General features: G+C 40.0%; 2 protein-coding genes and 1 non-coding gene across 3 annotated transcripts; 1 reads left to right on the top strand and 2 right to left on the bottom strand.

Moving 5' to 3' along the window:
* Positions 1-5,649: 5,649 nt before the first annotated feature.
* LOC126011665 (40S ribosomal protein S4-like) lies at positions 5,650-6,450 on the bottom strand. Its single transcript, XM_049775479.1, has one exon. The coding sequence runs from the start codon at positions 6,448-6,450 to the stop codon at positions 5,650-5,652; it is 801 nt and encodes a 266-aa protein (XP_049631436.1).
* A 37,284-nt stretch (positions 6,451-43,734) lies between these two features.
* C6H1orf185 (chromosome 6 C1orf185 homolog) lies at positions 43,735-55,809 on the top strand (the record flags this gene model as incomplete). The annotated part of the gene is made up of 4 exons (XM_049775478.1): positions 43,735-43,844; positions 47,735-47,870; positions 52,303-52,339; positions 55,418-55,809. Coding segments are annotated over 4 exons (675 nt in total), but the record flags the coding sequence as incomplete, so codon positions are not given.
* LOC126013085 (U6 spliceosomal RNA) lies at positions 43,986-44,087 on the bottom strand. The gene has a single exon (XR_007497418.1). It is a non-coding gene; the product is annotated as a U6 spliceosomal RNA (small nuclear RNA).
* Positions 55,810-72,089: the final 16,280 nt, after the last annotated feature.

Below are 72,089 nucleotides of genomic sequence, written 5' to 3'. Positions count from 1 at the left end.
CTCAAAAGCATACTTGTTCCCTGGAATGAATCTGTTTAAAGCTAAACTAAAACATATAATGCTACAAATCAATGTTAGAATTATTAGTCTTCTGTTCCTAATCAAAATACATATTCCAGGTGTATTTACTCCTGGCTCTGTGTTAACAGATAACTCCTGGTGGGACCGGAGAGATAGCACAGCTGTATGGCGTTTGCCTTGCAAGCAGCTGACCCAGGACCAACAGTGGTTCAAATACTGCATTCCATATGGTCCCCTGTGCCTGCCAGGAGCAATTTCTGAGCAGAGCCAGAAGTAATCCCTGAGGCTGCCAGGTGTGACCCAAAAACAAAAATAAAAACAAAAAAAGAAAAAGAAAAAAAGAAAAGAATTACTGGCAAACTTGGGGGAACTTATTGGTTGCCAAGGATCTAACCCAGGTTAGCCCTGTGCAAGGTAAATGCCCTACCTGCTGTGCTGTCACTCCAGCACCTCAATGTATATTTTTACCAGGATTTAATAATGCTGTCTTTCATTCAAATATTGCTAATGTAGATCAAACTAAGGTGCTTTTTGGGGGGACCACACCTGGTGATGCTCAGGTGTTACTCCTGGCTCTGTACTCAGAAATCACTCCTGAAAGGCTGAGGAGACCATATGGAATGTTGGGGATCAAACCTGGGTCAGCGGCATGCAAGGCAAATGCTCTACATGTTGTGCTTATTGCTCTGGCCTCCCAAACTGAGTTTTTTGTTTGTTTTTGGGTCACACCCTACAGCGCTCAGAGGTTACTCCTGGCTCCACGCTCAGAAATTGCTCCTTGCAGGTTCGGGGGACCGACCATATGGGATGCCACGATTCGAACCACCTTCCTTCTGCCTGCAAGGCAAATGCCCTACCTCCATGCTATCTCTCCGACCCCCCCAAACTGAGCTTTTGATAGATAAGCTTACATATTCATATACATCTTAGTACAGAATAAAGCTTTTAGTACTTTATACGATATAGTTAAAATATATTCACATATTTTAAATATTCAAAATAATTAAATTTATGAAATCAAATCTTATTGAAGATTAGTCTCATATTTCTTAAGAACACAATTGTGATTATTATTTTGGTTTCAGGGTCACACCATCAGCACTCTGAACTTATTCCTGGCTCTGCACTAATGGATCATTCCTGATACAGCTCTGGGGAACTATTTGTTGTCCATGAATTGAACCCAGATTGACTCATGTGTAAGGCAAGCACTCTACCTGCTATACTAATACTTACGTCCCATCTGATTTTTCTTAAAATTTAGCATTAGCTATTTACTGAGGAATACTGGATTATAATCTGTGTTTTAGGGCCATATATTTATATAGTATAGGGATTAAGCTGTGTGCCTTCCACCCAGTTTGTTTCTTGGTACTACATATGGTTCTTTCTTTTCTTTTCTTTTTTTTAATTTTTTTTATTTTTTTGGTTTTGGGGCCACACCTGGCGGTGCTCAGTGGTTACTCCTGGCTATCTGCTCAAAAATAGCTCCTAGCAGGCACGGGGGACCACATGGAACGCTGGGATTCGAACCAACCACCCTAGGTCCTGGCCCTGAATCGGCTACTTGCAAGGCAAACACCGCTGTGCTCTCTCTGGCCCCTCTTTTTTTTTTTTTTTTTTTTGGTGTTTGGGTCACACGTGGTAGCACTCAGGAGTTATTCCTGTTCTGCTCAGTAAACTTCTGGTGGGCTTGAGGGACCATATGGAATGTCAGGGTTTGAACCTGGGTGGGTATGCCTTACCTGCTGTGCTAATGATCTGGCTGCTACCATGTTATGAGTACCCCTAGTACTTGTGAACAGTCAGAAGTACTGAACACTGCTAGGTGTGGGCCCCAAACTCAAAACTAATTTAGAAAGCGAGTTTTAGAGATACAATTTCATGCCTCTTCAGAATGTTGCGTACACTACATTGAGTACTAATATCTCTACATCACTATCAACTAGACTTCCACCTCCAAGAGTCTTTCAGAACTCCTTTGCTCTAATTTAGTAGCATCCGCTCTGTAGTCAGAGTACAAGGATTTGCTATCGTTTTTTGACTTTGTTCCTTTGCTTTGCTTACTAGCCCACATCTGATTAAAATCAATGAATTACTTCACTTAGCATCACTTCCAATCTTAGCCAGGTCACAAAAAGCAATTTCATTTCTTCTATAGATTTTTTTTAGGCCACACATGGTGGTACTATGCTTACTCCTGGCTCTGTTCTTAGGGAACCACATAGGGTGCTAGGAACTAAACCAGGTCAGCCATATACAAAGCCAAAGCCCCATCTACTATACTATCAGTCCGGCCCCCTATTTTTAATATTCTGAAATCTCTTCATCATTTCCTATATAGAAAAGAACACTTTATACTGCCACTAACAGTTTGAGTCCTTTTTCTTCATATCCCTTCAAGTACTTGTTTTTGAACACATTTGGGGTGGGGGGAATCGCATACTTGACTCTACTCAGAGCTTATTCCTAGGTCTGAGCTCAGAGATCACTACTAGTGAGGTTCAGGTTAGGAGAGCATATAGTATGTCAGGGATTAAACCCAGGCTGGTTGAAGCAAGCACACCTTACCCAGTGTACCATCACTTTGGCCTGTTTTTTAATTTTTGGGGGTCTAAGTTAATCTTACAGATGTAATGCCACTTTGATGAGTTTTTTTTTTTTTCACATGCAATGTCTTCTTTGGTATAGTCTTCTGAAATCCAGAACCTTATAAAGAAAGACAGTGCTCTACCATGAGCTACACCCTGGCCATTCTCAATTTGTCATGAGATAGTTTGTTTTCTTGCTGAGTATTTTTTTTGTGTGTGTTGTTTTGTTTTGTTTGGGTCACATCCAGCAGCACTCAGGGGTTATTCCTGCCTGTGTGCTCAGAAATCCCTCCTGGCAGAAACGGGACAATATGAAATGCTGGGATTCAGACTACTGTCCATCTGGATCGGCTGTGTGCAAGGCAAATGCCCTACCGCTGTGTTATCTCTCTGGCCCTCGCTGAGTTTGAGTTCCACATAATCTTAAGCGTTAGATCTTATCAGATGTATGGTCACTGGAATATGAAAAGATGTTTTATCACTAATTATCAGGGAATGAAAGTCTCATAAATTAAAAAGGACCAACATGATTAAAAGTATATTTAGCTGGGGCTGGAGAGATAGCATGGAGGTAAGGCGTTTGCCTTCCATGCAGGACAGTGGTTCGAATCTTGGCATCCCATATGGTCCCCCAAGCCTGCCAGGAGCGATTTCTGAGCAGGGAGCCAGGAGTAACCTCTGAGAGCTGCCGGGTATGACCCAAAAACCAAAAAAAAAAAAAAAAAAAAAAAGTATATTTAGCCAATGTATGTATTTAGATTGTAAATTGGAAGTCTCCCTAAATATTTGCAAACTAAACTACATAATTTTCAATATCATGAGCTATTAAATTAATGAATTGTTTTTAGAGAACAATTATTTTTTGTTTTTGTGTTCTTCCTCTGGGCCACATCCCCAGGTCCTTATAAGTTACTTTATTAACAATAACCAAATAGAGAAATTTAAAGGACTTAAAATAAAAAAATAACAAAAAAATCGAAACAAAATGAGTCAAAATAATAATTTGAGGGTTGGAGAAATAGCACAGCAGTAGGGCATTTGCCTTGCACATAACTGACCAGGACAGGCCTGGGTTCAATCCCCAAAGTCCCATATTGTCCCCCTCGCCAAGAGCAATTTCTGAGTGAACAGCATAAGGAGTAACCCCTGGGTGTCACCAGGTGTAGCCCAAAATCCAAAAAAAAAAAAAAAAAAAAAAGGAAAAGAAAAAGAAAAAATATATATGTAATTTAAAAAATATATAGTACACCCAGAGATGCTCAGGGGTTACTCTTGGCTCTGCACTCGCAAATCACTCACGGTAGGCTTGTGGACCATACAGAATGCCAGGGATCAAACCCAGGTCGGCTGCATGCAAGGCAAATACCCTATCCTCTGTACTATCATTCCAGCTCCCTATAGTAAAAGTTTTAAAAGCAAAGATCAATGGTTTCTATCTCATATCTGAATCATAATCTTGACAATTAAATTAAAAAAGCAAATGAAGCCAAAAACAAAAAAGTGTATTAGAGAAACTCAAGAAAATCAGTGAAATAAAAGAAATTTAAAGATTTAATAAAACAATTCAAAAGTTGAATTTTTTTTAGGGAGTGTTTTCTGAGCCATACAGGTGGTGCTTAGAGGCTACTCTTATATTAGTGCTCAACTAAATAGCGTTGGGAATAAAACTCCCAGCTTCGCATCTACTCCGCCTGATGAGCAATCTCTGCCCCCAAAAGCTGATTCTTTCATATATAAAATTGATAAACCATGGCAGATTAACAAAGAAAAAATGATCAAAATTAGGAGCATGGAACAAATACGATTACTAAGACTAATATGACAGAAAAAGCAAGAGAACAGAATTTTAAGATACAAATAAAAATGAGTGAATATAACAAGAAAATAACTTTTATTAGTAATTAAAATATCACTTACACATGTATAGTCACATTTAGGTAGCTTAGCAGATATCAAATATGTAAAAAAAACCTCTTTATGAACAATTTCAGGAAATAGAGGAACATTTTCCACTAAACTTACAAAGCCATATACTGACTGATACCAAAGACAGAGAAATATAAGAAAAAAATAAATCTATGGACAATGTCCCTCATAAACACAGTATAATATCTTTAAGATTTAGCAATTTAAACATAAAGTTTATTCACCAAAACAAAGTGTTATTTATCACTGGATTGAGTTTAATATCTGAAAACTTGTTAAGATAAAGTAAATATTAGGCTATTAAGGATAAGAACAGAATTTCAGCTGATAAAGGGCACAAAAAGAAAATTCCTCAAACTGAAAAGGAACAGCAAAATCTTACAATAAAAATAAAAAATAGGGCCCGAAGAGATAGCACAGCAGTGTTTGCCTTGCAAGCAGCCGATCCAGGACCAAAGGTGGTTAGTTCAAATCCCAGTGCCATATGGTCCCCCGTGCCTGCCAGGAGCTATTTCTTTTTTTTTTTTTTTTTTTTTTTTTGGTTTTGGGGTCACACCCTGTGATGCTCAGGGGTTACTCCTGGCTATGCGCTCAGAAGTTGCTCCTGGCTTCTTGGGGGACCATATGGGATGCCGGGGGATCGAACCACGGTCCATCCTAGGCTAGCGCAGGCAAGGCAGGCACCTTACCTCCAGCGCCACCGCCTGGTCCTGCCAGGAGCTATTTCTGAGCAGACAGCCAGGAGTAACCCCTGAGCAATAAATAAAATAAAATAATAAAAAATAAAAAATAGGGGCCGGAGAGATGGCATGGAGGTAAGGTGTTTGCCTTTCATGCAAAAGGTCATCGGTTCGAATCCCGGCATCCCATATGGTCCCCCGTGCCTGCCAGGAGCAATTTCTGAGCATGGAGCCAGGAGTAACCCCTGAGCACTGCCGGGTGTGACCAAAAAAAAAAAAAAATTCCAATATATTATAATGGTGCTAGGTCAAATACTTCAATATTAGGCTCAAGATAAGGAAGTCATCTATCATTATTATTCAACATCAACAAAAATCTAACCAGTATAACATAGCAAAGAAAAAAAGTATACATTTTATTTCCTTTATACTTAAAGCATTTCACCACTGCTCTGTTTGGCAGCTAATCTTTTGTCCCTTTCTTCAGCAATAGTGAGGCGTATACCTTTACCATGGGGAAGAGAAATCCATGGCTTATTACCCTTGCCAATAACAAAAATGTTAGAGAGGCGGGTGGCAAAGCTGTTGCCACTGGCATCTTTCACATGCACCACATCAAAAGAACCAGGGTGTCTCTCTCTGTTGGTGATTACACCAATTCTTCCCAGATTTGCACCTCCAGTTACCATGCACAGGTTACCAGTGTCAAACTTGATGAAATCAGTTATCTTGCCACTCTCCAAATCAATCTGAATGGTGTCATTCACTTTGATGAAAGGATCAGGATAGCGAATGGTGCGAGCATCATGAGTCACCAAATGAGGGATTCCTTTGGTACTAACAAAGACCTTCCTCACTTTGCATAACTTGTACTTGGCTTCCACAGATGGAATACGATGAACAGCAAAGCGTCCCTTGGTGTCATAAATCAGACGGAAATTCTCTCCAGTCTTATCTATACTGATGACATCCATAAACCCGGTAGGGTAGGTTACATCAGTGCGGACCTTGCCATCAATCTTAACGTACCTCTGCATGCAGATCTTCTTCACTTCATCTCCTGTTAGAGCATATTTAAGTCTGTTTCTTAAGAAAATGATGAGTGGAAGACACTCTCTCAGTTTATGGGGACCAGTGGATGGACGAGGAGCAAACACACCAGTCAATTTGTCCAGCATCCAATGCTTTGGAGCTGCTACACGTTTCAGATGCTTCTTGGGACCACGGGCCATGGTTATACTAGATATAAAAAGAGCAAAACTATTTAATTTTTATAAGTAATACATTTTTATTGTATCTTTTCAAAAGTATTATGCTACAGATAGTAAATTTACAAAGAAAAAGAACTTTCATTATAGTTTGGCTCTACAAAGATTACTAACCTTTATCCCTACTTAAATATAGATTCTGGAACCACCTCTACAAATTCTAAAGTTTCTGTTCAGAAGAAGGTCATTTCTATAAATAAAAACTTGTTGATTAGCTAGACATTACTTATTAAATATATTAGTAAATCTAGAAGAAGAAAGCTTAAAAGGGGAATGCCCAATCCAAGAATATTAAGGAGAAACACAATTAAAAAAATAACAACAGTCATTAAGAAATATCCAAGGCTTTAAAGGTGGCAGTCATGATAACTGTTTGTTTAAATCATAGTTCAAAACTATATAAACAAAACAGATTGAACAAAAATTGTAACTAAAAGAATGAAAATATTCTAAGAAGTTTAGCAGTCTCTTCTGTCTAGAGAATCTTAACCAATTAACCATTACATTTAGACCTGGAACCACAAAGAATGAAAAAGTGTTCTGCAGTAAAGTATGTCTTACATGTAGGAAACCATGACTGTAGATCTAATCCCTGACTCCATTAAAAAAATCCATATTCTGCATCTGTGGTTTCATTTAGGATAGTAAACTAGCAGTAGTTGTGGGGTATTTCAGTTACACTTAGGTTGTTATTTTCCATGAGTGCTAAGCTAACCCTTCTACCCTAGTTTTTATGCAACTCTTCTTTTTTTGTTTTGTTTTGTTTGCTTTGTTTTTGGGCCATACCCCATGGCGCTCAAGAGTTGCTCCTGGCTCTGTACTCAGAAATTACTCCTGGCAGAGGAATAGACATAGAATAATTTCACTCATTTGTGGGACATAAGAAAAATAAAAGACAGTATGATAATAGAGATGAGGGCCAGGAGGACCAGTCCATGGTAGGAAGCTTGCCACAAAGAGCAGTGAGTGCAGTTAGAGTAGGGAAGGGTCCACTAAGACAATGAGAGTTGGAACTAATCATCTGGAAAAAAAACTGGGTGCTGAAAGGGGATAAAGTGACATGCATGGTACCTCTTTATTAACAGTAGTACAAACCAAAGGAAAAACAAAGAGTGTGAGAGAAAGAGTGAAAGAAAACACAAGTGAGCTAAAGAGAGGAGAGAGAGAGAAGAGAGAGAAGGAAAGTGGGAGGGAGGGGAGAAAGAGAAGCAAAATGCCTGCCTCAGAGACAGGCAGGAGGGAAACTGAGGACATTGGTGGCAGGAAAAGTGCACTGGTGAAGGGTGGTATACATTTTATGAAACTCATTCATGAACAATTTTGTAATCACTGTGACCATTTAATAACCATTTGTAAACAAAGTAATAATTCAATAAAAATGTGAAGATGGATATTAACAGATTTAAATTTTTTCTTTTTGAGGAGACTGGACCACACCCAGTGGAGCTCAGGGGTTACTCCTGGCTCTGCACTCAGAAATCACTCCTGGTAGGCTTGGGGACCATATGGGATGCCTGGGATCAAACCAAAGTCAGTTGGGGTTGGCAGCGTGTAAGGCAAACGCCCTACTGCTGTGCTATCACTCCAGCCCAGATTTAAGTTATTATTATTTTTTATTATTATTATTATTATTATTTGGTTTGTCATACCCAGCAGTGCTCAGGGGTTACTCCTGGCTCTATGCTCAGTAATCACCCCTGGCAGGCATGGGGGACCATATGGGATGCCAGGATTTGAAATACCATCCTTCTGCATGGAAGGCAGACGCCTTACCTCCATGCTATCTCTCCGGTCCTAAATTCTTTCTTTCTTTTTTTTTTTTTTTTGGTTTTTGGGCCACAACCGGCAGTGCTCAGGGGTTACTCCTGGCTATCTGCTCAGAAATAGCTCCTGGCAGGCACGGGGGACCATATGGGACACTGGGATTCGAACCAACCACCTTTGGTCCTGGATCGGCTGCTTGCAAGGCAAACACCGCTGTGCTATTTCTCCGGGCCCCCCAAATTATTTCTTAAAGTAAATAAATGGTCATTACTTCACATCAGTCATATCATATCATCAAAAAAAATCTGCGTCTCTTAATGAGTTTCATACATCCTGTTCTTTGAGACATAAAAAAAAAATAATAAACTTAAGGGGCTAGAGAGGTAGCGCTAGAGGTAAGGCGTCTGCCTTGCAAGTGCTAGCCTAGGACGGACCATGGTTCAATCCCCAGCATCCCAATACAGTCCCCCCAAGCCAGGGGGAGATTTCTGAGCGCATAGCCAGGAGTAACCCCTGAGCATCAAATGGGTGTGGTCAAAAAATAATTAATTAAAAGAAAAAAGAAAGGAAAGAAAAGGAAGGAAAGAAGGAAGGAAGGAAGGAAGGAAGGAAGGAAGGAAGGAAGGAAGGAAGGAAGGAAGGAAGGAAGGAGGGGGGAGGGAGGGAGGGAGGGGGAGGGAGGGAAGGAAGGAAGGAAGGGAAGGAAAGGAAGGAAGGAAGGAAGGAAGGGAGGGAGGGAGGGAGGGAGGGAGGGAGGGGGGAGGGAAGGAGGGAAGGAGGGAAGGAGGGAGAGAGGAAGGGAGGGAGGGAAGGAGGGAGAGAGGAAGGGAGGGAGGGAGGAAGGAAGGAAGGAAGGAAGGAAGGAAGGAAGGAAGGAAGGAAGGAAGGAAGGAAGGAAGGAAGGAAGGAAGGAAGGAGGGAGGGAGGGAGGGAGGGAGGGAGGAAAAGAAAGGGAAGGAAAAAAGAAAGAAAAAGCAAGGGAAGGAAGAGGGTTGGCCACATGCAAGACAAGTGTTCTACCCACTGTACTCTCTACAGCTCCCTTTGACTTTTACTAGATTCTGTCCCACCTAGTTAGTAGATAGATTTTCAGGACAATTCTCAGAAACTAATACAGAAAGTGTGGAGAAAATTTTCGATTATAACTGAGAAATGAAAGACACAGCAATTAGTGACTGCTTACTAAAAGAATTAGTGTGCATGCTTTTTTTTTTTTTTTTTGGTCTCCAGCCACACCCAGTGATGCTCAGGGGTTACTTCTGGCTTTACATTCAGAAATCGCCCCTGGCTTGGGGGACCATATGGGACACTGAGGGATCGAACAGCGGTCCATCCTAGGCTAGCAGGCACAAGGCAGATGCCTTACCGTTTGTGCCACTGCTCCGGCCCCATAGTGTGCATGCCTTTTTTAATCTAAGAACTCTTAGGAGTAGTCCCTGAGCACCAGTAGGGCAAAAATCCAGAAAGAAAAAAAGGGAGGGGAAAAAAAGAATTATGAAGACTTTGGGAGACTTAAGTAATATTAGGGACAAAATGTATGGAGTGATAAAGAGCCAAGGACTACAAACAGAATTATCAACGCACTCTATCCTTTTTGTTGCTTAATGTAAATCTAGTAACAATGAAAACAATAACTAAGAGTGCAATATAAACTAAAAAGGCAGGGTTTTTATTGACTTTTGATTATTGCTTTTATTGCATGGGAAATACAAGATAGCAAATGTAGGCAGAACTGATCAAGAGAAAAACCAATAAAGATAGAGGAAGGCTGGGCTGGAGCGATAGAACAGAAGGTAGAAGTTTGCCTTGCATGTGGCCAACTTGGGTTTAACGCTGGATCCCATAATGTCCCTTGAGCACTGCCAAGAGTAATTCCTAAGTGCAGAGCCAGGAGAAACTCCAGAGCACTGTCAAGTGTGGTCTAAAAACAAAATAGAGAAAAAAATTAAAATAAAAAAAATTGAAAGTTGGGGCCGGGAAGGTGGCGCTAGAGGTAAGGTGTCTGCCTTACAAGCGCTAGCCAAGGAACGGACCTGGTTCGATCCCCCGGCGTCCCAGATGGTCCCCCCAAGCCAGGGGCGATTTCTGAGCACATAGCCAGGAGTAACCCCTGAGTGTCAAACGGGTGTGGCCCAAAAACCAAAAAAAAAAAAAAAATTGAAAGCAGGGGCCAGAGCTATCGCGCAACTGTAGGGCATTGCCTTGCACACAGCTGATCCAGGATGGACCTCAGTTTGATCCCTGGTGTCCCATATAGTCTCCCAAGCCAGGAACGATTTCTGAGCGCATATCCAGGAGTAACCCCTGAGCATCACCAATTGTGGCTCAAAAACAAAAACAAAAAATTTGAAAGCAAAAAAAATTTTAGGGGGTGTGTTTGGGCAACACCAGTGGTGCTTAAAGTCTACTCCTGGTTGTATGGTCAGGGGTCAAGCATGGAGCTTCTTGGGAAATAGTATTAGGTAACAGGGACTCCAACCAGAGTCAATTCTATGCAAGGCAAGCATCTTAACTTCTGTACTATATCTCTGTTCCCAAGATTTAATTCATGTAAGAAAGATGGGGAAAATGTATGTTGGGGCTGGGGAGATAGCATAGTGGGCAGGGCGCTTGTCTTGCATGCAACATGTGTTCAGTCTTTGGCACCAACTATAATTCCCCCTGAGCAGTCCCAAGAGTAGTCCCTGAACACACTGGCAGAATTAAGTTCTGAGTATTTTCAAGTGAAGGAAAGAAGGGAAGGAGGAAAGAAAGGAAAAGCTATATGCCAAAATACTCAAAAATTCAGATTAAAAATAATCAGGGGCCCGAGAGATAGCATGGAGGTAGGGCATTTGCTTTGCATGCAGAAGAACGGTGGTTCAAATCCCGGCATCCCATATGGTCCCCCGAGCCTGCCAGGAGCAATTTCTGAGCATAGAACCAGAAATAACCCCTCAGCACTGCCGGGTGTGACCCAAAGCCAAAAAAAAAAAAAAATCAGATAAATGAGTAAATTCCTGAAAACATTTTGATGAAGAAAAATGGCACAAAATGCATAAGAGGGGCCGGGTAGGTGGCGCTGGAGGTAAGGTGTCTGCCTTGCAAGCGCTAGCCAAGGAAGGACCGCGGTTCGATCCCCCGGCGTCCCATATGGTTCCCCCAAGCCAGGGGCGATTTCTGAGCACATAGCCAGGAGTAACCCCTGAGCATCAAACGGGTGTGGCCCAAAAACCAAAAAAAAAAAAAAAAAAAAAAAAAAAAAAAAAAAAAAAAAAAAAAAACAAAATGCATAAGAAAGCCTTCACAAATAATCTGTAAAGATGAAATAGGCATCAATCACTCTTCCCCTTTTCCCCTTTACAAATGTCAGTGTCAGTAGAGTTCTACCAACTTTTCAGAGAAGAGATAATTAAAATAAGAGGGGGCACTAGTTTTTTATTAGTAGGAAAGTCTTAACAGAGCATTCAAGTAAGGTTTATACCGTAAATTTACCTTTCTCACTTTCAAAGATATATGTTAAAATCTAAACATTAGGATCCGGAGAGATAGTACAGCGGTGTTTGCCTTGCAAGCAGCCAATCCAGGACCTAAGGAGGTTGGTTCGAATCCCGGTGTCCCGGGCCTGCCAGGAGCTGTTTCTGAGCAGACAGCCAGGAGTAACTTCTGAGCGCCGCCGGGTGTGGCTTAAAAACAAACAAAAAAAAAATCTAAACATTAACTCACTGAATCCAAAAGTGTATTTTAAATAATTGATTAATGGAACTTAGTAAAGAAAAATTACTGTAATTATTCATATTGAAGAACTATAAACTAAAATGTTCACTTTTGGAAGAAGTGGGTATTGGGCCACCCTGGGCATTGTTCAGGGCTAATATACAGTTCAAGAATAAAATCAGGTTGGTTGCTAGATGCAAGGCATACACCTGCACCCCTATATTATCTCTCTAGCCCCAATACATTTACTTTAAAAAATTTACTATTACAAAGACAGATGAAGTCTGAGGATGAACTGTATTAAATACTAATTACATTTATGCCTTGCTTTGGATACTAATTATTTTTCACGGAGATAATGTTGCTTACAAGACTTCTTTAAGAAATACAATGTTGGGAAAAAGAATATGGGAGGAATTACTTTCCCCAACTTTAAACTGTACTACAAAGCAATAGTTATCAAAACAGCATGGTATTGGAATAAGAACAGACCCTCAGATCAGTGGAATAGGCTTGAATACTCAGAAAATGTTCCCCAGACATACAATCACCTAATTTTTGATAAAGGAGCAGGAAATCCTAAATGGAGCAAGGAAAGCCTCTTCAACAAGTGGTGTTGGCACAACTGGCTAGCCACTTGCAAAAAATTGAACTTAGACCCCCAGCTAACATCATGTACGAAGGTAAAATCCAAATGGATTAAAGACCTCGATATCCGACCCCAAACCATAAGATATATAGAACAACACATAGGCAAAACTCTCCAGGACATTGAGACTTCAGGCATCTTCAAGGAGGAAACTGCACTCTCCAAGCAAGTGAAAACAGAGATTAACAGATGGGAATATATTAAGTTGAGAAGCTTCTGCACCTCAAAGGAAATAGTGCCCAGGATACAAGAGCCACCCACTGAGTGGGAGAATCTATTCACCCAATACCCATCAGACAAAGGGCTAATCTCCAAAATATACAAGGCACTGACAGAACTTTACAAGAAAAAAACATCTAATCCCATCAAAAAATGGGGAGAAGAAATGAACACTTTGACAAAGAAGAAATACAAATGGCCAAAAGACACATGAAGAAATGCTCCACATCACTAATCATCAGAGAGATGCAAATCAAAACAACAATGAGATACCACCTCACACCACAGAGAATGGCACACATCACAAAGAATGAGAACAAACAGTGCTGGCGGGGATGTGGAGAGAAAGGAACCCTTATCCACTGCTGGTGGGAATGCCGTCTAGTTCAACCTTTATGGAAAGCAATATGGAGATTCCTCCAAAAACTGGAAATCGAGCTCCCATACGATCCAGCTATACCACTCCTAGGAATATACCCTAAGAACACAAAAATACAATACAAAAATCCCTTCCTTACACCTATATTCATTGCAGCACTATTTACCATAGCAAGACTCTGGAAACAACCAAGATGCCCTTCAACAGACGAATGGCTAAAGAAACTGTGGTACATATACACAATGGAATATTATGCAGCTGTCAGGAGGGATGAAGTCATGAAATTTTCCTATACATGGATGTACACAGAATCTATTATGCTGAGTGAAATAAGTCAGAGAGAGAGAGAAAAACGCAGAATGGTCTCACTCATCTATGGGTTTTAAGAAAAATGAAAGACATTCTTGCAATAATAAATTTCAGACACAAAAGAGAAAAGAGCTGGAAGTTCCAGCTCACCTCAGGAAGCTCACCACAAAGAGTGATGAGTTTAGTTAGAGAAATAACTACATTTTGAACTGTCCTAATATTGAGAATGTATGAGGGAAATGTAGAGCCTGTTTAGGGTACAGGCGGGGGTTGGGTGGGGAGGAGGGAGATTTGGGACTTGGGTGATGGGAATGCTGCACTGGTGATGGGTGGTGTTCCTTTTATGACTGAAACCCAAACACAATCATGTATGTAATCAAGGTGTTTAAATAAAAAAAAAAGAAAGAAACGAGATATTACAGATTTAGATACTAAAAGCTAAGAGTTCATGGATTATATATTACAGGATGAGGAGATAACATCTCTGTTGCTACGTAAATTATTAAGGTGGCACATTGAAGAATAAAAAAATATACCTCAAAAAAAAAAAAAGAAAAAAAGAAATACAATGTTATACCTCTAAAAACATATATACTACATCATGTCACCATAATAGATATTTTGCAAAGTTCTCTTTTTTAAATTATCTTTATTTAAACACCGTGATTACAAATATAAAAAGTTCTCTTAATATTCATTTTTCTCTTTTCATATACGTGTAGAGGTTGAAAGGGTTATTTTTTAGGCTTTTTTTTTTTTTTTTTTTTTTTTTGGCAGTGCAAAGGAATTATTCCTAGCAGGCTTGGGGGACCATATGGGATACCAGGGATCACAACTAGGTTGCAAAGCATATGCCTTACCCACTATGTTATCATTCCAGCCCAGAAATCATTCCAGGTTTTTATTTTTTTATTTTATTTATTTATTTATTTTTATTTATTTATTTATAAATAGAATTTTTTTTGGGCCACACCCAGCGGCGCTCAGGAGTACTCCTGGCTATCTGCTCAGAAATAGCTCCTGGCAGGCACGGGGGACCATATGGGACACTGGGATTCAAAACAACCACCTTAGGTCCTGGGTTGGCTGCTTGCAAGGCAAACGCCACTGTGCTATCTCTCCGGCCCCACAGATTTTTTTTTTTTTTTTTTGCAGCTAAGATTCTGGATATAAATCAGACTTTAAAAACAATACATCAGGGGCCGGGCGGTGGCGCTGGAGGTAAGGTGCCTGCCTTGCTTGCGCTAGCCTAGGACGGACCGCGGTTCGATCCCCCGGCGTCCCATATGGTCCCCCAAGAAGCCAGGAGCAACTTCTGAGCGCATAGCCAGGAGTAACCCCTGAGCGTCACAGGGTGTGGCCCAAAAACCAAAAAAAACAAAAAAACAAAAAAACATCAAAATTAAATTAAAAAAAGAGATTTGAAAGATGAAAGATATGCAATTAATCTGTGTTGTTATCTATTGCTATTAGAAAGCAAGGTTAGGTGTTGGAGAGTACAGTGTGTAAAGCGCTGGCTTTGCACACCTCTGATGCCCCAGCATCCTATATGATCAGTCCCCATGCACTGCCATGAGTAATCCTGAGTGCAGAGCCAGGAACAACCCGAGAGTGTCACTGGGGGTAACCGAAAAAAAAAAAAAGTAAGGTTAAATGAATGTGCACATTTCACTGTGAGCAAAAAATCAATGTTTCATCTAAAGTCAGCTGCTGTCTTTATTTTGCTACATTATATCCTATTTTTCTTAATTCTTAAGTGTAGGAGACTGATGTGACAAGTATAAATGCAATCATAAAAGTTGTCACTTCAGATTTATGCTAATAGCTATTGTAGTATGCTTATCCAATAATCTTCTCCTTTAATTCTCAAGAGTTTTTGTAAGGATCCAATTCTCTGTATTAAATATTTACCTGTTTAAAGTAGCTAAGTGTTGTGTTATTTAAACCAAACCCTGGTTGATAAAGCATTTACTATCAGAAACATATGATGCTAAGAATTACTCCAAAACCCAGCAGTTGCTAAGTAGCCTGGCAATAGATGGAGAGTAAACTACAGCATCCTGGAAAGTTAATTATCTTCACATATTATGGCAAAATATTTGATAACGTTGTTTCTGATATCTTTAAGTAAACTTATATGCTGACAGAACCTGGAGTTCTAGATGAAAGGGTTAGAGATCAGTGTGTCTTGGTTATTCCTTGCTACTTGTTATAGCAAGGTAATCTAAATAAGAAATGTTAGACAATCGATTGGCCAATTTTCAAGAAGAGAAGAAAATTAAATCTGTTAAGGGAGATTATCTGTATTCATGATGATAAACAAGCTGACTTAACTCAGCAATTTTGGAAATATCTAATAGCTCCTAGCTCTCAAAACAGTATCTGGCTCTAATTTTTTCTCAGGTTTCTTTCATTAAGACAACTATTTCAGGGCTAGAAAGGTAGTACAGTGTGTAAGGTGCTTGCCTTGCACATAGCTTACCTGGGCTCAATCCCCAGCATTCCATATGGTCATCTAAACACCACCAGAAATGATCTCTGAGTGCAAAGCCAGGAGTTAATAAGCCCTGAAAACAGCCAGCTGTGGCCTCAAAACAAAATCAAATATAACTCTATTTTTTGTTTGTTTTTGTTTTGGGGCCACACCCATTTGACACTCAGGGGTTACTTTTTGGCTATGAACTCCTGGCTTGGAGACCTTATGGGGATGCCAGGGGATAGAACCATGGTCCATTGTAGGCTAGCGTGGGCAAGGTAGACGCCTTACCCCTTGTGCCACCGCTCTGGCCCCCAAATACAACTCTTTAGGGCAAGAGCAGAGGCCTGGATTTGACTGTTTAGTATAGCATGGTCTTCTGAGCACAAGTGGGCACTACTCAAAAACAAAAATTACTTTTCCAGAAAATAACAGCTACAACAACTTCAAAGATTATATTAAGTGTGATGCATTTCCACTGAAGCCTATGATTAATTTAAATGGACTCAAGATTCCTTTGATTAAATGAGGAAGAGATGGGTCTTGTATAAACAATTTAAATATGTTAGTCTTGAAGAGACAATTTGGACTGCAATTGTTAGCACATAGAATGTCTGGAAGTAAATCAGAAACCTAATAAATAATTTAGAAAGTTACATGGTCAAAGAAACCATTACTTGCTAAAAACCTGTGAATGACTAGTATAACTTTTGAGTTTATCCTATTTGTAAATGATGATATATTTTTAATGTGAAAATTAATGTTCAAATTTATGAAGTTTGGGGCCCTTTACTCAATATCCCCGCCCACTTCTTTTACTCTTCCTTTTCTATCTGGGACTGTCCTTATGCATTATACATATATAAAATTATGCACAAGAATGTATTATTGATATTATCTAGTCTAAGGGACAGAAAAAAAAAGAATGAACAAACACAGACAGTGTCAGAGACTTGTGGGAGACCATTGGCATACCAATGTTTGCATAATCAGAGCCCTAGCAGAAGAGAAAATCAATAGAAATTATATTCAAGAGGGGCCGGAGAGATAGCATGGAGGTAAGGCGTTTGCCTTTCATGCAGAAGGTCGGTGGTTTGAATCCCAGCATCCCATATGGTCCCCTGAACCTGCCAGGAGTGATTTCTGAGCATAGAGCCAGGAGTAACTCCTGAGCACTGTGGGTGTGACCCCCCCCAAAAAAAAAGAAATAATGTCCAAAAACTTCCCTAATTTGACTTAAAAAACACATTAATTTACAAATCCAAGTAAGGAATATATTATATATTTAAAAAAAACTCTAAGAAACCATCTAATTGGGGGACGGAGAGATAGCATGGAGACAGTGTGTTTGCCTTGCATGCAGAAGAATGGTGGTTCGAATCCTGGCATCCCATATGGTCCCTCAAGCCTGCCAGGAGTGATTTCTGAGCATAGAACCAGGAGTAACCCCTGAACATGGCTGGGGTTAAAAAAAAAGAAAGAAAGAGAAGAAAGAGAAGAAAGAAAGAAAGGAAGGAAGGAAGGAAGGAAGGAAGGAAGGAAGGAAGGAAGGAAGGAAGGAAAGAAAGAAGGAAAGAAAGAAAGAAAGAAAGAAAGAAAGAAAGAAAGAAAGAAAAAAGAAAAGAAAGAAAGAAAGAAAGAAAGAAAGAAAAGAAAGAAAGAAGAAAGAAAGAAAGAAAGAAAAAAAGAAGAAAGAGAGAAAGAGAAAGAAAGAGAGAGAAGAAAGAAAGAAAGAGAGAAGAGAAAGAAAGAAAGAAAGAAAGAAAGAAAGAAAGAAAGAAAGAAGAAAGGAAAGAAAGAGAAGAAAAAGAAAAGAAAGAGAAGAAAGAAAGAAAGAAAGAAAGAAAGAAAGAAAGAAAGAAAAGAAAGAAAGAAAGAAGGAGGGGAGGGAGGGAGAGAGAGAGAAAGAAAGAAAGAAAGAAAGAAAGAAAGAAAGAAAGAAAGAAAGAAGAAAGAAAGAAAGAAAAGAAAGAAAGAAAGAGAGAGAAAGAGAAAGAAAGAAAGAAAAGAAAGAAGAAAGAAAGAAAGAAAAGAAAGAAAGAAAGAAAGAAAAGAAAGAAAGAAAGAAAAGAAGAAAGAAGAAAGAAAGAAGAAAGAAAGAAGAAAGAAAGAAAGAAAGAAAGAAAGGAGGAGAGAGAGAGAAAGAGAAAAAAAGAAAGAAGAAAGAAAGAAAGAAAGAAAGAAAGAAAGAAAGAAAGAAAGAGAAAGAGAAGAGAAAGAAAGAAGAAAGAAGAAAGAAAGAAAGAAAGAAAGAAAGAAAAGAAAGAAAAAAGAAAGAAAGAAAGAAAGAGGAGGGAGGGAGAGAGAGAGAGAGAGAGAGAGAGAGAAGAAAGAAAGAAAGAAAAAGAAAGAAAGAAAGAAAGAAAGAAAAAGAAAGAAAGAAAGAAGAAGAAAAAAGAAGAAAGAAAGAAAGAAAGAAAGAAAGAAGAAAAAAGAAAGAAAGAAAGAAAGAAAGAAGAAAGAAAAAGAAAGAAAGAAAAGAAAGAAAGAAAGAAAGAAAGAAAGAAAGAGAAAGAAGCCATCTAATTGAGAGACAAGAGTCTTGAAGAAACAAAAACCCAAGGAAGTGGTGACCAGAGCCATAGCACAGCGATAGGGCCTGACTGACCCAGGATGAGTTTGGGTTCTATCCCCGGCATCCCATATGGTCCCCCAAGCCAGGAGCGATTTCTGAATCCATAGCCAGGAGCGTCACTGAGTGAGGCTCAAAACCAAACAAATAACAAAATGAAGTGGCCAATTCCTTAGGTAAAAGACATCTTAATAAGATTAATCGATAATTTCTTTTGGGGGGAGGGAAACCACACCTGGTGGTGCGTAGGGGTTACTCCTGGCTCTGTGCTCAGAAATATTCCCTGGCAGGCTCGGGGAACATATGGGATGCTGGGAATTGAACCCAGGTCTGTCTCAGGTTAACTGTGCAAGGCAAATGTCCTACCGCTGTGTTATCTCTCTATCCCCAAAGATTAATTTCTTTTTTGGTGGGGGGCCACACCCGTTTGATGCTCAGGGGTTACTCCTGGCTAAGCGCTCAGAAATTGCCCCTGGCTTGGGGGAACCATATGGGATGCCGGGGGATCGAACTGCAGTCCTTCCTTGTCTAGCGCTTGCAAGGCAGACACCTTACCTCTAGCACCACCTCATCGACCCCCCCAAAGATTAATTTTTACCCATAAATCATAGATGTTATAAAGTCATGAGATGACGGATACTGAGGAAATTCATTACCAAGAGATCTACATATAAAAAAAAATTTAAAGGGAGCCCTCCAGACTAAAAACCTGTAATGAATAGAATGGGACAAACTGACACTATCATTATGAAGAATTTGGAGAAAAAGTATACAGTATTTTCCAGCATATAAGACGACCCCCTAATTTTACAGTTAAAACATAGGTTTAAGCCTATATTTGCTGTATAAGACAGAACGTTCCTGTGCTGCAACTGTATGTACCACAGTGAGCCAATCACAAGAAGCAAAGGTTCAAAGGTTATACCGTAATAGAATTCCTCTCTGACTTTGGCCAATCTGAGCAGGCTTTTGACAGTGTAGATTCGGGTCCAGAACATTGTCTAATTTGCATGCATAAAAAGCCTGCTCGGATTGGCTGAGTCAGAGAGGCGGCGGAGCAGCCTTGCAGTGATTGGTTCAGAACATTGTCTAATTTGCATGCATAGAAAGCCTGCTTGGATGGACTGAGTTAGAGAGGCAGTCCGAGCAGCCTTGCAGTGATTGGTGCAGGATCAAGTTGGAAAATTCGTTTTGTGGCAATATTCAGACAATTTTCGTTTAGCGGCATATTGAAACATTTTTCGGGATATACTAGGCGTATAAGACGACCCCCGATTTTCTGTTGACTTTTTTTGTTTCAAAAGTCGTCTTATGGGGCCGGAGAGATAGCACATCAGTGTTTGCCTTGCAAGCAGCCGATGCAGAACCTAAGGTGGTTGGTTCGAATCCCGGTGTCCCATATGGTCCCCCGTGCCTGCCAGGAGCTATTTCTGAGCAGATAGCCAGGAGTAACCCCTGAGCACGGCTGGGTGTGCCCCCCCCCAAAAAAAAAGTCGTCTTATACGCCGGAAAATACGGTAACTTTATCTAGGAGTTGGAGGTCCAAAATAAGAATTAAAGTACAATTTTTGGTGAAGACGTTTCTTGGCTTGTAAAAAATGGCCCCCTCTAGCTGTGTCCATGAATAGTGGAGTAGAAGCTCCATAGTGTCTTATAAAGAAAATGGTTTCACCATGAGAACCCTATCTTCATGGTCTCATTTAAACCCAATTTAACTCCAAATGCTATTATCACATTGGGGTTTAAACCCTTACTACGTGGGGCTGAGGGAGATGAAATGATATGATTTATTCCATAGCAAAGAGTAGGCCAGAGCAACTAGGCATTTGCCTTAGATACGGTTGATCTGAGTTTGATGACTGGCATCTCATATGGTCCCCCAGGAATGATTCCTATGCACTGGACCTGGTTTCTATAAGTTTATCTAGGTTTTATTTTGTTTGTTTGTTTGTTTTTGGTTTTTGGACCACACCCGGCGTTGCTCAGGGGTTACTTCTGGCTATCTGCTCAGAAATAGCTCCTGGCAGGCACCGGGGACCATATGGGTCACCGGGATCCAAACCAACCACCTTTGGTCCTGGATCGGCTGCTTGCAAGGCAAATGCCACTGTGCTATCTCTCCGGGCCCCTAGTTTATCTTGTTAAGCTAGTTTAAGTTTAACTAGTTTATACTAGTTAATAAGATAACACTAAATATTCTGGGTTTTTTTGTTTGTTTTTTTTTTGGGGGGGGCCACACCTGATGATGCTCAGGGATTACTCCTCGCTATGCACTCAGAAATCGCTCCTGGCTTGCAGGACCATATGGGATACCAGGGGATCAAACTGTGATCCGGTCCTAGGTTAGCGTATAGAAGACAAACACCCTATCGCTTGTGTCTCCGGTCTGACCCCACCACTAAATATTCTTAATCTTGGCAGCAACAATGGAGCACAAGCACTAAAACAATATCATTTATTGTAAATTATAAAAGGCCCTATTTATGGTTGTATTAGTCATTGAGTATTCTTGGAAAAATGTTTATAAAAAAATTTTTTATACTATAACGAGGAGAAGCAAAGAAATGGCGTAGAGGAAGAGAAACATACATATAAAAGGATGGAAGATAGAGACCAAGAAGTTTCAGGTGCATTGGTGGTGTTAAGAAAGGACAGATATAAATATCCAAGCCAGAGTCAACAACAATGAAATCATAAGACCCAAAGTTTAACAATCAAAACAAAATGGCAGGGCCGGAGAGGTGGCGTTAGAGGTAAGGCGCTAGCCAAGGAAGGACCGCGGTTCGATCCCCCGGCGTCCCATATGGTTCCCCCAAGCCAGGGGCAATTTCTGGCTTAGCCAGGAGTAACCCCTGAGCATCAAATGGGTGTGGCCAAAAAAAAAAAAAAACTTAAAATGGGCCTATTATGCTGGCAGGTTCGGGGGCAGGAGGTAGTGACATGGATAAACTTTGGGAACATTGGTAAAGAGAGATTGAAACTGGTGGTCCTGAAACATTGTATAGGAAACCCAACTATGAATAACTTTGTAAATCACAATGGTTTTCATAAAAAAAAAAATTTAAAAAACTTGAGACTAAAATATAATGTGAGCATTTAAAATCCAAAGTGAGTTATCATTAGAGTAAATGAACAAATATTTGGTGGTAGGGTTTGTAACATACAATGGTATTTCAAACATTTCTCCTTTCTTGTTCTCAAATTTCTATGTCAAGATGTTAACCATGGCACCATCTTGTGGATATTTTATCAAATAGCTGAGCTGTGCAAACATTTATATAGGAAAACTAAAAATGAAGGATAGTGACAAATAATCTTTTTACTTTCATTCAAAGGGCTTCAAATATGCAAATAAAGTCTTGAACCAACGATGACAAGAAATTTTCTTGTAATTATCTAAAATTTTGAACCAACTCTAGTTTCAAACAATCCAGTATTACTGAAAATTTAGTCTTATGTTTTATAACATATACTTATCTTTCAGTGTCTAACTGTAATTTATTTTTGTTTGGGGGCCACATCCTGAAGCAATATGCAGGAATTACTCCTAGATCTATGTTCAGGAACTATTCCTGGCATATTTCATCTAGGGGGAGGGGATGAAACCCACTTGGCCACTTACCTTACCTGCTATATTATCTCTCTAGCACTTACAATTTACTGTTGATTTAATTTTAACACTTGCTAAGAGATAAAAATTGGGTCAAAATATATTTTATTTTTATTTACTATTAGGAGGGAGAAGTTCTTTGGGCAGTGCTTAGACGACATGTGGTTCTGGGAATTCTAACCAGGGTGAGTGGGATGTAAAGCAAAGGCCTTAAATCCTACACTATCTCTCAGGAACACTAGTATTTTTTTTTGGGGGGGGGGTCACACCAGGCAGGTTCGGGGGACCATATACGATGTCGGGATTTGAACCACCATCCTTCTGCATGCAAGGCAAACGCCCTATTCTGTGCTATCTCTCCTGCCCCAACATTAGTATTTTTTACTTCCAGCAGTTCCTTGGGGGCTGGGAGTATCCAAGGCTGCTCGTCCTAGTGATGCTCGGTTTTTGGTAGGAGCCTAACACTTTGGTGCTTGGTAGTAAAGCTCTCTCTGGAGACTACCAGGGATACATCTGGTAGTTCTGGGTCATGCAGTGCTTGGAGGGCCAGGAGGCACAGGGATCAGAACTCAGGGCCTTGCATATTATCATATACAGGTAGGGTCTACCACTTGAGCTTCTCAAGTCCCCAGAGTGTTTGTGAAAAAATATAGTTCAATAGGTTGGATGCATCATTGTGTGTAGGAGGTAAGGGTTCTATCTCCAAGCATCCTGGATCCCCATAGAATCTGTATAGTTCCTAAGTTGTGGCCTCCAATGAGTGAAACCAAACAATTTATTTTAAAGTTTAATGAATTTAAGTTCAATTACTTATTTTGAACCTAGCCATTATGAGACAAATTTTAGCTTTAACAAATAATTTAATGTATTATTTTAATATGAAGAATTTAAATTTAGGAAAGGTGGTTTGGGCTATACCTGGCAATGTTCAGGTAATCTTTTTCAGTGCCACAGATCAAACCAAGGTGGTTACATTCAAGATAAGTGCCGTGATAACTACTGTACTTTCTCTCTAGTTCCAGGTATTTAAATATTGTGGTAATAATGTATCTTATGCTATATAATTTAACTTGAAATTTCTTCAAAGGGTATTTGGAAAAATATCATTGGTGTAATTAAGGAGTTTTCAAGACTACTGAAAGTGTTTTCTATAAGACTTTCACTATAAAGTTTCAGAATTCGGAGTTTAATTTAAATTTTTTTACTACTATGTTTACACAAAGGAAAAAGAATGGAGGGGAATTCTCTAAACCTTCAGGAGTCAGGGAGATGGTTCAAAAGGCTAGCTGAAATACTGCTTTACAAGGGAACCCAAGATTCATAGTCCAGTATAGCCTAGTCCCCTAAGAATACTTAAGAGTAACATTAATAGTCTCTAAAGTGGGCGTATGTCCCCTTAAGCACTGCCAAGAGTGCGGCGCAGGGCCAGAGAAATAATACAGCAGCTTGTATTTTATTGAGCAGCACTGTATTGTATTGAGAAAATGTTTAGGCTTAAATAGGTAGTTCATGGGCCCGGAGAGATAGCACAGCGGTGCTTGCCTTGCAAGCAGCCAATCCAGGACCTAAGGTGGTTGGTTCGAATCCCGGTGTCCCATATGGTCCCCCGTGCCTGCCAGGAGCTATTTCTGAGCAGACAGCCAGGAGTAACCCCTGAGCACTGCCGGGTGTGGCCCAAAAACCAAAAATAAAAAAATAAAAAAAAATAGGTAGTTCATAAGGTGTGTGCATCATAGTGTGCGTGAGGTCTGGCTTCTATCTCCAAGCATCCTGGGGAAAGACCTCACACCTCTCCTCCACAGAACCTGGATAATTCTTTTTGTGTTCTCAGTATAGTGCTTGCCTTGCATATAGCCAACCTGTGTTTGATCCCTGGCACTGCATGTGATCCCAAGCTGTGAGAAGAGTAAACCCTAAGCATTTCCCAGGTGTTGTTGTTCTCCCCTCCACTGTCCCTAAAATACAAAACAAAAGCACTCCAAAATACAAAACAAAACAAAACAAAACAAACAACCAAAATTAAAAAAAAAAAAAAAAAGTGGGGCCGGACGGTGGCGCTAGAGGTAAGGTGCCTGCCTTACCTGCGCTAGCCTTGGACGGACCGCGGTTCGATCCCCCGGCATCCCATATGGTCCCCCAAGCCAGGAGCGACTTCTGAGCACATAGCCAGGAGTAACCCCTGAGCGTCACTGGGTGTGGCCCAAAAACCAAAAAAAAAAAAAAAAGCATTGAGGGGCCAGAGCAACAGTAAAGCACTGTAATGAGAACACAAAAAGATCTATCTAGGTTCTGTGGAGGAGAGGTGTGGGGTCTTTTGATGCTTAAAGACAGAACCCAGACCTCGTGCACACTGTGATGCACACAACTTATTGAACTATCTCTTTAATCCTAAATACTGGTTTCTCAATACAATAGAATTCTGCTCAATTACAATACAAGGTACTTGCCCTTGCATACAACCAACTTAGAGTCAATTCTTGGCATCCATATGGTCCCTTGAACACCGCTAGAAATGATTCCTGAGTGTAGAGCCAGGAGTAAGTCCTGAGTACCACTAGGTGTGACCCAAAAACAAAAATGAAAAATATCCCACAAAACAAAAATCCATTTATTGTATTGTCTAATACATCCTGACATTATTCTTATAAAATTTATTTTTAAAATTCATAAAAATAGAGGCAAAGAAATAGCACAGCGCTAGGGTGTTTACCTTACAAGCAGCAGATCCAGAATAGACAGTGGTTCAAATCCCAGCATCCCATATGGTCCCCCATGCCTGTCAGGAGTGATTTCTGAGTGCAGAGCCAGGAGTAACCCAAGAGCATGGCTGGCTGTGACCCAAAAACAAACCAAAAAAATCATAAAAATAGTATTTACTAAAAAAATAATATATTATTTTTCTTCTTTGCAGATGAGTAAAATTTAAACTCTGAAGTTATACATGGTCCCATAACTCGTATGAAGTTAGTTTTAACTTGTCTTAGAATGCTAAATATATCATATTATCCTGGGGCCTGAGCAGCAGCACAGCAGTAGGCGTTTGCCTTGCACAACATGGATTGCCAGGGATCAAACCCAGTTCAGACACATGAATGCAAGGCAAGCACCACTGTACCATCTCTCCAGGCATTATTTATTTATTTATTTATTTATTTATTTATTTATTTATTTATTAATTATTTTTGCTTTTTGGGCCATACCCAGCAGCATTCAGGGGTTACTCCTGCCTCTGCACTCAGAAATTACTCCTGGCAGGCTTAAGGAACCATAAGGAATGCTAGGGATTGAACTCAGATGTGTTCAGTTTGGCAGCATGGAAGGCAAATACCCTACCACTGTGCTATCACTCTGACCATTCCAGCCATTTTTTAAACTGGTCCCAGGACCTCACATATTCAAGGCAAGCACTTTATCACTGAGCTGCATCCTGATCCTCCCACCTTTTTTTTTCCCCATAGGGTCCATGCAATCCCTTATGAGTACAGTACAAGTGCTACAAGCAAGTGTAAGAGCATCTACCTAAGTACAGGCTAACTACTCATTCCAACAACAGCAACAGGAAACTAAAACTCAACTAAAATAAATGAACAAAAAAATTAAGTAAAAATTTCTTCCAAGGGGCCGGTGAGATAGCATGGAGGTAAAGCATTTGCCTTGCATGCAGAAGGACAATGGTTCAATTCCCGGCATCCCATATGGTCCCCCGAGCCAGTCAGGAGGGATTTCTGAATGTAGAGCCAGAAGTAACCTCTGAGTTCTGCCAGGTGTGACCCAAAAACCAAAAAAAAAAAAAAAAAAAAAAAAAAAAAAAAAAAAAAGCAATGTCCCTTTGGTGAAGAATAAATCATACATAATGGTGATCCCAACAACTTAATATCATAGCCTGCCTTCAAAAGTTTTATCTTATTCAAAGTAAAAGCTCTTATTATGACCCACAAATAATCCTCATGATCTGAACATCCCTTTTATCACTCCAATTTATCATTTACCTATCCTATTCCAGTTACATCAGTTTAAGGACTTTGCACCTACATTGCTTGTATTAGAATATACTCCCCCTCACCCCCCAAAAAAGAAAAGAATGTACTCCCCCACAGAATCTGTTGGTTTCAAGTAAGAGTTCTTTAAAAATCCTATCTAGGGGGGCCGGAGAGATAGCATGGAGGTAAGGCGTTTGCCTTTCATGCAGGAGGTCATCGGTTCGAATCCCGGCGCCCCATATGGTCCCCTGTGCCTGCCAGGAGCAATTTCTGAGCCTGGAGCCAGGAATAACCCCTGAGCACTGCCAGGTGTTACCAAAAAACCAAAAAAAAAAAAAAAAAAAAAAAAAAAAATCCTATCTAGGGCCAGAAAGAGATAGCACAGTAGTCGGGCGTTTACCTTGCATGCAGCCAACTCAGGATAGACCCGCTGTTTGATCCCCAGACCCAGTGTTAGATCCCCAGCATCCCATATGGTCCTCCAAGCCTGCCAGGAGTGATTTCTGAGTGCAGAACCAGGAGTAACCCCTGAGCACCACAGGTGTGGCCCAAAAACAAAAACTATCTAAAATGCCAAAAATCCCTATCAGGCACATTTTATTTTCTAGTCTTTTTGTTTGTTTGGTTAGTTTTGGTTTTTGGGTCACACCAGCAGCGGCAGCACTAGGGGTTACTCCTGGGTCTATGCTCAGAAATCGCTCCTGGCAGGCTCAGGGGACCATATGGAATGCCTGGATAAGACAGTAACTTTTATCTGGTATTTGTCTCCAAGTAAGATATCAACAAAATTTGTTGGATCAATAAAAATATAATTTAAAAATTATTAAAATTTATCTTTAACATATATTGAAAAAGTATTCACATATTTTAATTAGTCTATGCTTTTTGGATCTGTTCATAAATACTAAATGCTAGCCTGGTTTTGCTAATTATAAACTTAGAACTCTGCCTATCAGTCAAAGTTCACTGCTTTTTCTTCATGCCATAAATGGGGCTAAGTGAATTGGAGGTAATGACCAAAAATATATGGGGCCAGAGAGATAATAAAGCAGATAAGTCTCTTGCCTTGCATGCAGTCAATCCAGGTTTGATTCTCAGTGTATCCTAAGGTCTCCAGAGTCCTGCCAGGAGTCATTTCTGAGTGCAGAAACAGGAATAATCCCCAGGACCACCAGAAGTAGCCCAAAAACAAAAACAAAAAAGACATGCTGAGCAGGGCCAGAGAGATAGCATGGAGATAGGACATTTGCCTTGCATTCAGAAGGACGGTGGTTTGAGTCCCAGCCTCCCATATGGTTTCCCGAGCCTGCCAGGAGTGATTTCTGAGTGTGGAGCCAGGAGTAACCCCTGAGCACTGCTAGGTGTGACTCAAACAAGCAAACAAATAAATAAAATAAAGGATAAAAGAAATATATAGGCATGGAATCAGAGATACGAACTTTTTTGCTTGTTTTTGTTACTCCTGGTTCTGTGCTCAGAAGTCGTTCCTGGCAGGCTAGAGGGACCAGATGGGATGCCAGGAATCGAACTGGGGTCTGTCCAACATTGGAGGCATGCAAGGTAGATCTCTATTGCTGTGCTATCGCTCCGGCCCCAGATATGGATTTTTATCTATACATTTCACTTGATACCTAGGGTTTTACACAATATGCCTTCATTATTGTAAAAAAAAAAAAAAAAAAAAAAAAAAAAGATAGTGGAAAGTGGTGAAAAATACAATGACTTGGGGCCGGGCGGTGGTGCTAAAGGTAAGGTGCCTGCCTTGCCTGCGCTAGCCTTGGACGGACCGCGGTTCGATCCCCCCGTGTCCCATATGGTCCCCCAAGCCAGGAGCAACTTCTGAGCACATAGCCAGGAGTAACCCCTGAGCATTACCGGGTGTGGCCCAAAAACCAAAAAAAAAAAAAAAAAAAAAAGAAAAATACAATGACTTAAGGATTTTAAGTCTTTGGACTTTATGTAGTCATAGTCTACTTATTTATCACTTAGTTTCAATTAGTACCAAAAAGTGTGGCCCATAAACAAACAACAAAAAAGTAAAGTACTGAAAGAGGAAGCCTCAGTTTTCTCTTGCCAGCTACTGTGAGCAATCATATTTTTAAATATTCTTATAATCCCCCAACACCAAAATATTCTGTCCCTAAATTTAGGCTTTCTAGAAGACAAAAGCAAAGGGACAATCCCAAAAAGGATTCAGACCAGCCAGACCACTCAATGGGATCCTTGAATTCTTAACAACTGATAAGGAATGCAGAGCAGTTTAAAGCTTATGCAAAGACTTAGTTTTCCTATAAAACAAACAAACAAAAAGTGTCATTAATCTTCTGCTCAACATAACTTTGTTCATCTTGGTAAGAAGGCACTCCCTTCCCCACCACCACCACCAAAAAAAAAAAAAAAAAAAGAAAAACCACTATTGCTATCGTCCTAACCATAGCACAGGTTATGTTTCAATATTACTAGTAATTCTATCAGTAGAAACTAAATTCAGAAGCATATTCCTATTAAGATTTTGCCTGCAAACATTTTTTTCCTAAGAGTGGAAAGCAAAAGCAACCCCTGCCAACTTACAACATTCCTTTTACATCTACTCTGTTTTCTATTACAGGTGGAATCTCATTTTAATGAATACCATTTTAAACATCTGTTTCTACAAAAAGAGGCTATTTTTGTGTCCTAGCAGATGGGCCACAGGAACTGTGCTTTGTTGACTTGGCTAAAAGACTCTAAATGAAAATAAAAATTCTTTCTTTACAAGTACTGCCCATGTAGAAGTAAGTATTTTAATGAGGTAATTATCATCTGTAAGAGATATGCCCTGGCCTAGGCTACTTCCAAGAAGAGAACAAGGGCTGGTTGGAATGTAAAGTGGACTGAAAGTCAAAAGAAAAGCAGAGAAAAGTGGAGCCAAGTTCTCAAGTGAGATTTGTTAGACATTACAAACCATAAGCCAGCATTCCACTTATAAATACAGCCCCTCCTCTCCCAATTCCTACTCCACATATTACCTCCTCTTAAAATCTTTTCCAATTCCAAACAGTTTTAAATTCAGTTCTGTCTCCTGTACACTTTTTCTCAATTGCAGAACAACATTTACCAGTTTTCATCTTATACTTTAAAAGATACAGAAATACACACTAAAACATATGAAAACACCAACAGTTTACACTATAATAGTTTAATTAACCAAAACTAAAAACCTAAAATTACAATATATTGGTTTTTTTGTTTGTTTTTTTTTGGTTTTTGGGTCACACTTGGCTGCCCTCAAGGGGTTACTTCTGGCTCTACGCTCAGAAATCATTCCTGGCAGGCTCGGGGGACCACATGGGATGCCAGGATTCGAACCAGCGAACCACAGAACCACTGTCCTTCTGCATATAAGGCAAACGCCCCACCTCCATGCTATCTCTCCAGCCCCAAAAGTTACAATATATTGTAATAAAAGTAATGCTAATGTGGCCTCTCCTTATCTCAGTACCAGAGACATACAGCAGGTAAGGCCTTGCACTGGATCCACCCAGATTAGATCACTGTCACGCCAGATGGTCACTCCAAACCAATATAAACTATAAACTTTAATTTTTAGAAATTTTAATTTAAATATATATTACATATATAAAATATCACATATATAACCTTACATATATAAAATCTTGAAATTTTTTTTTTCTTTATGCCTAGGTTGGGAGAGGGGGATGATTCCCAGCTCATTGTTTGGGGCAACTCCTAGTGGTAATTGGGGATTAAACCTCAGTCGCCTGCATGGAAAAAACATGTATTCCAGTCGGGTCCATTTCTTTCCAGTCCTAGATGATAAAAATCTTTTAACCATAAAATTCTGGAAACAAAACAAAGGGAAGTAACATTATTGTTTTCTGCTGTTCCTTTTCTCTCACCTAGGCTGCTTCTAGAACGAAGATTAAAATCAGTTTGCCAAGATCAGTATCTTCATATAGTACTTATTATACACAGCTGTCTTTTTTTTATTCTTACTTGTCTGGGGACACACCAGGCGTTGTTCGGGGCTTACTCCCGGCTCTGCACTCGGGATCACTCCTTGTATGGCTCGAGGGAGATTGTACAAGATGTTGGAGATCAAACCTGAGTCGCTTCATGCAAGGCAACATTTTTTTTTTTAAGTCTTCCCATTTGGTGGTCCGAAAGGTTTGTGTGTGGTGGGGGATGTCCAACACGGCTTGGGTGCATGCTAAGCACCAGTCCGCCTAAATTTTTCATCTTTCCATCTTTTCAGAATTTGACTGCAAAATTAAAGTCTGCCTGGCCAATGTCTGAGGCTCTGCGTTGGTCCGTCCCCACCCCCAACCCCCAAATCAAACCAAAGCTATGATGGCGCCCATGACTTAAAGGCTAAATGTAATTAATAGATGGGGCTGAGAGATCCATGGACGGGTAGCCATGTTCACCTCTGGGAGGCAAGGAGTGGAGAAGGGCAGTGGGAAAGAGAGTGCTGAGAGAACAAAGGCACATTTCCCCTAAAACAAGCAGAAACTGATTACCTGTGCCTGGAAAAGAGTTGGAGGAAGTGCTGAGCTAGAACTAGACTGGAAGGAGTCTCTAGAAGCACAATGGAAGGTTTGGGTCCCTTCGTTCAGATCTCCTGGTCACAACTGAAGCCAAGAAGCCCGAAAGAGCGACAGCTTCTGACTGCTGCGCCTTCAGACTTCTGCTGGCACTAATGGAGGACCAGGCTTCCAATGGCGCCAGAGCCCAGCTTCCGGTCCGAGATAACGACTTCCGGTCCGAGATGCTGACTTTTGGTCAGCGGAAGTGAACTCCTGTAGGGAAGGCAGCATGCATGCGTGAGTGCGTCACTTCCGTTCACTTGGGCCTCTTCTACTGCCACAGCAACTATGAAGTTGGTTTTCTGGCTTTTTTGCACACTCCAGCTGAATCTTTTCTTTCTTCCTACCTGTTACCAAAAGAAAATATTGCATCCCTCCATCACTTCTTATCTCTGGTATGGAGATTGGCAGCTTCAGGGGAGTTTCTTATTCTTTATGAGCCACATCCACTCATTTTAACAACAACAACAACAACAACAAATGTCATTGATACACAGGGCTTATACTAGCTCTGCGCTTAGGGTTCATTCATATGGATGCTGGTTGCCAAGCATTGAACCTGGGTGGGCAACACACAAAGCAAGTGTTCCACCCACTGCACTATTGCTCAGGCCATCCTTTTCACGCATTCTTGTGGTAAGCCCTGGGCTTTGATGTTTTTGTTTGTTTGTTATATTTTTGTTTTTGGGCCACACACACCAGATATTGCTTAGGGGTTACTCCTGGCTATGCACTCATAAATTGCCCCTGGCTCAGGGGACCATATGAGACCTTGGAAAATCGAACCCAGGTCTGTCCTAGGTTAAGACACCTGCAAGGTAAACGCCTTACCACTTGCACCACCGCTCCGGCACCAGGGCTTTGATATTTTTAATTATTATTTTTTTAAGTTGGAGGTCACATCCATTGGTGTTTGGGTTTACTCTCTGTGTGAAGCTCAGGGATCACACCTAACAATGCTCAGGGGACCAAATGTGGTTTTCAGGAATTGAAATTCGGTGGGTCCCCAAGGCAAGAACCTTACCTGCTGTGCTATTGCTAGGACTCTGGCGTTTGTTTTGGTTTGGTGGTTGTACCTATCAGTGCTCAGGTCTTACTCCTGAATGCACTCAAGGATCACTCCGGCCACCCGGGGAGGATGATATGTGATGCCAGGTATTAAACCTGGGTTAGTCACGTGCAAAGCAAACACCCTACCTGCTTACAATTGGTCCTGCCCTAACCCTGGCACGTTTTAGCCTAATAACTTTCTTCTTTGATATAGAATTCACTTTAGTCATTTGGTTTTTATTTTATTTTATTTTATTTTATTTTTATTGGTTTTTGGGTCACACCCGGCGGTGCTCAGGGGTTACTCCTGGCTGTGTGCTCAGAAATAGCTCCTGGCAGGCACGGGGGACCATATGGGACACCGGGATTCAAACCAACCACCTTTTGGTCCTGGATCGGCTGCTTGCAAGGCAAGCATTGCAAGGGCCCAGTCATTTGGTTTTTAATGAGGAGCCCTCTATTTTATTTCTAAGGGGAAAAAAAAAACCCTAAATCTTAAAATGATAAGGTACTAACCCTAGACTAGTTTACCCTTTTCTGGTCATTCTAGAAAAGTTTTTAGAATAGTAAGATAACCTTCATTTCCCTTCAGTACATCTGAACACTTACTGGAAAGAAAGTAATATATTTTACACATGTTTACTAAGGTGAAGGTCAAGAACCTCATCAAGTCTGACATGAGCTTTTTCAGGGGCTGAATGTCAACAAAGTGTAAACACTGAATACAAAATAATTATGCAAATTTATGATGAATTTAACCTTTCAAGACTAAAGCATATATATATATATATATATATATATATATTTTTTTTTTTTTTTTTTTTTTTTGGTTTTTGGGCCACACCCGGCGGTGCTCAGAGGTTACTCCTGGCTGTCTGCTCAGAAATAGCTCCTCAGGCACGGGGGACCATATGGGACACCGGGATTCGAACCAACCACCTTTGGTCCTGTATTGGCTGCTTTCTCTCCGGGCCCCAAGACTAAAGCATATTTATCTGTGAGTCCTTGGGTTCAATCCCTGGCACCATAAGAAAGAAAAAAACACCTTCCATGATCAAAGCATGTGATTCTGCTTGAATATATTTTGTTCACTGTCGTTGTGTGTTCAAATTATTATAGAATCTTTATTCTCTATATTTTCTTTCTTTCCTTAGTTTATGCTATTAATTGTGAATTCATTATACCTAGTAAATGGAAAAGTTCAAAACAAGTGAGAAGGTATAATTTTTTAATAGTGTGGGTCAAGAAACCTAAGCTCACTAGTTATTAGATATGTATAACTTTAAAAATAATTTCATCTTAGAATCATGGTGAGATACATGGAAGGGAGGAAATAAATGTGTTAATGAACAGGCTGCCATTGGGATAACTGAAACTCAATTTCATTGATGATCCACTGAGAGGATATGTCGACCAGAACTTAAAATTGTGGGACAAGGAAACAGGAATTTATTCCACCCCTTTACTTGGTTGATTACTCTGGGAAGTGTTAACTCTTTACTATTTCTTTGTGAGCCTATCTGCTGCTAGAAAAACTGGTTAGGCAGAAAAGTAGTGACTCTAGCAAACCATTGTCATGGATAATGAGACTATCCACTGAAGCAGCAGGTAGCTTTCATTGTGGCCCAGAGGGATATGAACAGGAAAATCAATTTTGCAAACTGTAGGTTTTCTGTTCAAGTGACAATTATCTACACCTAAAGTAATATTAGACCAAACTCCATGAAAGTGATATTATTACTTAAAATGTACACTTAAGCACTCTTTAAAATTTTAGTTTAGTTAATATTTGTTTAAATTAATATCAAGATAAATAATTAGGTGGTACTTGCAGCATTAGGAGGTTGTTGGAGATAAATCTAAAGAAAATGACAAAAAAATTAGGATTAATTTGAACCCTATTGTGGTAAACATTCGTTTTTTCCTAATTGCTCTCTATTCATGTTTTAGATTGTTTAGCTGTCCTTTTACCTGGAAGATATTCCTAACCTGGCTTCTTTTTTTTGTTTGGTTTTGGTTTTAGAGACCACATCTAGCAATGCTCAGGGCTTACTCCTGGCTTGTGCTCAGTGATCACTCCTGGACTATATGGGATGCCTAGGACCAAACCTGATTGGTTGTGTGCTGGAGAGCCATAATCTGGTTTCTTAAGACTCTGTTCTTTCTTCTAGTATTAGTTTCCCCATTAGAAAAGAATGAAGGCAGGGCTAGGGTGGTGGTGCTAGAGGTAAGGTGTCTGCCTTGCCAGCTTGCCAGTGCTAGCCTAGGACGGACCGCGGTTTGATCCCCGGCGTCCCATATGGTCCCCCAAGCCAGGAGTGACTTCTGAGCACATAGCTAGGAATAACCCCTGAGTGTCTCCAGGTGTGGCCCAAAAACCAAAAAAAAAAAGAAAAGAAAAGAATGAAGGCCAACACAACATAATTTATCCTTCAATATTAAATATGAGCACTGTGATAAGCCTTGGAACAAAATGATGAAGAGAAAAGTTCCACTTTCAGGTATTTATAACTCAGGCTTTGTACCCCAAAATACAATGATCTGGAAAAGGGAAGCCTGGATATTAATATTCAATTCCTGGCCCTTATATGGTTCCCCAAGCTCCCCAGAATGATCCTTTTGCACAGAGACAGGAGTAAACCCTGAGCACACCTAGATGTGCACCCCCTCCAAAATTACTTTAAGTAGATAAACACAAGATTTTACAAAGGCAAATAGGAGGAGTCAACATACCCTATCTATGAGACTTAGTGAAAGATTCAGGCATCCTATACCTAAGCATACATTTCATGAACTTATAATTTAGTATGAAAGGTTGCAAACCCATAAAATTTGGAGAAAGGTCAAGTTAAAGGACCTAGTTGACTTTTTACTTTGTATGTACTTTTAATTTCATGTGAATCCTTTACAAGGATTTGTTACCTACATATGTAATTTAATGAAAAAACATTAGTGTGATGAAGGCACTGAAAAGGTATCAGAGATGAAACAATAAAGACACAGGACTTTACCTAAGAAGAAAGCATCAGACCAAAGGAGATACATGCAGCATAGTATTTGTTGTTGGATAATGAGCCTAAAGAAAAGTATCAGAAAATTCGGATTCATTTGAATCAATTCAGGTTTGTTGGCTAGTGTTTAGAAAAGTGAATAAAGGGGCTGGAGGGATAGCACCGAGTGGGTAGGGTACAAGTAGGGTGTTTTCTTTGCATGTGGCCAACTTGGGTTTGATCCTTGGTATCCTATATGGTCCCCTGAGCCTGCCAGGATTGATTTCTGTGTGCAAAGTTAGGAGTAACTCCTGAGTGCCGAAGGGTGTGGCCCCACGCAAAACAAAAACAAAAACAAAACAAATAAGAAAAAAAGAAAAGTGATTAGAACATTAACAGAAGTGGTGGGTGGAATGAAGCAAGGAGGTAAAAGCTAAACAACTTAATTAGTGAGTGTACAGACAATAGAGGGCAGAGTACCTGCCTTTAAGAGAATTAGCCCTTTTGCATTGAGACATTCTTTATTTGCAATGAATAAATATCCTTTGCATCTGAAGTAGTACTTATTTGTACTGATCCTTAGAAAACTGAGAAAAAAGTCAAATACTTTTTTGTTATCTGATAAAGAACTTGGATTGACAAAAGTCTTAGCTCTGTGGAATATGATTGCTATTGCTGGTTAAAATAATACCTAAATGTGTAGAAGCTAATTTTAGTTGAATTTTCCAGGCCCGGAGAGATAGCACAGCAGTGTTTGCCTCGCAAGCAGCTGATCCAGGACCAAAGGTGGTTGGTTCGAATCCCGGTGTCCCATATGGTCCCCCGTGCCTGCCAGGAGCTATTTCTGAGCAGACAGCCAGGAGGAACCCTTGAGCACCGCTGGGTGTGGCCCAAAAACAAACAAAAAAAAATTCCTGGTTATCTGGGCCAGAGAGATAGCATGGAGGTAAGGCATTTGCCTTGCATGCAGAAGGATAGCGGTTTGAATTCTGGCATCCCATATGGTCCCCCGGCCTGCCAGGAGCGATTTCTGAGCGTAGAGCCAGGAGTAACCCCTGAGCGCTGCTGGGTGTGATCCAAAAAAAAAAAAAAAAAGAAAAAAAATTCCTGCTTATCACAATAAAGGGAAAATAAGTGGGACAAGATTTTTAAAAAGGTCTGGGGACGGGGCTGGAGAGAGCACAGCAGCAGAGCATTTGCCTTGCCTGCAGCCAAGCCAGGACCTATGATGGTTGGAATTCCGGCATCCCGTGTGGTCCCTGAGCCTGCCAGGAGCAGAGCCAGAAGTAGCCCCTGAGCACTGCCGGGTGTGATTACCCCCACCCCCAAAAAGGTTCTGGGACTTAAACTGAGGATCTATACAGAATATAAAGTGGGTAAAAAATCAGTATATATGTACGTGTAAACATCACAGATTCAGATAGAGCACTTAACTAATATTAAAAAAATGTTTGGGGTTGAAACAGTGGTACAGAGGGTAGGGTGTTTGCCTTGCATGGCTTTAATCTGGGTTTAATCCCTAATAAACCATGTGGTTTCCTAAGATCGCCAGAAGTAATTCCTGAGTGTAGACAGAGGTAATAGTGAACTCTGAGCATTGCCAGGTGTGGTTCCTCCAAAAAGATGTTTTAGGAAAGTATGACAATTGGGAAAAAATTAAAGCAAGAATTGGAAACCTGAAGATATGTAAGACAAAGAAGCCATGAAATAGAGAAATTAAAAGAAGGATGGAAAAGTCAACAATGTCATTAATGCGCATATGACATATGTACCTTTTGGCCATGGTCATATGGAGACTAATGTTTGCCTGTTAACCTCTCTTAGAGCAGCCTTGAAAAAATCTTTTGGATAGCAATAGCAGTGATAGTAGAATGAATTGGAAAATCAGTAAGAACTGAAAAAAAGAAACAAAACCAAGAGTGAATGACTATTAACAATGTCAAAGGGCCCAGAGAGATAGCACAGGGGCGTTTGCCTTGCAAGCAGCCGACCCAGGACCTAAGGTGGTTGGTTCGAATCCCGGTGTCCCATATGGTCCCCCGTGCCTGCCAGGAGCTATTTCTGAGCAGACAGCCAGGAGGAACCCCTGAGCACCACCGGGTGTGGCCCAAAAACCAAAAAAAAAAAAAAAAAAAACAATGTCCAAGGCTTTTGGCTATGTAAAATAATAAAGATTTTTTTTTTGAAGATCAAAGAGGCTTTAAAATAATTCTTTTTGTTGTTGTTAAGGGAAAAGATTAATGTGTGCCAAAAAGAGGGAGAGGAATAGTACATAAGAAAGAGAGAGGTGAAGTAATGATTAATGGTTCCTGAGCTCAGATAGAACATTAAGTCACAGACTAAAAGGCATCTTTCACTGAGACTGGAAAGAATGAAATAAAAATACAGACTACTTAAAAATAGGTTAAAGGGGGGGCCGGAGAGATAGCATGGAGGCAGGGCGTTTGCCTTTCATGCAGAAGGATGGTGGTTTAAATCCTGGCATCCCATATGGTCCCCTGAGCCTGCCAGGAGTGATTTCTGAGCATAGAGCCAGGAGTAACCCCTGAGCGCTGCCAGGTGTGACATCCCCCCCCCCCAAATATAGGTAAAGGGAAATTAAGGCATTTAGGAAATTTAAGGAACTTTGACCCAATGATTCAAATTTTCTTCATGAAGCAAAAAGTTAGATCATTTGCTGAACTAAAGAGGAAGCAAATAAAAGAATTAAAAAAAATTAAAAATGGGCTGGTCCGAGTGCAGTGGTCTTTACAATTAATTGATCACATCCAGTTACAGATTTCTTTGTTCCTTCTCCACTCCCACGGCTTCACTTGACTAGCCTTAAAAAAAAATTTAAAAAAATTAAAAATGTGGGGGCAGGGGCCGGAGAGATAGCATAGCGGCGTTTGCCTTGCAAGCAGCCGATCCAGGACCTAAGGTGGTTGGTTCGAATCCCGGTGTCCCATATGGTCCCCCGTGCCTGCCAGGAGCTATTTCTGAGCAGACAGCCAGGAGGAACCCCTGAGCACCGCTGGGTGTGGCCCCCAAAACACACATATACACACACAAAAAAAATGTGGGGCAGTTGCTGAAGTAAATGGAAAACAGGAACAAATATTTATTCATGTAATATATACCATCCCTGTGGTAAATAAGTTCATACATTTTTATTTAAAACCAACGATCATAATTATAGTCATTTCAAGAGAGATTAAACATTGCTCTATTTATCACAGTCAATAAATGACAGAGTTAAAATTTGAACTTAAAAAAAATTTAACCTTTTCTTTTCTTTTTTTGCTCTTATGTATTCTTGAGTGTTCTAATGTAGTATTTGGGCATTTTCTAGCAATCATGTCTTTGGTAGTAGTAGTAGTAGTAGTAGTATACAATTCAGCTCACTCCTCTATAAGGGCACATAACATACCTGCTCTGATTGCCTGCATATTTTTCCTCTCTAATGTAAATAATTCATGCAGGCTAGAGACTGTTCTGATTTTCTGAGTTGGCCTAAGATATCCACTTAATGAATGCCAACTCAATGTAGAAATAAAACATCACAAAGTGACTTAAGTCATGCACTTTAGGAGGTGAAAATGATATTTTCATAGCACCTTGCCAACTTTTTTTCACTTTACTTATTTTGGATTTTGGCTCACACTTGGCAGTGCTAGGAAATCGCTCCTGGCAGGCTCGGGGGAGCATATGAGATGCCAGGAATTGAACCACCATCAGTCCTGGGTCACCATGTGCAAAACAAATGCCCTACCACTGTGCTATCTCTCTGGCCTCTCATAATTTTTTTTCCCTCAACTCTTTTTAATGAAAAAAAATTTTAATAGGGACCAGAGTGATAGCACAGCAAGTAGAGCATTTGCTTTGCACTTGGCCGACCCAGGCTTGATCCACAGCATCCCATGTGGTCCCCCAGAGTCTGCCAGGAGTGCTGCTGGATGTGGCCCCAAAACCAAAAAAACATATATATTTAATTATTTTTATTAAACATCATGGTTACAAGGTTGTTCATAATACAATTGGGTTTCCCCCCCCACAGTTGCAAAGTTGTTCATGGTTGATGGTATGGCATACACAATGCTACATAAAAGGCACGCACCCAACTCACTATTGTAATTTGATGTAAGATAATATAAAATTGCCAAGTTTCCTCTTTTTTTTTAAACAATTATTTATTTTTATATTAAATGAATTCTTTAATTGAATCACAGTGAGATACAACAGCGAGATAAAAAGTTGTGCATGATTGAGTTTCAGTCATACCATGCCTATAGATCATTTCATTTTAATCCAAGTCAGCCTAAGAGGAGAAAGAACATGGAGAAAAGTGCTTGGAAGTTTTTTGGTGTTTTTTTTTTGTGACATCACTTAAATTCTATTGGTTAAAACTCAATCACATGGATTCATCTAATGGTATGGGAAGCTAGGATATATAAGCTAGCCTTTTACCTGGGAAGAAGAGGAAAACATATTTGGACAAACAGAAATTTCTTTTGCTTTCCTGGAAGAACTTATATAAGATAAGAAACCCTTGAGTCATGGGTATACAGTAGGAATTATGGTATTGGGACCTGCTATTTTCTTTGGGGGGTGGGGTTTGTAACTGTTGGTTCCATTTAATGAATACATGTTCATGTAGCTTTCTTGAGTCATTTTTTAGGTATACATTATTTAGTATTAGGTTTTTAATATATTAGTATAAATTTATTGAACACATTTTCTTATTTTAATCTATGTTATAGCTGTAATTATGTTCTCCTGTATTTTAACATTCTTATACTATCTTTTAAATTTTTCATTAATTACACTAAGATTTTGTCAACCTTTCTAGACTTTTTTTTTTTGGTTTTTGGGTCACACTGGGCAGCGCTCAGGGGTTACTCCTGGCAGGCTCGGAGGACCATATGAGATGCCGGGGGTATTCGAATCAATGACCTTTTGCATGAAAGGCAAACGCCTTACCTCCATGCTATCTCTCCGGCCCCCCTTTCTAGTCTTTAAAGAGAATCTTGGGGCCGGGCGGTGGCGCTAAAGGTAAGGTGCCTGCCTTGCCTGCGCTAGCCTTGGACGGACCGCAGTTCGATCCCCCGGTGTCCCATATGGTCCCCCAAGCCAGGAGCAACTTCTGAGCACATAGCCAGGAGTAACCCCTGAGCGTTACCGGGTGTGGCCCAAAAACAAAAACAAAAAAAAAACAAACAAAAAAAAAGAGAATCTTAATTTTAATTCTATTTATTTTTGTTCTTTATTATTTTCTTTCTCTACATATTTTGAGTCTATTTTACTGTTCTTTTTCAACTTTAATACCCTCCAAAATTGTGCATCTAGGGCCATATATTTCCATTGAATTTGGTTCCAGCTTTGTTGTGCAAATAATTATACATAGTGCTTTTATTATTGGTTCATTCTATATATTGGTTCATTCAAATTTCCAGTAATAACTTTTCATTTATTTATTTGTTTTGGGGCCATACCAGGCTCTGCCCTTAGGAATCACTCCTAGAGTATACACTCAGAAATCTCTCCTAGTGGTGTACCAGGGTGCTGGGGTTTAAACCCAGGTTGACTGCATGCAAGACAACACTCTATATATTGTACATTCACTTCAGCCCTTTAGAAATATATTTTAGTGAATGAGTTATTTTACATTATGACTTTACTTTGAATTTTCACAAGCCTATAGCTTTTCTTAGGATAGGTATCAAGTAACAACAAAATTTTTACATTACTGTGAGAGAACTATTTTTCTTTCTTTTTTTTGCGGGGGAGCCACACTCGGTGGTGCTCAGGAGTTACTCCTGGCTGTCTGCTCAGAAATAGCTCCTGGCAGGCACGGGGGACCATATGGGACACCGGGATTCGAACCAACCACCTTTGGTCCTGGATCGGCTACTTGCAAGGCAAACGCCACTGTGCTATCTCTCCGGGCCCTAATATAAATTCTTTAAACACCATGATTACAAACACGATTGTAGTTGTGTTTCAGTTATTAACAGAACACCCCCCCTCACCAGTGCAACATTCCCACCACCACCAATGCCCCTCCCTTCCCATTCCCTGCCTGTATTCGAGACAGTCATTCTACTAGTTACTTTTTTTTTTTTTTTTTTGGTTTTTGGGCCACACCCGGCGGTGCTCAGGGGTTACTCCTGGCTGTCTGCTCAGAAACAGCTCCTGGCAGGCACGGGGGACCATATGGGACACCGGGATTCGAACCAACCACCTTTGGTCCTGGATCGGCTGCTTGCAAGGCAAACGCTGCTGTGCTATCTCTCCGGGCCCTACTAGTTACTTTTTTTTTAAAGTTTTGTAAGCTCCTTTGTTTTTTAAAGGATGAGTTAAAAAATACAATAATAACAGTGTGAGAGTGGCAATTATTGTTGTTTGCATAGACCCAGCAAAATATGGAGAAAATGGGGGGAAAAAGTCTTGGCCTAAATATAAGGAGACATTATCCCTCATGGCATACTAGGTTGTTCAACCCTGAGTCATTCTCTGTGGTCCCTGTGAAATTCTTTTGCACATTAGCTGTTGTTGGTGTCAGGTTTCTTTAGTTAAAGGGTCTGGTTTCTGTGCATTTCCTTCATCGAAGTCAGGATGATGTGGAGTATCCTCTAGTTACACCTTACCATTAGATGCAGAGAGCCCTGCCCTGCAAGCAGGTTGTTGCTGTTGCTAAGTCGTCTGGGTGTTAAGAGAACACTTTTTGGAGTATGTCAATGCCAGGGCAGCGGTAGGGTATTCCCTGGTAGAGGTTTGCTTCTGGGTGATGTTATAGACAATTATGGTTGTTTCCATAGATGGTATCTATGGTTCAGGGGTCATGCATATTACTTTATCTTTTTCAGAACCCAGTTCTTTCCCAGAATATCTTACTGAGATATCTATTGCTAGAGATTTTTAATTCTCAAAAATAAATAAAACAATAGATTTAAACAAATACTTTACAGAAGAAATGTAGATGATAAGTAAGTATGTAGAAAATTAGTAAGAAAATTAAAATTAAAATTAAAACTATAATGATATCACTCACATCTATTAAAAGGGCTAAAATAAAATTGACAATACAAATGGTAATGATAATACATAGCAACTTGAACATTTTCTTTTTTTTTTTTTCTTTTAGTTTTTGGATCACACTTGGCAGCGCTCAGGGGTTACTCCTGACTCTATGCTCAGAAATTTCTCCTGGCCGGCTCGGGGGATCATATTGGATGCCAGGATTTGAATCAATGTCCTTCTGCATGCAAAGCAAACGCCTTACCTCCATGCTATCTTTCTGGCGCCCAACTTGAACATTTTCAATGTTACTGGTTGGCAACTAAGACTTCGGAAAACAATTTGGCAACTTTAAAAATTAATTTTAGGGACCGGAGTGGTGGTGCTAGAGGTAAGGCATCTGTCTGCCTTGCCAGCACTACCCTAGGATGGACCATGGTTCCATCCCCAGGCGTCCCATATGATCCCCCAAGCCAGGAGCAATATCTGAGTGCATAGCTAGGAGTAACCCCTGAGCATCACTGGGTGTGGCCCAAAAAACAAAAAAAAAATAATTTTAATGAATACAAGTTTAGAGAAATGGCACAGGGGTTAAAGTGCTTTTCTGATTCTTTTTCTTTTTTTTTTTTTTTTTTTTTGGTTTTTGGGCCACATCCAGCGTTGCTCAGGGGTTACTCCTGTCTGCTCAGAAATAGCTCCTGGCAGGCACAGGGGACCATATGGGACACCGGGATTCGAACCAACCACCTTTGGTCCTGGATCGGCTGCTTGCAAGGCAAACACCGCTGTGCTATCTCTCCGGGCCCTCTGATTCTTTTTCAATCCCAGGCATCGCATAGATCTTGTTAGTACAGAACTGGGAGTAGGTTCTAAACAATATTAGGTGTGGTCCATGCTAACAAAACAAACAAACAAACAAACCATAAGTACTAGTGGGCCTGGAGACAAAACAACTGGTAGGGCACTTGCCTTACATAACGTTAACCCAGATTTGATCCTCAGTGCTCCATATGGCCCCCCAACACTGCCAGAAGTGATTCCTGTGTGCAGAACCAGGTATAAACCCTGAGCACTGCTAGGTTTGGCCCAAAAAACAAATAATAAACAAATAAAGAAAAACTTAAACTCACCAAACACTTGTAAACAAGTTTATAGTGACTTTTGTTCTACTAAACAGGCTGGAAACAGCTGTAAGTCTTTCATCTGGGGAATAAACAAATGTTGTAGATATATAAAATGGAATGTCACTCAGCAATAAAAAAGACACAAGCTATTGAGGAGGAATAAAACAACACGAATAAATCTCAAATGCATTTTACTAAGTGAAAAATAGAGAGACTCTAAAGGTCATTACTGTATGATTCCATTAATAAGAAATTCTGGAAAAGTATTTAGATGAAGATAGGGAATGGAAATAATCAGTGGATGTAAAGTATAGTGCGCACACAAACACACAGACACCCACACAAATAGACTGGCAAAGGAAAAAAATTGATGAGGAGGTGGTATTAGTGTCAAAACAAACAAAATTTAAAATTTATATATTTGTATTAGAGAAATGTTCTAGAATCCAATCAGCATCAAATCCTATGTAATTTTTAAACTCAGGGTATTGACATTTATTAGGTGCCAGAAAGATATTACAGAGGGTAAGAAGCCTGCCTTGCATGTGGCTAAATCCCTTTCCTGCATATGGTCCCTGAGCACCAGGATTAATCCTGGAACACAGAGTCAGGAGTTAAATACTTCTAGGAATGATCCCTATGCCAGGAGTAAGCCCTGAGCACAGATAGCTGTGGCCCAAAACAAAGAAAAATAAATTTATTAGAATTGCATAGGACCAGAATTCAGGCCTTTCAACTTCTTAGTTATTGTCCTAACACTATACTTTGTGATGTAATTTATTATGTTATTTAGTTAATGTATAAAAATAGAGATACGTTCATAAAAAAACCTCTTATACTTTATTCCTATAGGTTTTTTTAACCACTTAACTTATTTTCTGGCCACTGGTGCTCTTACTTTGGGAATCGGTTTCTTTGCTTTAGCATCTGCCTTGTGGTTCCTAATTTGCAAACGAAGGTAAGCCTTATTAAAATAACTTACTTTTTTCTTTTAAAAACTGAGTGTAAATTTTTTTCAGCTGATACTAAACTTAAGTAATAATCATAATGATAATTTTATAATTTATATTTGTTTATAGACCTTTTTTGCATATAAACTAAAAATATGGAACGCTTATTTGCGTGTCATCCTTGTGCAGGGGCCATGCTAATCTTCTCTGTATTGTTCCAATTTTAGTATATAAGCTGCCGAATAGACCTTTTAATTGAGAACTGAATGCTTTATATATTTGAAAGAGTCTAAACAAAGAATTTCTAGTGGTACAATTTATAGTACTATTTATATTTATAGTACTATTGTAATATGCATTAAAATGTGAGGAAGAGAGGACAGAGAGATAGCACAACAGTAGGGTGTTTGCCTTGTATGTAGTTGATTCAGGAGAGATGGTGGTTCAAATCCTGGCATCCCACATGGTCCCCAGCCTGCCAGGAGTGATTTCTGAGCACAGAGCTATGAATAACCCCTGAGTGCTACCAGGTGTCACACAAAAAAAAAAAAAATGTGAGGAAGAAAATTTAAGAATAAAATGTGAGAGAATAGGGGCCAGAGTGATAGTATAGCAGGAAGAATGGTTGCCTTGCATGTGGCGGACCCAGGTTCGATCCCCAGCATCCGATATGTTCCTCAAACATCTCCAGGCATAATTCCTTTTCTTTAAGAGATATTTGAGAGCTGGGTATGGTTTACATGTCTTTTGCCAAAGATAGAAAAAGAAAATACTTGACACCTCAATTACTTTCCAACTTGAAATTTGATGTTCTTATTTGATTAAAATTATAATGAACCAGGTGCTGGAGAAAATAATACAGTGGGGAGGGCTCTTGCTTTGTACACAGCTACCTGGATTCATTTTCTAGCACTACATATGGTCTCCTGATCATCCCCAAGACTGATCCCTGAGCACAGAGTTAGGGGTAATCTTTGAGCACCTCTGGGTGCGGGCCCCATAATAGATATTGTAATACTGTCTTTTCATCTTTTCTAGTGTTCAATATCCCAGAAAAAGAATATTTTCTGCTCATTTCACAAGTCTTAGAAAACTGGGAATTTTTTACTTATTCTCTCAACAAATATTCATTACCTGGTATTGTTTGAAGTGATGAGAATGTAACTGTGAACAAGTCTGAAAAGGTTCCTGTTTCACAGATTTTCAATGCCCTTGACTGAGAGGAGACACTTACTGAACAAGTAGAGGCAATGGTCAGGAGACCTCTCGTTAGCTACTTTGTATTTAATATGAGTTATAAAGAAGAACTAGATTTGAGGAAGAAATAATAATGAGACTAATGAGGTATTAAGGGCCAGTTTACATAGGGATTTGTAAGAATATGAAGTCTGTATCTTATTTGTGCCATTAGAATTTTCTAATAAGCAGGATGATATTTCTATTATAATAATAACTAACATTGAATGCTTATTATGTATCAGGCACTTTGCCAAGTACTTTTATTGTAATATCACTTATTCATAGGAGTTCCATTAGTTAGCATAATATTCCCCTTTTATAGATGACTTTGTCATCTATAGATGATTTACATGTTTGTAACAATTTTTTTTTTTTTGGTTTTTGGGCCACACCCGTCGATGCTCAGGGGTTACTCCTGGCTGTCTGCTCAGAAATAGCTCCTGGCAGGCATGGGGGACCATATGGGACACCGGGATTCGAACCAACCACCTTTGGTCCTGGATCGGCTGCTTGCAAGGCAAACACCGCTGTGCTATCTCTCCGGGCCCCATGTTTGTAACAATTTAACATTTCTAGATATAACATATATAATAGTACAAAGATGTTAAAAATATAGCATAAATTTCAGCAAACATTTTCCACTTAATATATTTGAGATTAGTTTGTGTGTGCTTTTTCTACTACATATAATATTTTTGAGATAATTTGTTATTTTTATCTGCAGTTACTTTTTATCGATGAGTCATATTTCATGTATATCTATACATGGTTTGTTTATATATTCTCCTTTTCTTTTTTTATATACTCCTTTCCATGAACATTTGGGTCATTTTTAACTTTTTGCTTTTAGGAATAAGCTGATATGAACATTTTTGTATTTTTGGTAATTATTTTTGGTAAATGTGCATTTATTTCTCTTGAGTAGTACTTCTACTACTAATATGTAAGAATAGAATTGATGTATTGTGTAAGTTTATACAAAATTGCCCATCTTCTAAAGTAGGCATATACTCCCACAGCAATGTATGAGCACTCTTGTCATACATATACAGTAATAAGAAAGTAGCTTGCAGTTTACTAAAATTTGGATAGAACTGAAGAGCATCATGTTAAGTGGAATAAATTAGAGGTGAAAGAACAAACATGATCTCATTCATCAGTGTAATATAGTGCAACAAATAAGGGATTAGACAGTAATGAATGGCATATCCTTGACATTGGTTGTAGAACTGATATTATAAAGTTGAGATATTTTATTTTATATCTTATTATTTTTTATTTTATTGGGGGGTTGGGCCACACCTGGTAGTGCTCTTAGGTTACTCCTGACTTTGTGCTCAGAAATCACCCGTGGCAGGCTTAGGGGGACCATATGGGATGCCAAGAATCGATCCTGGGTCTGTCCAGGTTGTGCAAGGCAAACATCCTACAGCTGTGCTATCACTCTGGCCCTATTTTATTTTATTTTATAACTAATATCTTCATGGATCTAATATTTTCATACATCCAGCACAGTCAGTGCCATCTAGGCTGGCAGTTCTTCAGGAGGGAGCTCAGAAAGCTACAAGTACATATATGTGCACTATAACTTGGTCTAACTACTCAGCTAAGAGAGCACTGAGATTTTAAATTTCCATGAGCCTAAAGGCTACCCAACAAGAACTACACAACTGATCCATAAAACTGAGTTGGAGGGGTTTGTAAAGAAGGGGCATTGGAAACTTTGGGGGAGGGAGATGTGTACACTGGTGATGTTTGTGGTTACATACATAGGAAACCATCATTAACGATATTGTAAGTCATAGTGCTTGTCTTGCACGTAGCTGATCCTGGCACCCCATCTGGACTTCTGAGCTCATTAAGAGTTATCCCTTTGGGCTGGAGCGATAGCACAGCAGTAGGGTGTTTGCCTTGTACTCCACCAAACCACGACAGACTCCGGATTGATTCCTGGCATCCCATATGGTCCCAGAGCCTGCCAAGAGCGATTTCTGAGCACATAGTCAGCAGTAACCCCTGAGAGCAGCCGCCGGGTGTGCTCCCCATTCCCCCCCCCCCAAAAAAAAGAGTGATTCCCTAACCATAGCAGGGTGCAGCCCAAAAACAAAAATAAAAATTCTTGAATGCGAATCCTAATATGCTATATCAACAGATGCTACAAGAGCAGATTTAAACACTGCTAGAGCAGGTTTCTACCACTACAGGATATAGTAAACAGCCTACGTTAAAATAATGTATTCCAATTTAGTCTTCCTCAAACCCTAGTGAGAAAATCTTAGCTTCCTTTACTTTCCTATTAGAATAGCTAGGTCAGCACAGATGGGACAATTTATTATGAGCCTTAGATCAGTAGTTTTAAATTTCTGTCCTCTTGGATGTTAAAAAACAGTGTTTTCAATAAAACATAGTTTAAAGTATCTATATATAAAAGAAGTAGCTTAACTTACATTCAATGAATAAAATAGGTATAATGAAATTTGTAGCATATGTGAAGGGAACCTATAAATTGTACTTTCATCAGTATAAGTATAGTAAGTATATATATATAAGTAAACTTATATATAAGTATATTCTTTAAAACTATGTGGAAATATTGAACAACTTAAATTTGTTTATAATATAATTAATATTTAGTAATATTATTTCTTAAATGTTTTAGAGAAATATTTCAAAATCTCACATGTAAAGAAACTGATAAGAAATGGAAACAAAGACCATCAAAGGAGCAATTTAAATCTCAGCCAAATTGCGTTTTTATTTCTCGAAATTTTCATTCGGGATCATTCCAGGTACAGGTAGAGTATATTTTACAGCATTCTTTATAATAACTTTTTTGGATTGTATGTCATTTGCATTGTTGCCTTTATAATTTAAAATACGTGCCCACTATTACTTCTAAATTGGGAGGATGAAACATGGAGTTAAGTGGTTAGAGCCTATACTATAGGAAACTGAAAAGCTAAATGAAAGTGTGTTTTTTCAGTTGCTTCTCTATGTCATACCCTGTAGTTGTTGTTATAATGATGAAGAGAAATGATGTAGAAGAACAGTAAAATTACCAGGTTTATTTGGAAAAAGTTTTGGAGATAAAAGTTAAAGCAGAGAACTAGAAATGAATCAAGAACAGTGGTGGAGGGTCTTAGGTACTTTACTTGTAGGAAAGCTGCTATGATTTTATACATAAAATTTATGTATAAAATCATGGAAGTTGTGCCAGAGAGATACATGTAGGTAGGGCATTTGCCTTGCATGCAGAAGGATGGTGGTTCAAATCCCAGCATCCCATATGGTCTCCTGAGCCTGCTAGGGGCAATTTCTGAGTGTAGAGCCAGGAGGAACCCCTGAGGACTGCTGGGTTTGACCCAAAAACAAAAACAAAATCATGGAAGTTGAGGCAAGAGCAAAAGCACTGCTGGTAGGGCATTTGCCTTGCATGGGACAGATCTTGGTTCAATAGCTCTTTGGCATATCATATGGTGCCCTGAGTGCCTGCAGAGTAACTTCTAGATGCAGAGTTAGGAGTAACACCTGAGCATCGCTGAGTGTGGCCCCCAAACAAAACAAACAAAACCAAAAATATCATGTGAGTTAACACTCCTGTAACCATGTTACCCAAACTAGTAAATTAAAAAAATAAAAATTTTAGGGCCAGAGAGATAGCACAGAGGTAGAGCATTTGCCTTGCACGCGGCCAACCTGGGAAGAACCCAAGTTTGATTCCTGGCATTCCATATGGTCCACCGAGCCTGCCAGGAGCAATTTCTGAGCGCAGAGCCAGAAGTAACCCTTGAGTACCGACGAGTGTGGCCCCCAAACCAAAATATAAATAAATAAATAAATAAATAAAGTTAAAAAAAACTAACAATAGGGGCCAGAGTGGTGGCACAGTGGTAAGACGTTTGCCTTGCCCACGCTAGCCTACGATGGACCGCGGTTTGATCCCCCGGCATCCCATATGGTCCCCCAAGCCAGGAGCGATTTCTGAGCACAGAGCTAGGAGTAACCCCTGAGCATCACTGTGTGTGGCCCCCTCCAAAAAAAAAACCCTAAAAATAATAAAAATTTTAGGGGGCAGTAGTGATAGTACAGTGAGTGGGGCATTTTTGGGTGGGGCATTTTGCCTTGCATGCAGCCAACCTGGGTTTGATGCCCCACATCCTATATGGTCTTCCAAGCCCACTAGAATTAGCCCTTGGGTACTATCAGGTATAGTCTTCAAAAATAATAAAATAATAAAATGTTTTTTGGTTTTGGTTTTTTGGGGTCACACCCGGCAGTGCTCAGGGGTTACTCCTGGCTCTACACTCAGAAATCTCGTTCCTGGCAGGCTCGGGGGACCATATGGGATGCCGGGATTCGAACCACCGTCATTCTGCAAGCAAGGCAAATGCCATACCTCCATGCTATCTCTCTGCCCCTAAAATAATAAAATGTAAATAAAAAAATTAAATTTACTGAGATAAATTAATAACCTCAAAACAAAAATTAAGTACTATTCTACAAGAATTTATTAAACCTTGTTTTCTAAACTTTGGGCTTGCTTATATTAACCATTACATTTAAAATGCTAGTGTAGTACAAGTGGAAAGAGTATATATAAAAATTTATTTGTGTTTGGACCACACCTAGTGGTATGCAAGGGTTACTTCTGACTTCACTCAGACATTGCTCCTGACAGATTTGGGGGACCATATAGGATGATGTGGATTAAACCTGGGTTGGTCTTCTGCAGGGCAAGCTCCCTACCCACTGTACTACATTGTACAAATAGCAGATAAGTCATTAACTTTTTCTTTTTGTTTTTTTGGGCCACACCCAGGGGTGCTCAGGGATTACTTCTAGCTTTGTGCTCAGAAATCACTCCGGGGGGGGGGGGCAGAGAGTTAGCATGGAGGTAAGGCATTTGCCTTGCATGCAGGACAGTGGTTCGAATCCCGGCATCTCATATGGTCCCCCGAGCCTGCCAGGAGCAATTTCTGAGCATAGAGCCAAGAGTAACCCCTGAGCGCTGCTGGGTGTGAAAAAAAAATACTCCTGGGGGCTGGGGTAACAGCACAGCGGTAGAGCGTTTGCCTTGCATGCAGCTGAGCTGATCCAGGATGGACCTGGGTTCAATCCTGGGCATCCCATATGGTCCCCCAAGCCAGGAGCGATTTCTGAGCACATTGCTAGGAGTAGTGAAACTGGGTGTGCCCCCCCCCCCAAAAAAAAAGGGAAGAAGAAGAAATCACTCCTGGCAGGCTCTGGGGACTATGTGAGATGCCAGGGATTGAACATCCTACTACTGTGCTATCTCTCCAAACTCTAATTAACTTTTAATTTTTTTTTTGCGGTACCTAACAGTGTTATATATATGAAACAAAGAAGAGAGCTATAGAGATGGTACAGGAAGTTAGGCACTTATATGTGACTAAATTTCCAATTTTATCCCCAGCACTGCTGCACATGGTCCCCCATCACTGCCAGAAGTGACCCCCTGAGCAGAAAGTCAGGAGTGGTCCCTGTAGGTGTCTCCAAATACTCCTCCCGGAGCCGGAGAGATAGCTTGGAGGTAAGGCATTTGCCTTTCATGTAGAAGGTCATTGGTTCGAATCCCAGCATCCCATATGGTCCCCTGAACCTGCCAGGAGTGATTTTTGGCGTGGAGCCAGGAGTAACCTCTAAGCACTGCCAGGTGTGATCCAAAATCAAAAAAAAGAAAAAGAAAAAAACACTCCTCCCAAAAAGGGAGAGACCAGTAGGCAGTTAAAACTGTGATTTAGCGAGCCAGAGAGATAGCATGAAGGTAAGGCGTTTGCCTAGCATGCAGAAGGTCATTGTTTTGGTTCGAATCCTGGCATCCCATATGGTCCCCTGAGTCTACTAGGAGCAATTTCTGAGTGTAGAGCCAGGAGAAACCCCTGAGTGCTGCCGGGTGTGACCAAAAAACAAAAAACAAAAAAACAAACAACAACAAAAAGATTTTCACAAGAGTATAAAGAACAAAGGACATTTTATGTTCAAAGAATGGCAAATATGAAAGGAAGAGTAACAAGTGCAGTGGGAAAAAAATAGTTAATTTTGGAGCCTAGGTTCACTGAAGAGATTGATTGAAAAGATCCTGGAAACAAAATCATGAGAGTCCCGCTTGCATACAGGATTTTGTATTTCACCACAACAGGCCATACATACCTACTGGAGTCATTATAGGATTGTAGTCAAATGTAGTTTGTAGAATCAGATCACAGGGTTAGAATCCTAGCTCTACCATAGTTTAAGCAAATTTCCTAGCTTTTATGTGTCTGTTTTTTCACTTGTTAAATAAGGATGACTTCATATTCAGGAAATTTCATGGGAATTAAATGTTATCGATATGCATAAAACCTGCAAAGAATGCCTGGTTATATAGTAACTATCATGCAATTGTGCTGTTATTATTCCTGGAGGGTTTTCAAGAAGGCAGATTTAATGGTCAAATAAATTTTAAAGTTTATTACTTCTCAATTCCCTTTGCTCTAATTTTATTTTAATTTAATACTTTATTTAAATACCTATAGTATTCAAAGTTATTTATACTACAGTTGTTCAGTGGTCTAACAGCAATTCCACCACCTTACTCCACTATGGTTCCTAGTTTCCTACCCACCCCCCTAAACCTGCCCCCTTAGCAGGCACAACATAATTTATTTTATATTGTTTGTTAAAATGAAATTACCAACAAATACTTCAGTAGAAGAAAATTTGTGAAATTTGTTTTATCTCACAATGGGGTGATTAAGATACTATTAAGATACTGAGGGTTGGGGTCAATCACGATTAGGGTCTCATTTAAAGGGTTGGATCCCTTTTATGGCTGACTGGTGCTGGACTGTAGGACTAAAAATCCACATTGTTTTTCAAATGGCTGGTACTCAACACTTTTGCTTTTCTGTTATTTTTGCTTTGGTGAAATAAGTTTATAATACAACAAGAGGCAAATTTCATAAAAATATGATATTAAGGGGCCAGAGTGATGGTGGGGCAGTAGGGCGTTTGCCTTGCATGCAGCTGACCCAGGATGAACCTGAGTTCGATCCCCCAGTGTCCCGTATGGTCCCTGAGCCAGGAGTGAAATTTCTGAGTGCAGAGCCAGGAGTAACCCCTGAGCGTCAGTGGCCCCCCCAAAAATTTGTTAAAATATATTAGTGCATCAAGTGTATTTTAATAATTAAAACAATTCTGTTTTTAAAGTACATATTTTTTATCTAGGAGGAGCAAAGAAAAAATGAAACAGAATATACAAAAGGTAATTCTTCTGAACAATTTGCTTGAAATAAATTGTAATCAGTATAAAGCAATTCAGGGGCCCGGACAGATAGCACAGCGGTGTTTGCCTTGCAAGCAGCCGATCCAGGACCAAAGGTAGTTGGTTCGAATCCCGGTGTCCCATATGGTCCCCCGTGCCTGCCAGGAGCTATTTCTGAGCAGACAGCCAGGAGTAACCCCTGAGCACCGCCGGGTGTGACCCAAAAACCAAAAAAAAAAAAAAAAAAAGCAATTCAGACCTTAAGGAAATGATAGCTAAGTGTAACTATAAAAAATTTAAGGAAGGGGGCCGGGCGGTGGCGCTGGAGGTAAGGTGCCTGCCTTGCCTGCGCTAGCCTAGGACGGACCACAGTTCGATCCCCCGGCGTCCCATATGGTCCCCCAAGAAGCCAGGAGCAACTTCTGAGCGCATAGCCAGGAGTAACCCCTGAGCGTCACAGGGTGTGACTCAAAAACCAAAAAAAAAAAAAAAAAAAAAAAAAAATTTAAGGGAGAAACAAATCTACATGGGAATGGGCATAATAATTTTAGAGACAAATTTGCATGTTCATATCTTAAAATGTAAATTTTAATTTTTTTATTCTTTACACCTAAAGGCTTTATAGTCAATGTCATATAGTAATACCAGAGCCAAAAGTGTCTTGTAACCATTTACATTTTGTTTATGAGTTGTAGCACCTTAACATAGTTTTAGGAATGCTAAATACAATAAGGCATTTAGAACAATTTTGTAAATTAATTTTATATATTAAGATTGAGAGTTAGGGGGCCGGGCGGTGGCGCTGGAGGTAAGGTGCCTGCCTTGCCTGCGCTAGCCTAGGACGGACCGCGGTTCGATCCCCCGGCGTCCCATATGGTCCCCCAAGCCAGGAGCGACTTCTGAGCACATAGCCAGGAGTAACCCCTGAGCGTCACCGGGTGTGGCCCAAAAAAAAAAAAAAAAAAAAAAAAAAAAAAAAAAAAAAAAAAAAAAAAAGATTGAGAGTTAGGGCTGAAGAGATAGTATAGTGGATAGGGTATTTGTCTTGCCTACAGCCTACTTGGATTCAATCCCATTTCCATTATCATAGAAGTTATCCCATGGTTTTATATGAATATTGGGGCTATAGTGATAGCACAGTGGACAGGGTATTTGCCTTGCATGTGGCTGATCCAGGTTGGATCCCCAGCATCCTATAGGTCCCCTGAACCTGCCAGGGTGATTCCTTAGTGCAGAGACAGGAGTAATTCCTGAGTATAGGCGGATGTGGCCCCAAAACGAAAAAAAAAAAGATTTTATATGAATGGTATTATTATTATTATTATTATTATTATTATTATTATTATTTGGTTTTTGGATCACACCCGGCAGTACTCAGGGGTTACTCCTGGCTCCATGTTCAGAAATCGCTCCTGGCAATCACGGGGGACCATATGGAATGCCAGGATTTGTACCAATGACCTTCCGCATGAAAGGCAAAAACGCCTTACCTCCATGCTATCTCTCCGGCCCCATGAATGATATTTTCTAAAACAGTTTTTTTTTTCTTTAAGCCAGTCAAATTGAGCAGTGGGGGGGAGTTATATACCAACTTTTGTGATACTAACGTTAAGAAGTTCTGATAAACCACTGCCATGGGACCAACCTCTAAAACAGTTTAAGGTAAAACTATGCAGCATAATTCATGCAATGGGAGAAGTATGAGTAACAAAAATCCAGATTGAAATCCATTTTGAATTTGATTTATAGTGAGTCATTTCTCTAAGTCTCAGACTTCTCTCTCTCTCTTTCTCTCTTTCTCTCTCTCACTCTCTTTTGTTTTTGGGCCACACCCGATGATGCTCAGGGGTTACTCCTGGCTATGCACTCAGAAATCGCTCCTGGCTTGGAGGACCATATTGGACGCTGGGGATCGAACTCAAGTCCGTCCTGCGATAGCACAGTGATAGGGCATTATAACTACCTAGAAGAGTTATTAAGTGGAAAAAATGGGATATGGAATTTTTTGGTGGGTTATACCTACTGATGCTCAAGAATCACCCCTGGTGGGCTCAGGGATCAAACCTGCAGTACTATATTTCTAGCCCCTATGGAATTATTTTGAACAGCATTATAGGTAGCAATATTCTGTAGAAATACTATTGTAACTTTTTTTGTGTAGGACCTATACCCTGCAGTTCTCAGAAATTACTACTAAATCTGCTCTCAGTAATCACTCGATGGGGTTGGGAACCATATGAAGTGTGGGGATCACATATTATCATTCTGGCCCATAAATACTAATTGTAACTTTGGGAGGCTTTTGGCCACACCCGGAGGCACTCAAGGGTTACTCCTGGATCTGCGGTCAGAAATTACTCCTGGCAGGCTCTGGGGACCATATGTGATACTGGGGAGAGGAGTTGGGTCAGGAGTGTGCAAGGCAAGCATCCTACTTACTGTGTTATCACTCTGGCCAACTAATTGTAACTTTGATTAGTTATATAGACCCTACCAACTATAAGGCAAACATTTTGTAATCTACCTGTTTATATAGGCATAAATTACTAAAATTATGCAATACTTAGCTGAAAGTAGTAAAATTGTCTACCTTCTCAGATTTGACTTGAAATACCGGAACTGGAATCTAACCTCTTTAGACTGTTTACTGTTAAATAGATTGATTATATCTAGAATAGAATTTTGTACTTCCTTGACTAGCATAAAAAATAATTCTCAAATACATATTTACATTTTACAGAGGTTGGTAGCAAATTGGAATTTTTACTATAGCATCCACCTAGCTATTATAGAAAACAATCTTAAAAAGAAATATTGTCAGGGGCCGGGCGGTGGCGCTAAAGGTAAGGTGCCTGCCTTGCCTGCGCTAGCCTTGGACGGACCGCAGTTCGATCCCCCGGTGTCCCATATGGTCCCCCAAGCCAGGAGCAACTTCTGAGCACATAGCCAGGAGTAACCCCTGAGCATTACCGGGTGTGGCCCAAAAACCAAAAAAAAAAATAAGAAATATTGTCCATATAATTATGATTTGGTTCATGAAAATGTAATATTTATAATAAATGTAAATTTTATTTACAGCAAGTGACCACTCTAAAGATGAAATTTGTCTTCCAAGAAATGAAGTCATTTGTGACTCCTCAGAGACCAACTCTGCAACACATTATAGCAGCAGTACCTTAAGTTTATCAAAAGAACCATCTGATTCCAGTTACAGTGAAAGTATAGAAGTTACTTCAGACTGGTTTTCTGAGGACTTTTCATCAGAAAGGAGTTCTTCAGTGCCTTTTAATAGAGAACTTCTAGTGGGAAAAGTTGCTTCATACATGTCAACCATTTCATTAGATGAATGTAACGAAAATGTAATGAACCAGGCACTTTCTGATGATCAAACTGATGATGACATTAAGGAAATATTTTTACGAAGAAATACAGAAGTTGAAATACAGTATCCTCAAGATAACACTGGGTGACATTTTCTCTTGAAACTTTGTATGTACAGAAATCATGTAAAGTTAAACTGAATTATGAGCTTTTTAGTCTCTTCAAGCTTCTAGGCTAATATTGCTTTTCTTGGTCTTAGAGTGGTACTACTTCTCTTGCTGATTCTTATTTCTAAAAACAAAGAAAGTTACAAGAGTTAAAGTAATATCATGAACATTAAGCTCAACTTTTGGTATCTCATCAATGAATATGAATAATATTAAATGTATTTCTATATACAATATAAATACTTAAATCTTTAGCACAAATATATTTTTGAATAAAACCTATAGTATTTCCTTATACTTTTAACACTTTCATTTTTTTTCAATATATGCGGACTAGACATAATATTTTCATCAGCATTTCTGGTTCTTGTATTGTGTATGTGTTTTTATAGTAGGAGGCACACATCTCTGGGCACTTGTAGGGAAAAGGAGCGCAAGGTGCTGGGGCATAAAACTCAGGTCCTTCACATGCTAGGCATGTGCTCTACCATTTCAGCTACTTTCCTGGTCTAGTTTTTATGATCTTCAAATACCTAAATCACCTACTACCTACTTAATACTTACTATGCCATGATTTTGTTAAACAGTATACTTTTTCTCCTCTAGGGCCTACCTTCTGAAACTGTTGGGGTTATATAACTGAGCATGAAGGTTGTTAAAAAGTTTGGTAATGTTGAAATGTTTCCAACTTTATAATAAAACTTTATGAGAGAGTTCAATGGATTGAGTGTATGCTTTGCATGTGAGAAGGCCCTGTTCTAATCCTTGATATTTCATGGTCTCCCAAGCAATGAATACACAATGATCAAAAATCAATTCTGAATCAACAGCATTATAAAGTTGAAGTATTTCTGGCAATACTTAATTAGGTTGCATTTTCCAGGTGAAAAGGAGTCCCAAATGGAAAATTTTTAAGAAGCTATAAAATAGTGGAGACTGGAATACTCTGTGGAATCCAGAAAGCATCTTTATTTTCCCCCTTCCTAGCTATGCTATTTCTCAAAATTGCCCCCAGCCATGATAACCCTGCCATGATCAAAACAGGAATAACCGCATTCATAGTTATCTGACTTAAGTTACTTAAATCAGAGTTCCTTTCTCATCTGAGCGACCCTAGATCAAACTTTTGTTTATAATTCTGGGAAATTTCTAATGCACACTATAATAATTTTTCTTTATCCTAAATATTCTCCATATAATTTGTCCCTGAAATGTTATTTAATAATAATAGTAACAATTTGTGCTTAAATTACTGTGCCAAAACTTATGCACATCTTTCTAAGAAGTAACTCATACCACTATAATGAATGGAAAAGAAGCATCTAAAGTAAGATTGTAGCATTTTCAGGTCTATCACTTCTGTCCCAGGAAAAAAATTTGAAAGGATGAGAATAATTTTCTCTTTAAAAGCACCTGGTTATTTTTATATAGCATGCTTATGGGTTTGAAAATGCCGTCCTACATCCACTTCAAAACTAATTATTTCAGCTCAGGGTCTATAGAAACAGTGAAAACAAATGTTTTAATTGGTTGATATCTCACGGTGTTTTACTATCTGTTTTACTGCAGATTCCAGAAAAGAAAGTCACCTTTAGATTTGATAAGGTCCTAAAAATTCCTCAGGAATTTCAGTTTGGAGACAAATGATTCTAATCTTAGTCTAAGCATTCTCTGAAACAGAAGAAATATAAATGGAGAACTACAGGCTGCCATGTTCCATCTGTTGATTTGGGAAGGAAAAATAGCAAATCTGCAGTGAGAAAGAAATGAAATATTTATAAAGTGGGAAACAGAGATGGAAGAGCAGAAAAACATGAGGCCTGGTTTTCTAATGTGCTCCATTCCCTGTCCCAACTCTTCATGAGGCTTGCCCTTTGCTTAGTAAAGTACCCTGGTATGGTTAATATAAACTTCCTTTTTAACTTAAGCTGGCAAAATTTAGTTTTTGTATCACGCTTGTTTTTAATTGTTGTTGGTTTTAGTAAGAATAATAAACATTCTCATTTTTGCATAAGATGAAGTTTTGCTTTGCTGCTACAACTAAAGAGTTTGAACAAATTCTATGTTGTTTTTCAGGTGTTACTGTAGTTGCAGTAACATGGTTACAATAGTATTTATATATGTGCTTTATTTGTACAAAGTCAATTGTATCTCCACCACCATCAAAGTGCCAAAGACCTCCACCATTGTATTATGTCACTTCTGGTCCACCTCTTCCTCCCCCCCACCCCTGTGACCCCTGCCACTTGGTGATCTCAGTTCTGTCATTAAAGTTCAATGATTTGTTATCATATATTGTGCATTCCATTTCTTGGTTTCTTTGTATACCACATATGAATGAAGTCATCTGGTATTTATCCTTTTTCCTCTCACTTATTTCACTTAATGTGACACACTTTAGTTACAGTCAGGTTTCAGAAACTGGCAAGATTTCATTATATTATCATGGCAAAGTAGTATTCTATTACAATTTCTTTATTCACTCATTTGTCTTATAGCATTTGGATTATGTTTCTTTTTTCTTTTTGGTGCCGTGACTCAAAGTGGATTATGTTTATATCCTAGCTATTGTAAAAAGTATTGCAATGAACATAGGTATGCAAATTTTTTGGGGGGGGGAAGAGATGTGGGCCATTCTCTGTGATCCTAAAAAACTATGCCATTCATTTTTGCCTCCTCCCTCTTTCCCCCGTCCCTCCTTCCCTCCCTCCCTCCCTCCTTCCCTCCCTCCCTCCCTCCTTCCCTCCCCTCCTTCCTTCCCTCCCTCCCTCCCTCCCTCCCTCCTTCCTTCCTTCCTTCCTTCCTTCCTTCCTTCCTTCCTTCCTTCCTTCCTTCCTTCCTTCCTTCCTTCCTTCCTTCCTTCCTTCCTTCCAGGAGGTACACCCAGTGTTGTTCAGGGCTTACTCCTGACTCTGTGCTTAGGATTCAGCCCTGGAAGGGTTTTTGGGAACCATATGCTGGGGACTGAGCCTGGGTTGGCTGCTGGCAAGGCAAATGTCCTGCTGCTGTGCTATTGTTCCAGTCCTTTGCCTCTTTATATGTTTGTCTTTATATCTGATATGAGTCTCATATGGATAAATAATTGTATGTTGTATTTATTTGTGTGTGTGTGTGTGTGTGTGTGTGTGTGTGGTTTTTGGGTCACACCCGGCAGTGCTCAGGGGTTATTCCTGGCTCCATGCTCAGAAATTGCTCCTGGCAGGCACGGGGGACCATATGGGACGCCGGGATTCGAACCGATGACCTTCTGCATGAAAGGCAAATGCCTTACCTTCATGCTATCTCTCTGACCCCTATTTCTTTTTACTTACTTACTTATTTATTTATTTATTTATTTATTTATTTATTTATTTATTTAGGGCTTAGGGCCGCATCTTGTGGTGCTTGGGACTACGCTGGCTGTGCTGATGGGGTGGAGTTGGGGGGAAAACATGTGGTCAGCACCACCAAGACAGGTATCTTAACCAAAGTAGTATCTCTCTGGCTTTTGGGTTTTTTAAAATATTTTTATTTTAAAGATATGAGGATGGGTTGGGCCACATTCAGGGCTACTCCTGACTCTGTGTTCAGGTATCACTCCTGGCAGTGACCATATAGGGTTCCCAGGACTGAACCCAGGTTGGTCTTGTGCAAGACAAATGCCCTACCCACTGTACTATTAATCTGATCCAAACTCTTATACTTTCTGGTCTCTTCTGTTGGTTTTTTTTTTTTTTTTTTTTTTTTTTTTTGTTTTGGTTCTGGGGCCACACTCTGTGGTGCTCAGGTGTTACACCCTACCTGCTATACTAATGCTCCCCAATTGTTTGGATTTTTTTTTTATATTACAGTTTTCGTTTTCTGTTACCATATTATTTTTATCTTGCTCAAGATTTTGTAATTTTATTTTACCTTTTTATTTAGCAGAACTGCTCTCAATATTTTTTGCATTGAAGACCTGGTTACAGTGGCCAATATTCACTTATGTTTAACCAAAAAGCCTTTAGTTATCATATTAGAATAATAATTTTGCCAGGAAAAGTATTCTTCTGTGTGTTTTGGTAGTATGAACATGGTGTGCCACTCCTGGCTCAATGCTCAGAAATCGCTCCTGGCAGGCACAGGAAACCATATGGGGTGCTGGGATTCGAACCACCGACCTTCTGCTTGCAAGGCAAACACTGCTGTGCTATCTCTCCAGCAAAAAAGGTTTTTTTTTTTAATTAGGGTAAAATTTTGATATTCTTTAAGTCCTTGACTTTTTTTTAATTCTTTTCTTGGGTTTGTTATTGTTGTTGTTGTTGTTGTTATTTTGGTTTGGAACCACACCTACTGACACTCAGTGGCTACTCCTAGCTATGCGCTCAGCAATCGTTCCTGGCTTGTGGGACTATATGGGACACTGGGGGATCGAACCACAGTCTGTCCTAGGCTAGAGTGGGCAAGGCAGGCACCTTAACACTTGCACCACTGCTTCGGCTTTGGTTTGTTGTTGTTGTTGTTATTATTATTATTATTATTATTGTTATTTTGGTTTTTTGGGCCACACCCATTTGATGCTCAGGTGTTTCTCCTGGCTAAGTGCTCAGAAATTGCCCCTGGCTTGGGAGGACCATATGGGACGCCAGGGGATCAAACCGCAGTCCTTCCTTGGCTAGTGCTTGCAAGGCAGACACCTTACCTCTAGCGCTACCTCGCTGGCCCCGGGGTTTGTTATTATTTAATTGAATATGGTCTCTGCCTTCTTATTCTTTTTTATCTTCTAATACTCCCATAACTGATACTCACCTTTGTAATGATGTTTTCCACATATTTTCATTTTCCTCATTCCCCCTTAATCGTGTTTATCCTCTTCCAATGCTGTGATTTTATCTTTAATTTTTGATATTTTTCTCTCCTGAAAGATTAAATCTACTTGTTATACTTTACATGTTAGACTGAATTTCAGTGAGTGTGATATGCTTTTTAATCCCAACATCTGTTCTGAATTTTTAAAATATTAAGTTACTATTTGGGGGAGGTACAATACCCGGCAGTGCATAGGAGTTACTCCTGGCTCTGCACTCCAGAACCAGGGAACAAACCTGGGCTAGTATAGCCCTACCCACTATACTATCACTCTGACCCTATCAAGTTACTTATATATAATATATTTATATTGTTAATTATATCATTAGTTATAAAATATACAAAAATTAATTTTCTACTTAGGTGAAGGGTTTGGACCACATCCAGAAGTGCCCAGGAGTTACTTCTGGTTCTGAGTTTAGGAATCATTCCTGGCAGGGAGCCAGGGTCCATATGGGATGCCATGGATTCAAATATGGATCAATCCCTTGCAAATAGGCAAGCACCCTACCCTGCTGTACTGTCGCTCTGTCCCATAACTTTATTTTGTTTTTGCAGTGCTGGGGTTGCACATTTGGTTGTGGTGTGCAAGCATACATACATATTTGCAACATGCTGAGGGTTTCATATTTGATTGTGGTTCTCACACAGTAGTTGTATGGGATATACACGATGTCTAACACTTGGTTGAAATGTTTTGGGTTTGTACTTATGGTAGCAGGTGATATTTGTCAGTGTGGGGATCACATTTGGTGATAATGAATGTTGAGGATCAAACTTACAATCTCATGCATTCAAAGCAGAAGCTCCACAAGTAAGCTAACCCCCAGAATCCTAGAATATTAAAAAAATTTTAATATCTTTGAGGAAGATAATCTTGAACTCATAGTTTTGTTTTGTTTTGGGTTTTGGTTTTTGGGTCACACCCGGTGGCGCTCAGGAGTTACTCCTGACTTTGCACTCAGAAATCACAACTGGCAGGCTTGGGGGACCATATGGGATGCTGGGATTCGAACTACCGTCCATGCTGGATCAGCTGTGTGCAAGGCAAATGCCCTACCGCTGTGCTATCTCTCTGCCCCCTATTCATATAGTTCTTTTTTGATGTCTTAGTCTCATTTCTTTGTGTGTAGTTGAGATTCTGTAATGTTTTTACGTTTTATTCTGATGGTTTTTATTCTGTTTTTTGTTAAGGCCTCCAATTCTTTTTGTTTGTTTGTTTGTTTGTTTGTTTTGTTTTGGGTCACACCCAGCAGTGCTCAGGGATTACTCCTGGCTCCACACTCAGAAATTGCTCCTGGCAGGCTCGGGGGACCATATGGGATGCCGGGTTTTGAACCAATGACCTTCTGCATGAAAAGCAAACGCCTTACCTCCATGCTATCTCTCTGACCCCAAGGCCTCCAATTCTATGTACTTAAATTTGCCCTATTGAGATCTGCTATTTTCTTTCTTTCTTTTTTTTTTTTTTCTTTTTTTTTTTTTCTTTTTGGTTTTTGGGCCATACCCGGCAGAGCTCAGGGGTTACTCCTGGCTGTCTTCTCAGAAATAGCTCCTGGCAGGCACGGGGGACCATATGGGATACCGGGATTTGAACCAACCACCTTTGGTCCTGGATCGGCTGCTTGCAAGGCAAACGCTGCTGTGCTATCTCTCCGGAGATCTGCTATTTTCTTTGAGAAATTTCATCTTTTATTTTCTTTCTATAATGTATTTATTGTTTGAGGGCTACACCCAGCTGTGCTCAGGGCTTACCCCTAGCTTTGCACTTAGAGGTCACACTGGAAGGTTCCAGGAATCAAGTAGGGTCTGGGAATTGACCACAGGTCAGCTTCGTGTAAGGCAAGTACCTCATCAGCTGTGTTATCTCTCCATCCTCAAAGAATTCTATTTTATTTTCACAACAGTTTTCTGCAGATTTTTTTTTCCCTGTTTATGCATCAGGTTTAGCTTCTTTTGTTTCCTGCAGGTGGTGCTGTGGTTTTAGTATTGGGATTCTTTAATTTTATGACTGATGTGGGGGAGGGCAATGGTAATGAGGAGGTAGAAAACCTTATTTAGTTAATGTGTTAATGATGAGTGTGTGGGAACAAGCCCAGAAGAACTTGACCTACCCCTCCCCATCCCCAGTCACTGCAGCCACTCCCCTCTCTCCCGCCAAGAGTTTAGTCTCCATTGTCTGGACAGTGGCTGAGTAGATTGCTATTCTATGATGAGGAAGAGACAGATTCGACTGATTCAGCTACTGGTACATTAAAAGTCAGGGCTCAGTTTTATTTGTTTGATCAGAACTTGAATTCTTCCAGCTACACAGTTTTCCGCCTCAGACTGAACAATAAACTGTTGTTTCAATAGCCTTGCCCCTCTTCTGTTGGATCAGGTTGACTCGTGCCATACTGCTCAGGATCTCTTTTCGCTAATGGATGCTTGTGTCTCTCTTCTAGGCAAACCAGACTAAGGGAATAAAGACTTTCCATTATATATAGTTGGTTTATGATTTTACTTTAGTGGAGAACTTGGACTGTAAGTTTTTACTTTGTCATTTAATTAGAAGACCTCTCCTAATATCCTCCCCTCTTAGTTGCTATGGGTTTTGTTTTATGATTACCTGGATCACACATACTTGATTGTAGTGCTTGCATACTTGGCATTGGTGCTTCCCAGAGTACACATGCTTTACTTGTGGTACTTGCTAGGGATTACACTTGTTTGGTTGTGGTGCTCACATACACAAACATATTGTCGTAGTGTTCATCATGATTCGACATGTAATTATTTAAGGACTTACAACAATAGAGCTGGGAGCACTTACCACATGTGGACAGCACAGGAAATCAAACTCATGGTCTCACTTATGCAAAGCATAATGAGATGCAAAGGCCCTGTCACCACTGAAACATTTATCCCCCAGGTTCTCTCATAAAATTCTTTAATGTCAAGCATCGCTTCATCATACACTGAGTAATAGTTAAATATTCTTGAGACTTGCTCTTTTTTTTTCTCCTCCCTTTCTGGGGATCCCAAATGTCCAGATAGCAAGGTTGTTAGGATCACCTTAGCACATACAATAACACCAATATTGCCCAGTTGGGGATCTGGGATGCTTGTTAGTGCTTGTATTTGTAAGGTATATGTAAGGTTCCAGTTTGGGTCCAATCAAAACCAAAGAAATAGAGCAAAATGGGCCGGAGAGATAGCATGGAGGTAAGGCGTTTGCCTTTCATGCAGGAGGTCATCGGTTCAAATCCCGGCGCCCCATATGGTCCCCCGTGCCTGCCAGGAGCAATTTCTGAGCCTGGAGCCAGGAATAACCCCTGAGCACTGCCGGGTGTGACCCAAAAACCACAAAAAAAAAAAAAAAAAAAAGAAATAGAGCAAAATGACTGTTCCCAGAAAGGGCTCTCACATCTCCTCACTATAGACCTTAGACTGGTCAGATTTTGCTTTATTCACCCCAGAGGACCTATATAAGTTTAGCTGGAGTGATGAGGGAGAAGAAAAAGGAGATAAAGTTTCAAAAAAAATTTTATTAGTATGTTTTTTGATTGGTATGTGAGATGTATGTGGGCCACATGTGGTCATGCTTAGGATTTACTCCTGGCTCTGCACTCAGGAACTTCTCCTTTCAGTGCATAGGGGACCTTATAAGGTACTAGGAATTGAATCAACATTGGCTGTGTGCAAGACAAACATCTTATTCACTGAAGTATCTATCTCCCTGACCCAACAAAAAGTTTTGATTTGATGACAATGGATAGAATCTAAGGCTATTATGCTAAGTCAAATAAGTTAGAAAGAAAAAGATAATAGGGGCCGGAGGTAAGGTTGCCTGCCTTGCCTGCGCTAGCCTAGGACGGACCGCGGTTCGATCCCCCGGCATCCCATATGGTCCCCCAAGAAGCCAGGAGCAACTTCTGAGCGCATAGCCAGGAGTAACCCCTGAGCGTCACAGGGTGTGGCGCAAAAACCAAAAAAAAAAAAAAAAAAAAAAAAGATAATAAAGCAAATTAACTTATACAATATAACAAAAGCAACTTTAAGTCTCTGAGGAATAACTGGTGTTTACCAGAGAGGAAGATGGTTACCAAAGTTTGTTTGGTAGTGTGGGGGCACTATAACTTTGGTGGTGGCTGAGAGGCAAATTGAGGTATGAAGGTTTAATTCCATATTTACATGGTCTTGTAAACCAATAATAAATATATATATTTTTTAAAAAAAGTAGTTAGATGGGGCCAAAGAGATAATACTGGGGTGAAGGCACTGGCTTTGCATGTGACCACTTTATACTTTAGTTGTCCTAGCCCTAGAATTATTTTATTTATTTATTTATTTATTTATTTATTTATTTATTTATTTATTTATTGGTTTTGGGCCACACCCAGGATGCTCAGGAGCTATTCCTGGCTCTGTGCTCAGAAATCGATCCTGGCAGGCTCAGGGGGCCATATGGGATGCTAGGGATCAAACCTGGGTCCATCCAGATTGGCAGTGTGCAAGGCAAAACCCTACCACTGTGCTATCTATCGCTCTAGCCACAGAATTATCTGTAACTTTAATAAGTGTTTTATCCTTTAGTGTGAAATTATTTTTTCATAAGTATCTAAGCATTATCTGTGCTCATTGCCAATAAGGATGAGTTGTCAGTGCTAAGATATATGTACTATAAATATATAATATTAAATATGTTAATATAATAAATATAGCTACCTCTAATTCCAAACCAATACCACACTATAGGGTTTCTTTCTTAATTATGTGGTACTACTCTGCACAAAGATAAGCTAAGACGCCTGTAAGGCAGAGTATTTGAGATGAAACCAGAGTAATATTTAGAAGCCAGCCATGCAAAAACCTAGAAACATCATTACAAGCAGAAGGAACAAAAAGTACAAAGGTCTAAGGCAAAAATAAGTGAGGTATGTTTGAGAAACAAAAGTCAGTGACTGGAATGGTCTGAGTTAACAGAAAAATGATTTGAAATGAAGTCATTGAAGCAGGAAGGAGTTGCCTCATATTCAAGTAAATAGGACATGTAAGGAGTTTGGCATTCTCCCCACCCCCACCCCCACCCTTTGTCAGGAGTCCCAGACCTTGGGGCTGTTCATGATTGCCTCAGAGCTTGAGGGCAGGGCTGGGGTTTGAACTTGCAGTCTTACACTTGCCAGGCAAGTGCATTAAGTCACTAAGCAATTTTCTGGACCTCTGGATTTTATTTCAGCACAATGTTGGAAGTTCTTGAGAACAGGGAAGCAATAACTGGACATGTTTCAAAATATTAGTCTGTATGCTTTATAGAGGAAAGAATGTTTGAAGGGCAAGAAAAGAAAGCAGAAAGGGTTCAGCCTTGCTCATAAAATAAAACATGTGTTTACTTTTTGCCGCCTCCTTTGACCACAACCAATCTACATCAAAACCCATATTAATATGCAAAGAAAATGACCTGAAACCCCAAAAAAAGTATTCATAGCAAGCGACGTAAGGGGACCACCCAGAAGAATTGAAGCCAAAGAGATGCCCTTGTCTCACTTTGCTAAGAAATAAAACCCATTACTAAAAATAAGCCTCAATTCTCTGTTGTACCACCTGCCTACCCCAGAATGCATAATGTACACTGTCACCTCCTGAGGTGAGACCTTTAGTTCTTTTTGTTTTTCTTTTGCTTCTCTGTAGTTCAGCAAATTATTTATTAGAGTGTTTTTTTTTAATTTTTTTTAATTTTTGGAGTTACACCCGATGATGCTCAGGGGTTACTCCTGGCTTTGCACTACTGGCAGTGTTTAAAGATCAAACCAGATTGAGAACATGCAAGGCAAGACCTTGCATGCTGTACTGTCTCTCCAATTCCCTTTTATAGTTTTTAACTAGCGCAACCATCCTTTGCACTACTGTTGATTCCAGTTGATTCCTTGATGATGTCCTAAGGGGTAGCCCTGGTAAAATAGCATTCAGAACAGACTGAGATTCCCCAGGATCTCCATAATTCCAGAGAACTCACTAGCTAAAGATTGACTTCTTATTGGTGGGGGACCGCTGAAAATCTCATCCAAAGTGATATTTCCACTGTGTTTAAAGCTTTGTTGTATTTTTCTGTCCCTTGACTGTTCCTTGTGAATTTGATGATGTGTGGAAAGTTGAAAATACCAACTTGGTCTGGTTCCTGTTTGTTCTGAATGTTTGTTCACTAATCTTCAGACTCTCCAATTACTGGCTGCCTTTGGTGAGGTCATCACCATCCTTTATGGGAAGCAGAACCAAGGGGCCCTTTTTTCGGATGTGAAAACAGGTATGGCCCTGACTTCCCTACCAACACACCTCACTAGCTGACATTGATTTCACTGAAGTTGAATCAGATAAGTCTGGATTCCCAACTACCAGAGAGAGTTGTACATTGGCCACCTCAAGCACTGAAAACTCCCTTTTTTTTTTCCAACCCACCCTGACACAAATTTCCCAGTTAACACAAAGGTTTGGTGACTGTAAATGTAGTTGCTACCCAGATCCTTCTAAACTTGGCATAAAAGTTCCCTTGAGCTTCCACAATCTCAAATCACTGATCAAGGCACAGGTTTTCTTTTTTCTTTTTTTTTTTTTTTTTTGGTTTTTGGGCCACACCCGGTAACGCTCAGGGGTTACTCCTGGCTATGTGCTCAGAAGTTGCTCCTGGCTTGGGGGACCATATGGGACACCGGGGGATCGAACCACGGTCCGTCCAAGGCTAGCGCAGGCAAGGCAGGCACCTTACCTTTAGCGCCACCGCCCGGCCCCAGCACAGGTTTTCTTAAACACAGGTCTTCTCTGTCCTTGGCCCTCATACAGACCCCAGACATAATGGAAGTAAAAGGCTCAATGGCTCAAATCAAACATCTGGAAATACAACAGAGATGGGAAAGGTTCCTGAAGACTTCAAATCAGTCATAGTAATGAAACTGAAATGAATCCAAAGGAACTTCAATAAAGATGGAAAATTAAAAACAAAATCATAAACAGGGGACCGGGGAGATAGTACAGTGGTAAGGTGTTTGCCTTGCACGCAGCTGATTCGAACAGACGGTGGTTCGAATCCTGGCATTCAATATCAATATCCCCCGAGGCTGCCAGGAGCAACTTTTGAGCGGAAAGCCAGGAGCAAGTTCATGACCCTGAGCACCACAGTGTGTGACCCCCCACCTCCATTCCCCCAAAAAATCACAAACAAAAAACAAAGGGGAAAAACGTATAATAGGTGAGCTAAAAAAAAATTACAGAAGAGGAGCTGAACAGCATAATGGAAGAAGCCAAAAACTGAAATCAGTGAAGTGAAAAATAAAGACTGGCAGGGCACTTGCACACAGTCGATCTGAGTTCATTTCCTTGCCTCCCATATGGTTCCCTGAGCCTGCCAGGAGAAATTCCTGAGTACCAAACCAGGAGTAATCCCTGAACACTGTCGGGTGTGCCCCCCCCTACACAAACACGAAATAAGTAATTCAAAGTATCCAAAATACTAATAAAAAGAAATATGAAAAATAATGAAGATATGTATGAACTATACTGGGCAGAATGGAGAGTAACAACACACACATAGGGATTTTCTAGAAAGATGAGGAAAAAAAAAGGAATTCTTTCATTTGTTTGATTTTTTTTTCCCTCCATATCTCATGGTACTCAAGGACTACTCTAGGCTCAGTGCTCAGGGATCACTACCAACAGTTTTCAGAGACCCTTTGTTGTTATTAATTTAACCCAGTCATTTACTTAGTTCATTGATCTCTCTACCCTAGAGGCAGAATTCTTTTTCTGTTTTGTTTTGTTTTGTTTTGTTTGGGGTCACACCTGGTAGCACTCAGGGGTTACTCCTGGCTCAGAAATTGCTCCTTGAGGGCATGGGGGACCATAGGGGATGCGGGATTCGAACCACTGTCCTTTTGTATGCAAGGCAAACGCCCAACCTCCATGCTATCTCTCCAGCCCCTAAAGGCAGAATTCTTAGCAGAAGAAATGAAAGAGAAAAAAGAAAGAAATTGAGAAATAAAATAGTGACCCAAATTCAGGATGTTAAAAACATTCCAAATAAAGTAAATCTAAACAAATGCTCACCAATATACAATGTAATTAAATTGGTAAAAATCAACGATAAAGTGTTCTGATATTAATAGGATGTTTTTATAGATAGATGTGATGCTTATAGGGCCAGAGAGATAGCAGCACTAGGGTGTTTGCCTTGCACGCAGTCAATTCTGGACGGATTGTGGTTTGAATTCCAACTTTCCATATGTTCCCCCAGCCGGGAATCCCCTGGCAGGGGCGACTTCGAAGCGCAAAGCCAGGAGTAATCCCTCAAGGTGATAGGTGTGACCCCAAAACAAAACAAAGCAAAACAAAACAAAAAGATGTGAAGCTTACAAGAATGGGTCCTGAGCCAGAGTACAGAGATAAGGTGCTTGCTTTGCACACAGCTGACCCCTGTTCATTCTCAGGCACTGCATATAGTTATCTGAGCACCTCCAGAATTACCCCAGAATACAAAATAAGAAGTAAGCCCTGATCACATTCAAATATGGATTGCCCTCCAACCAAAAAAAAAAAAAAAAAAAAAAAGCATTCAATGTTCACCATGGGTTTTACTTAATGATGTAAGATGTATTTTTTGGATAATATACTTCAATAAAATCAACTTAAAAAACAAAAAGTAGGGCCCGGAGAGATAGCACAGCGGCGTTTGCCTTGCAAACAGCCGATGCAGGAACAAAGGTGGTTGGTTCGAATCCCAGTGTCCCATATTGTCCCCCATGCCTGCCAGGAGCTATTTCTGAGCAGACAGCCAGGAGTAACCCCTGAGCACCGCCGGGTGTGGCCCAAAAACCAAAAACCAAAAAAAAAAAAAAAAAAAAAGTAAAACAGTTATAATATTTGCATTAATTATGGCTTGGTTTAGAGCAAAAACAAATGACATTTAAATAATAAATTTGAGATGTATTATAAAACTATAATCTTTATAATTATAGTTATACTAATTCAGAACTCTAATAATTATGTTCTATTGTGTGCTAAATCTAAGTGATAGAAACATTTAAAAATATATAATTCCTTCTTTTTTCTTTTTTTTCAGTTTTTGGGCCACACCCGGCATTGCTCAGGGGTTACTCCTGGCTGTCTGCTCAGAAATAGCTCCTGGCAGGTACGGGGGACCATATGGGACACCGGGATTTGAACCAACTACCTTTGGTCCTGGATCGGCTGCTTGCAAGGCAAACGCCGCTGTGCTATCTCTCCGGGCCCAATATAATTCCTTCTTTTTAGAAAATTGTAACTGGGGGCACAGTGATAGCACAACAGGTCACTTGCCTCACATGTAACCGGCCAGGATTGATTTCCTGCATCCCATATGGTCTCCAAAGCCTGCTAGGAGTGATTCCTTTTTTTTTCCTTTTTTCTTTTTGATTTTGGGTCACACCTGGTGGCGCTCAGGGGTGACTCCTGGCTCTTTGCTCAGAAGTCGATCCTTGCAGGCTCCTGGGACCAATAGGATGCCAAGAATCAAATCGGGATTTGTCCAGTGTTGGCCACATGCAAGGCAAATGCCCTGAGGCTCTGCTATGGCTTCAACCCCTTAGGAGTGATTCCTGAATGCAGAGCCTTGAGTAACCCCTGAACATCACTGGGTGTGGTTAAAAACAAACAAATAAAAACAACAAAAAAGATTGTAACCTAACAGGAGGGATAAGTATATGAATTATTTTAATTATGTGATGAACTCATAGTAATAGCTAATAATAACTGAATTTAGTACTAGGTAAAATGCATGTAACAAGGGCAGAAGAAATTATTGTGAATGCTGGGAGTGGTTGTAAGAATTTATAAAGGATATAATTGCCTTTTTTCAATTTGAGATATAAATGACACATGATATGTAAATTTAAGGTGAGTCACATTGTTATAATATTTGCTATATGTATAAAATAGAAAATGGTTACTACTAATAAAATGGTATGGTTAGATAGCACCTCCATCACATCACATCACATAATTGCCTTTTTTAAATTGTTATGAAAGCATTAAGATTTGCTTTCTTGGGCCAAAGAGATAGCACAAATGTAGAGCTTTTGCCTTTCATGTGGCCAACCAGGGTTTTATTACTGGTATCCCATATGGTCCCCCAGTCTGCCAGGAGTAATTTCTGAGCAAAGAGTCAGGAGTAACCCCTGAACAATGTCAGGTTGTGGCCCCCAAAAAACAAAAATAAGGGCCCAGAGAGATAGCACAGTGGCGTTTGCCTTGCAAGCAGCCGATCCAGGACCAAAGGTGGTTGGTTCGAATCCCGGTGTCCCATATGGTCCCCCGTGCCTGCCAGGAGCTATTTCTGAGCAGACAGCCAGGAGTAACCCCTGAGCAACGCCGGGTGTGGCCCAAAAACAAACAAACAAAAATAAATAAATAAAATAAAATAAAATAAAACAAATTTTAAAAAAAGATTTGCTCTCTTAGCAAATAAATATTTGCTTTTTCAAGTAAACATTATTACCTAGTATCTATAATCATCATATTTTACATTGAATCACCAGAAAAATGTTAATCTTATAAATGGAAATGTATACCTCTTGACCACAGAGAGCTTGTTTTTTAGAGTATAAAGAGGTAGATAATTTTATTTATTTATTTATTTATTTTGGTTTTTGGGCCACACCCGGCGGTGCTCAGGGGTTACTCCTGGCTGTCTGCTCAGAAATAGCTCCTGGCAGGCACGGGGGACCATATGGGACACCGGGATTCGAACCAACCACCTTAGGTCCTGGATCGGCTGCTTGCAAGGCAAACGCCGCTGTGCTATCTCTCCGGGCCCCAGAGGTAGATAATTTAATAGGTACACAAAACAGCCTGATGAATCCCAGGAACCTTAGAATTTAACAAAAATGTTAGTGAGAGATGAAATCACATTAGGGGTATTTAGTGAGGAAAGATTAATATTCAATCTGTAGACACAAAAATAACACTCTAACCTTATACAGCAGAAGAGATTTGTCAGGGGCCGGAGAGATAGCATGGAGGTAAGGCATTTGCCTTGCATGCAGAAGGACGGTGATTCGAATCCCGGCATCCCATATGGTCCCCCGAGCCTGCCAGGAGCGATTTCTGCGCATAGAGCCAGAAGTAACCTGTGAGTGCTGCCGGGTATGACCCTCTACCCCCAAAAAAGAGATTTGTTGTTGTTATTTTTTGCCCATATACAGAAGCGCTTAGGGCTTTCTCCTCACTCTACACTCAGAAATCACTCCTGGCAGACTAGGGGGACCATATGGGATACTGGGGATCAAACCTGGGTCTGTTGAAAGCAAGGCAAATGCTCTACCGATTATGCTATCTCTCCAGAAGAGAGATTTGAGGAATGCAAAGCCAGATGAAAAAAGAAGGAATGTCTACTTCAATCCTGGAGGCAGCAAAAGTTCTAGATTTACCTT

The sequence above is a fragment of the Suncus etruscus genome, chromosome 6, assembly GCF_024139225.1.
Source record: "Suncus etruscus isolate mSunEtr1 chromosome 6, mSunEtr1.pri.cur, whole genome shotgun sequence".
NCBI classification, from domain to species: Eukaryota; Metazoa; Chordata; class Mammalia; order Eulipotyphla; family Soricidae; genus Suncus; species Suncus etruscus.
Note: the sequence above shows the minus strand (reverse complement) of the source record. Positions and strands in the feature narration are given on the sequence as shown.

Coding starts and splice junctions, on each gene's coding strand:
- LOC126011665 (XM_049775479.1), bottom strand. CDS start 6,450: ATGGCCCGTGGTCCCAAGAAGCATCTGAAACGTGTAGCAGCTCCAAAG.